Source organism: Telmatherina bonti (genome assembly GCF_933228915.1).
Source record: "Telmatherina bonti genome assembly, chromosome: 17".
Taxonomy (NCBI): domain Eukaryota; kingdom Metazoa; phylum Chordata; class Actinopteri; order Atheriniformes; family Telmatherinidae; genus Telmatherina; species Telmatherina bonti.
Window position 1 is genome coordinate 2,523,135 of NC_136615.1, and position 72,089 is coordinate 2,595,223.

Genomic DNA, 72,089 nt, shown 5'->3' on the forward strand with positions numbered 1-72,089 from the left:
AGGTAGTTTAGTCAGTTTATATGTAGTTTAGTTGGTTTGCAGGTAGTTTAGTCAGATTATATGTTGTTTAGTCCGTTTATATGTAGTTTAGTTGGTTTGCAGGTAGTTTAGTCAGTCTATATGTAGTTTAGTTGGTTTGCAGGTAGTTTAGTCAATCTATTTGTAGTTTAGTTGATTTGCAGGTAGTTTAGTCAGTTTATATGTAGTTTAGATGGTTTGCAGGTAGTTTAGTCATTTTATATGTAGCTTAGTTGGTTTGCAGGTAGTTTAGTCAGTTTATACGTAGTTTAGTTGGTTTGTAGGTAGTTTAGTCAGATTATATGTTGTTTAGTCCGTTTATATGTAGTTTAGTTGGTTTGCAGGTAGTTTAGTCTGTTTATATGTAGTTTACTTGGTTTGCAGGTAATTTAGTCAGTATATATGTAGTTTAGTTGGTTTGCAGGTAGTTTAGTCAGTTTATATGTAGATTAGTTGCTTGCATGTAGTTTATTCAGTTTATATGTAGTTTAGTTGGTTTTAGAGGTAGTTTAGTCAGTTTATATATAGTTTAGTTGGTTTTCAGGTAATTTAGTCTGTTCATGTAGTTTAGTTGGTTTGCAGGTAGTTTAGTCAGTTTATCTGTAGTTTAGTTGGTTTGCAGGTAGTTTAGTCAGTTTATATGTAGTTTAGATGCTTTGCCGGTAGTTTAGTCTGTTCATGTAGTTCAGTTGGTTTGCAGGTAGTTTAGTCAGTTTATATGTAGTTTAGTTGCTTTGCAGGTAGTTTAATCTGTATATGGAGTTTAGTTGGTTTGCAGGTAGTTTAGTCAGTTCATGTAGTTTAACTAGTTTGCAGGTAGATTAGTCTGTTTATATGTAGTTTACTTGGTTTGCATGTAGTTTAGTCAGTTTATATGTAGTTTAGTTGGTTTGCAGGTAGTTTAGTTAGTTTATACATAGTTTAGTCAGTTTATATGTTGTTTAATTGCTTTGCAGGTAGTTTAGTCAGTTTATCTGTAGTTTAGTTGGTTTGCAGGTAGTTTAGTCAGTTCATATGTAGTTTAGTTGGTTTGTAGGTAGTTTAGTCTGTTCAATTAGTTTAGTTGGTTTGCAGGTAGTTTAGTCAGTCTACAGGTAGTTTAGTCAATCTATTTGTAGTTTAGTTGATTTGCAGGTAGTTTAGTCAGTTTATATGTAGTTTGGTTGGTTTGCAGGTAGTTTAGTCAGTTCATATGTAGTTTAGATGCTTTGCCGGTAGTTTATTCAGTTTATATGTAGTTTAGTTGGTTTGCAGGTAGTTTAGTCAGTTTATATGTAGTTCAGTTGCTTTGCAGGTAATTCAGTCAGTTTATATGTAGTTTAGTTGGTTTCCAGGTAGTTTATTCAGTTTATATGTAGTTTAGTTGGTTTGCAGGTAGTTTAGTCAGTTTATATGTAGTTTGGTTGGTTTGAAGGTAGTTTTGTCAGTCCATATGTCGTTTAGTTGGTTTGCAGGTAGTTTACTTAGTTTATTTGTAGTTTAGTTGGTCTTCAGGTAGTTTAGTCGGTTTATATGTAGTTTAGTTGGTTTGTAGGCAGTTTAGTCTGTTTATGTAGTTTAGTTGGTTTGCAGGTAGTTTAGTCAGTTTATATGTAGTTTAGTTGCTTGCATGTAGTTTAGTCAGTTTATATGTAGTTTAGTTGGTTTTACAGGTAGTTTAGTCAGTTTATATATAGTTTAGTTGGTTTTCAGGTAGTTTAGTCTGTTCATGTAGTTTAGTTGGTTTGCAGGTAGTTTAGTCAGTTTATCTGTAGTTTAGTTGGTTTGCAGGTAGTTTAGTCAGTTTATATGTAGTTTAGATGCTTTGCCGGTAGTTTAGTCAGTTTATGTAGTTCAGTTGGTTTGCAGGTAGTTTAGTCAGTTTATATGTAGTTTAGTTGCTTTGCAGGTAGTTTAATCTGTATATGGAGTTTAGTTGGTTTGCAGGTAGTTTAGTCAGTTCATGTAGTTTAACTAGTTTGCAGGTAGATTAGTCTGTTTATATGTAGTTTACTTGGTTTGCATGTAGTTTAGTCAGTTTATATGTAGTTTAGTTGGTTTGCAGGTAGTTTAGTTAGTTTATACATAGTTTAGTCAGTTTATATGTTGTTTAATTGCTTTGCAGGTAGTTTAGTCAGTTTATCTGTAGTTTAGTTGGTTTGCAGGTAGTTTAGTCAGTTCATATGTAGTTTAGTTGGTTTGTAGGTAGTTTAGTCTGTTCAATTAGTTTAGTTGGTTTGCAGGTAGTTTAGTCAGTCTATATGTAGTTTAGTTGGTTTGCAGGTAGTTTAGTCAATCTATTTGTAGTTTAGTTGATTTGCAGGTAGTTTAGTCAGTTTATATGTAGTTTGGTTGGTTTGCAGGTAGTTTAGTCAGTTTATATGTAGTTTAGTTGGTTTGCAAGTAGTTTAGTCAGTTTATCTGTAGTTTAGATGGTTTGCAGGTAGTTTAGTCATTTTATATGTAGCTTAGTTGGTTTGTAGGTAGTTTAGTCAGATTATATGTTGTTTAGTCCGTTTATATGTAGTTTAGTTGGTTTGCAGGTAGTTTAGTCTGTTTATATGTAGTTTACTTGGTTTGCAGGTAATTTAGTCAGTATATATGTAGTTTAGTTGGTTTGCAGGTAGTTTAGTCAGTTTATATGTAGATTAGTTGCTTGCATGTAGTTTAGTCAGTTTATATGTAGTTTAGTTGGTTTTACAGGTAGTTTCGTCAGTTTATATATAGTTTAGTTGGTTTTCAGGTAGTTTAGTCTGTTCATGTAGTTTAGTTGGTTTGCAGGTAGTTTAGTCAGTTTATCTGTAGTTTAGTTGGTTTGCAGGTAGTTTAGTCAGTTTATATGTAGTTTAGATGCTTTGCCGGTAGTTTAGTCTGTTCATGTAGTTCAGTTGGTTTGCAGGTAGTTTAGTCAGTTTATATGTAGTTTAGTTGCTTTGCAGGTAGTTTAATCTGTATATGGAGTTTAGTTGGTTTGCAGGTAGTTTAGTCAGTTCATGTAGTTTAACTAGTTTGCAGGTAGATTAGTCTGTTTATATGTAGTTTACTTGGTTTGCATGTAGTTTAGTCAGTTTATATGTAGTTTAGTTGGTTTGCAGGTAGTTTAGTTAGTTTATACATAGTTTAGTCAGTTTATATGTAGTGTAGTTGCTTTGCAGGTAGTTTAGTCAGTTTATCTGTAGTTTAGTTGGTTTGCAGGTAGTTTAGTCAGTTCATATGTAGTTTAGTTGGTTTGTAGGTAGTTTAGTCTGTTCAATTAGTTTAGTTGGTTTGCAGGTAGTTTAGTCAGTCTATATGTAGTTTAGTTGGTTTGCAGGTAGTTTAGTCAGTTTCTCTGTAGTTTAGATGGTTTGCAGGGAGTTTAGTCATTTTATATGTAGCTTAGTTGGTTTGCAGGTAGTTTAGTCAGATTATACGTTGTTTAGTTGGTTTGTAGGTAGTTTAGTCAGATTATATGTTGTTTAGTCTGTTTATATGTAGTTTAGTTGGTTTGCAGGTAGTTTAGTCTGTTTATATGTAGTTTACTTGGTTTGCAGGTAGTTTAGTTAGTATATATGTAGTTTAGTTGGTTTGCAGGTAGTTTAGTCAGTTTATATGTAGTTTACTTGGTTTGCAGGTAGTTTAGTCAGTTTATATGTAGTTTAGTTGGTTTGGAGGTAGTTGAGTCTGTTTATATGTAGTGTAGTTGGTTTGCAGATAGTTTAGTCAGTTTATATGTAGTTTAGATGGTTTGCAGGTAGTTTAGTCTGTTCAATTAGTTTAGTTGGTTTGCAGGTAGTTTAGTCATTTTATATGTAGCTTAGTTGGTTTGCAGGTAGTTTAGTCAGTTTATACGTAGTTTAGTTGGTTTGTAGGTAGTTTAGTCAGATTATATGTTGTTTAGTCCGTTTATATGTAGTTTAGTTGGTTTGCAGGTAGTTTAGTCAGTTTATATGTAGTTTAGTTGGTTTGGAGGTAGTTGAGTCTGTCTATATGTAGTGTAGTTGGTTTGCAGGTAGTTTAGTCAGTTTATACGTAGTTTAGATGGTTTGCAGGTAGTTTAGTCAGATTATATGTAGTTTAGTATCTTTGCAGGTAGTTTAGTCAGTTTATATGTAGTTTAGATGGTTTGCAGGTAGTTTAGTCAGATTATATGTAGTTTAGTTGCTTTGCAGGTAGTTTAGTCAGTTCATGTAGTTTATATGTAGTTCAGTTGGTTTGCAGGTAGTTTAGTCAGTTTATATGTAGTTTAGTTGGTTTGTAGGCAGTTTAGTCTGTTTATGTAGTTTAGTTGGTTTGCAGGTAGTTTAGTCAGTTTATATGTAGTTTAGTTGCTTGCATGTAGTTTAGTCAGTTTATATGTAGTTTAGTTGGTTTTACAGGTAGTTTAGTCAGTTTATATATAGTTTAGTTGGTTTTCAGGTAGTTTAGTCTGTTCATGTAGTTTAGTTGGTTTGCAGGTAGTTTAGTCAGTTTATCTGTAGTTTAGTTGGTTTGCAGGTAGTTTAGTCAGTTTATATGTAGTTTAGATGCTTTGCCGGTAGTTTAGTCAGTTTATGTAGTTCAGTTGGTTTGCAGGTAGTTTAGTCAGTTTATATGTAGTTTAGTTGCTTTGCAGGTAGTTTAATCTGTATATGGAGTTTAGTTGGTTTGCAGGTAGTTTAGTCAGTTCATGTAGTTTAACTAGTTTGCAGGTAGATTAGTCTGTTTATATGTAGTTTACTTGGTTTGCATGTAGTTTAGTCAGTTTATATGTAGTTTAGTTGGTTTGCAGGTAGTTTAGTTAGTTTATACATAGTTTAGTCAGTTTATATGTTGTTTAATTGCTTTGCAGGTAGTTTAGTCAGTTTATCTGTAGTTTAGTTGGTTTGCAGGTAGTTTAGTCAGTTCATATGTAGTTTAGTTGGTTTGTAGGTAGTTTAGTCTGTTCAATTAGTTTAGTTGGTTTGCAGGTAGTTTAGTCAGTCTATATGTAGTTTAGTTGGTTTGCAGGTAGTTTAGTCAATCTATTTGTAGTTTAGTTGATTTGCAGGTAGTTTAGTCAGTTTATATGTAGTTTGGTTGGTTTGCAGGTAGTTTAGTCAGTTTATATGTAGTTTAGTTGGTTTGCAAGTAGTTTAGTCAGTTTATCTGTAGTTTAGATGGTTTGCAGGTAGTTTAGTCATTTTATATGTAGCTTAGTTGGTTTGTAGGTAGTTTAGTCAGATTATATGTTGTTTAGTCCGTTTATATGTAGTTTAGTTGGTTTGCAGGTAGTTTAGTCTGTTTATATGTAGTTTACTTGGTTTGCAGGTAATTTAGTCAGTATATATGTAGTTTAGTTGGTTTGCAGGTAGTTTAGTCAGTTTATATGTAGATTAGTTGCTTGCATGTAGTTTAGTCAGTTTATATGTAGTTTAGTTGGTTTTACAGGTAGTTTCGTCAGTTTATATATAGTTTAGTTGGTTTTCAGGTAGTTTAGTCTGTTCATGTAGTTTAGTTGGTTTGCAGGTAGTTTAGTCAGTTTATCTGTAGTTTAGTTGGTTTGCAGGTAGTTTAGTCAGTTTATATGTAGTTTAGATGCTTTGCCGGTAGTTTAGTCTGTTCATGTAGTTCAGTTGGTTTGCAGGTAGTTTAGTCAGTTTATATGTAGTTTAGTTGCTTTGCAGGTAGTTTAATCTGTATATGGAGTTTAGTTGGTTTGCAGGTAGTTTAGTCAGTTCATGTAGTTTAACTAGTTTGCAGGTAGATTAGTCTGTTTATATGTAGTTTACTTGGTTTGCATGTAGTTTAGTCAGTTTATATGTAGTTTAGTTGGTTTGCATGTAGTTTAGTCAGTTTATATGTAGTTTAGTTGGTTTGCAGGTAGTTTAGTTAGTTTATACATAGTTTAGTCAGTTTATATGTAGTGTAGTTGCTTTGCAGGTAGTTTAGTCAGTTTATCTGTAGTTTAGTTGGTTTGCAGGTAGTTTAGTCAGTTCATATGTAGTTTAGTTGGTTTGTAGGTAGTTTAGTCTGTTCAATTAGTTTAGTTGGTTTGCAGGTAGTTTAGTCAGTCTATATGTAGTTTAGTTGGTTTGCAGGTAGTTTAGTCAGTTTCTCTGTAGTTTAGATGGTTTGCAGGGAGTTTAGTCATTTTATATGTAGCTTAGTTGGTTTGCAGGTAGTTTAGTCAGATTATACGTTGTTTAGTTGGTTTGTAGGTAGTTTAGTCAGATTATATGTTGTTTAGTCTGTTTATATGTAGTTTAGTTGGTTTGCAGGTAGTTTAGTCTGTTTATATGTAGTTTACTTGGTTTGCAGGTAGTTTAGTTAGTATATATGTAGTTTAGTTGGTTTGCAGGTAGTTTAGTCAGTTTATATGTAGTTTACTTGGTTTGCAGGTAGTTTAGTCAGTTTATATGTAGTTTAGTTGGTTTGGAGGTAGTTGAGTCTGTTTATATGTAGTGTAGTTGGTTTGCAGATAGTTTAGTCAGTTTATATGTAGTTTAGATGGTTTGCAGGTAGTTTAGTCTGTTCAATTAGTTTAGTTGGTTTGCAGGTAGTTTAGTCATTTTATATGTAGCTTAGTTGGTTTGCAGGTAGTTTAGTCAGTTTATACGTAGTTTAGTTGGTTTGTAGGTAGTTTAGTCAGATTATATGTTGTTTAGTCCGTTTATATGTAGTTTAGTTGGTTTGCAGGTAGTTTAGTCAGTTTATATGTAGTTTAGTTGGTTTGGAGGTAGTTGAGTCTGTCTATATGTAGTGTAGTTGGTTTGCAGGTAGTTTAGTCAGTTTATACGTAGTTTAGATGGTTTGCAGGTAGTTTAGTCAGATTATATGTAGTTTAGTATCTTTGCAGGTAGTTTAGTCAGTTTATATGTAGTTTAGATGGTTTGCAGGTAGTTTAGTCAGATTATATGTAGTTTAGTTGCTTTGCAGGTAGTTTAGTCAGTTCATGTAGTTTATATGTAGTTCAGTTGGTTTGCAGGTAGTTTAGTCAGTTTATATGTAGTTTAGATGGTTTACCAGTAGGTTAGTACTTGCATAAAACTGGACGAACTGGTTTCGTCACCAATGTGTCTGGATCTGATCTTCTCCAGGTGAACTGATGAATGAGCAGCTGTCCATTGAGTCTCTGGTTAAAGTCCCGCCCCTCGTGCCCTCTGATTCGTCACAATAAGCCATTTTTTCATTTTGTCAACATTTTATTTGTTTGTAAGCCACCAGTTCAAACTTTGTTAAAACTGTAAACTTCCAAACAAGGTTGGCAGCGTCGCCGGTTTGGGGTGGGGTTTGTATCCGATTCGCTCATTGATGAGCTCCGCCCTGGATACCGCTGTGGAGGTGGATCCTGAGGCTCCGCCTCCAATCATGTCCCCACCAATGATGGAAGCCCCGCCCACTCCACCTCCAGATTCTGCTTCCTCACGCTGACGCTTTCTGGCCTAAAAACAGACAAACTTACAGATCAGCTGCGTGTTTTCATGTTGATCATTCGGTATTGATCGGATAATCCCGATCAGTTTAACTGACTGCTGAGAAAACACTGATGTCTCTCTTTGTATAGAAAATGTTATTGATCAATACCTCAAGCTCCTTCTTAACGCTCTCGAACTCCTCTGTGTCGTCGATCTTCAGCTCCAAGCGTGTCGGCTTCCTCCTCAACATCCTCTGATCGTCCCAGACTGGACCTGATCATGGTTCAATAACACACATTATTCATCCAGAAACAACCCTGTTGCTTCTGCCATGATGAAACAAAACATTTTGCTGGTTGTGGACGACAGAAGCAGATTGGATCTGCTCCAATCAATGTCCCAAATCCTGTTAGCCACACATCTTTCACACAAACTCCGCCTCCATCTCGTTTCCATAACAACCGCTGCACAACGCTGGTTCTGGTGCGGTTCTGGGTCTACAGACGATTCGGGAGAAAAAGCGGTTCGGCTATTATTTCTGTCATAAAACACGGAGTCTTGAGGTGAAAGTGACTTTGGATCATTTTTTATTGATTTTATTTCATTCAGTCCAAAACGCAGAAACACATTTCTGTTCATCTGTCCGTCTATATCACTCGTTCATTTCATGTTCAATTCCAAACTGGGATAAAAAAAATCAGCTTGTTTTGCATCATTTTGTCTGAAAACTGAAACTAAAAACAGGCTGTTTTAGAACTTTTAATCTGAAGTTATTTTAGGAGAAATAAAACGAAAAAAACGACGTGCAGGAGCGGATTTCTACGCTCCAGTTGAGGGACGTCTGTCACCCGGAAGACGGCGTTTCCTGCTTCTAACCGTCTCCGTGCAGGACGTCGCTCTTCCATCGCGCTCTGGACACAATCAGAAGGGATGAAAGGAGGCGTTGGCGCCGCCGCGCAGCAGCTGAAGCAAACTTCCGCCATGAGGATCGACATTATTTTCCATGGAGAGCTGCCAGGCAGCTTGTTTACAAGTGGTGCAAAATAAATACATGATTTTCAGACACAATGAATAACCGTGATTACAATATTGATCCAAATAATAGTGATTATTATTTAGACTGGACTCCAGGTGATGGAAAGCTGCTTTCTGTCCCTGTTTTTCTGCTTGAAGTTCTTCAAACCGCAACATCACATGAAAAGTACAGAAACAGCCTGATTACTCTTGTTTTTATTTATAAAACAACAAAAAACGTGTTTTTACCTTTTCATTTCCAAATCAGAAATATTAAACGGACAACAGACCAGGATCACTGCCATACCAAACATTTCTAGTTTCTACACACAGACCAGGTGGGCAAAGACATCGCCATGGCAACCTGCGCTGGTTTCTCATGTTCCGGTCCGTATTATTTATCATAGCAGTTTCTGGAGACAACGTCCCTGGAAACCCCTTTTCCTGGTAATCCTGGTATGAACGAGTTTCCGTGGCGGTAGACATAGACATCATAGATACATAGACGCCGCATAGCATGACGCTGCCTGTACGACGTCTCATTGCGCCGCCATCTTGGATGGGTCTCTATGCGCCTCCAGTGCATTTATCTGTAAGGTGTCGGTCCAACCACAACAATAACTTCACTGATTTTTACCTGATTTTTCTCACAGTTTGGTTTGTTATGATGGCCAGAGATGTTGTTATGATACAGATCACTGTAAAACATTAAAAACTACATACTTTTATGCTAAATTATTTTTATAATGTTAACACGGTGAATAATCTACTAAAGGATAAATTTTACTCCTATGAGGTGTTTATGGATAAATATGAGAGTTTTACATGGTAGCATAATTACTTCCACCAAGGAAGTGATGTTTTTACTGGCTTTATCTGTTTGTGTTCAAGATAACTTAAAACGTTCTGGGCGGATTTTCATGAAATTTCAGGACTTGTTGGAAACGTGAAAAGGAAGAACTGATTTTATTCTGGTGGTGATCCGGATCACCGTTTGGATCCAGGAACTTTTTAAAGGCCCTGGCGCAGGTTTACCTTCTTTGAGTGTTTTTCTGGGTAACTTCTGAATTGCAAAGTTTTGATCCAAATTGTCAGACTTTGTACAACTGTATCTCTATATTGATAAATTAATAAATGTAAATAAAAGAAAGAGTCAACCATAGTCAAGAGAAAGCAGCAATTATTTCCGTATTTTGTTCAGCATACGGTGCAATAACCGGCAAAATATTAAAAGCAGATCGTGTGGAATTACATTTCACAAGGTTGAATAATAATTTATTTAACCAGATAAAAATAGATAAATCCAAATGCATAAATAAATAATCAAACATCTTCGTAAAGTTGTTAAATTGTTCATTCATTCACTCTCCAAAGTGCTTAATCCAATCCAGGGTCACGGAGAAGCTGGAGCCTATCCCAGCTGTCTTAGGGCGAAAGGCGGGCTACATCCTGGATCATGTCTACGTGTATAATGTCTATGTATGTATATGATGTCTACAAATATAACATCTACATATATGATGTCTACGTATATGTCTAAGCATATGATGTCTACGTATATGATGTCTACGTATATGTCTAAGCATATGATGTCTACGTATATGATGTCTACGTATATGTCTAAGCATATGATGTCTACGTATATGATGTCTACGTATATGTCTAAGCATATGATGTCTACGTATGATGTCTATGTATATGATGTCTACGTATATGATGTCTACATATATGTCTAAGCATATGATGTCTACGTATATGATGTCTACGTATATGATGTCTACATATATGTCTAAGCATATGATGTCTACGTATATGTCTAAGCATATGATGTCTACGTATATGATGTCTACGTATATGATGTCTACATATATGTCTAAGCATATGATGTCTATGTATATGATGTCTACGTATATGTCTACATATATGTCTAAGCATATGATGTCTACGTATATGATGTCTACGTATATGTCTAAGCATATGATGTCTACGTATATGTCTAAGCATATGATGTCTACGTATATGATGTCTACGTATATGATGTCTACGTATGATGTCTATGTATATGATGTCTACGTATGTGTCTACGCATATTATGTCTACGCATATGTCTACGCATATGATGTCTATGTATATGATGTCTATGTATGTTTATGACGTCTACGTATATGTCTATGTATGTTTGATGTCTACATGATGTCTACGTATATAACATCTACATATATGATGTCTACGTATATGTCTAAGCATATGATGTCTACGTATATGATGTCTACGTATATGTCTAAGCATATGATGTCTACGTATATGATGTCTACGTATATGTCTAAGCATATGATGTCTACGTATATGTCTACGTATATGATGTCTACGCATATGATGTCTACGTATATGATGTCTACGTATGATGTCTATGTATATGATGTCTACGTATGTGTCTACGCATATTATGTCTACGCATATGTCTACGCATATGATGTCTATGTATATGATGTCTATGTATGTTTATGACGTCTACGTATATGTCTATGTATGTTTGATGTCTACATGATGTCTACGTATATAACATCTACATATATGATGTCTACGTATATGTCTAAGCATATGATGTCTACGTATATGATGTCTACGTATATGTCTAAGCATATGATGTCTACGTATATGATGTCTACGTATATGTCTAAGCATATGATGTCTACGTATATGATGTCTACGTATATGATGTCTACGCATATGATGTCTATGTATATGATGTCTACGCATATGATGTCTATGTATATGATGTCTACGTATATGTCTACGCATATGTCTACGTATATGATGTCTACGCATATGTCTACGTATATGATGTCAAGGCATATGTCTGTGCATATGATGTCTATGCATATGATTTCTACGCATATGATGTCCACGCATATGATGTATATGCATATTATGTCTACGCATATGTCTACGCATATGATGTCTACGGATATGTCCACGCATATGATGTATATGCATATTATGTCTACGCATATGTCTACGCATATGATGTATACGCATATTATGTCTACATATATGATGTCTACGTATATGATGTTTATGATGTTATGTCTACGTATGTGTTTATGATGTTATGATGTCTACGTATGTGTATGTCTATGTATGTCTACGCATATGATGTCTATGTATATAATGTCTACGTATATGATGTCCACGCACATTATGTCTACGTATATGATGTGTACGCATATGTCTACGTATATGATGTCTACGCATATAATGTCTATGTATATGTCTACGTATATGATGTCTACGTATGTCTATGTATATGATGTCGACATATATAATGTCTACATACGATGTCTACGTATGATGTCTACGTATGATGTCTACGTATATGATGTCTATGTCAATGATGTCTACGCCTATGTCTACGCATATGATGTCTACGTATATGATGTCTACGTATATGATGTCTACGCATATGATGTCTATGTATATGATGTCTACGCATATGATGTCTATGTATATGATGTCTACGTATATGTCTACGCATATGTCTACGTATATGATGTCTACGCATATGTCTACGTATATGATGTCAAGGCATATGTCTGTGCATATGATGTCTATGCATATGATTTCTACGCATATGATGTCCACGCATATGATGTATATGCATATTATGTCTACGCATATGTCTACGCATATGATGTCCACGGATATGTCCACGCATATGATGTATATGCATATTATGTCTACGCATATGTCTACGCATATGATGTATACGCATATTATGTCTACATATATGATGTCTACGTATATGATGTTTATGATGTTATGTCTACGTATGTGTTTATGATGTTATGATGTCTACGTATGTGTATGTCTATGTATATGATTTCTACGCATATGATGTTTACGCACATGTCTACGCATATTATGTCTACGCATATAATGTCTATGTCGTTCCCCCCCCCCCCCCCCCAGGTACTCTGTAGCGAAGCGGCTAACGAGCTAGCAGGCTAACGCCGCTTTACCTCCACCAATAAAAAGCTCCTCGCGCAGCTCTGCAGCGGGTAGGAACCTCCGTTGACGTTTCTCGGGTTTTGGGGTTCCGGACAGATGGAGTTCTGACGGTTTTTACCCGGTTTTTCTCTTCCGCTTTTCTTCTTTTTTTTTCCCAGCATTTGAACAAACAGGAAGAACTATTAACCCGGAAGCAAAAGCTGTTTGGACCAATCACGTTATGAGCTCAGATGTTGCGTCAGCACGCTGCAGTGATCGTCTACGCACCGCCATATTGGTCCTGGCGCGAGATGAGTCGAAGAGAGAATCATAGACATCATATACATAGAGTGTGTCTCAATTCAGGGTCTGAACACAGCGAAGTGTTTCAGACTACATAGACTACCAGGTGTTTCACAGACTACATAGACTACCAGGTGTTCCACAGACTACATAGACTACCAGGTGTTTCACAGACTACATAGACTACCAGGTGTTCCACAGACTACATAGACTACCAGGTGTTCTACAGACTACATAGACTACCAGGTGTTCTACAGACTACATAGACTACCAGGTGTTCTACAGACTACATAGACTACCAGGTCTACAGACTACATAGACTACTAGGTGTTCTACAGACTACATAGACTACCAGGTCTACAGACTACATAGACTACCAGGTCTACAGACTACATAGACTACCAGGTCTACAGACTACATAGACTACCAGGTCTACTGTGGTACCTACACCGGCGCTCTGCTGCTCATTCTTTTCTGTCACGAGAGCAGTAAATTCTGGCATAGCAGAGGATGCTAGGATCTCTGGTAGCCTTCGTTTTAAGCTCATTTGGAGACTTTGGACTGGAACAGGACTAGAATCCACTAGGACGCATGCAACCAACGGATCCGCACTTGGAAGTGTGCATAACCTGAATTGAGAAACAGCCAATGGGAGTGTCGCCCATAGACATAATATACATAGACTCCTCATGGCACCACGCCTATGGGGCTTGGCAACGTGACGTCACCATGCTGGCCCCGCAGTGGCTGATGGGAAAAGCTGCCATTGTTTGAGGCCATGGAGAAGGATTGCAGTTAATATGGTGTCGTGGAATTTATCCGATGAGAAATAAATCTATAAATCAACTGTTTTCTGTTCAATTTATTGGCCATGTACAGATGTTGCGGGTGAGAGGTCTGGAGAGCTCTGCCCCTGCTCAGAGTGCTACAGTGTTCTTTAAGCAGACACAAAAAACCCATGCCTGGCAGCACTAGTCAAAACAACTGCTAGCTTGGAGATAACAACAGTCAAAGCTGAAACAGGCCTTGAACAGAACACTTAGTTTTATGCATGAATCTACCAAAGCAAGCTTACTGAACTACTCTAACTATGCAGAATATATATCTTGTACTACTTAAAAGAAACTTAATAAATGAGTAACATATTAAAACTACACTATACGCATAATTCCTCCTTCCTTGAAGAACTTGCTGTGTAGTCGGCTGCAATGTCCGAGCACACGATCGATCAGGAATAAAACAGATACCGGCTTGTCTTTTCATTCGTTTCCTACATGGAAGCAGAACCAAGGGAGTCTTGTATCTGATGTAACCCGGAGGAGACGGATGGATATCTGCTGTTAGACGCTCTGGCTTAAGTTTTACTAACATCCCAACATCTCAAAGTCTGCTCCCAACATTTTCATTACGGTAAGTGTGACTGTTTTGTGTAATTCGATTATTGTGTTCTTATTTTGTTCCGATTTCAATTAAATAACCCGAAGCTACTTTGGCTGGTAGAGCATCTGTTGACATAGAGGCTAGCAAGCTAGCATGCTAAGTGAATCACATAATAATTGTGATAAATGATTAGATTTATATGGCGCCTTACAAGGCATTAAAACGCTTTACTTTTAATCCATCCCTCATTCATACTTGGTGACAGTAAGCAACATGTGTAGCCACAGCTATCCTGCAGCGCACTGACGGAAACCAAGTCATAAAGTCCGCTGACTTTATGACTCTCACAGATAAATAAGACCCAAACAAGAACCGGCCGAGACCATCAGATACACTGGTTAACAACCAGCTTAGACCATCAGATACACTGGTTAACAACCAGCAGAGACCATCAGATACACTGATTAAAAACCAGCTTAGACCATCACATACACTGGTTAACAACCAGCTTAGACCATCAGATACACTGGTTAACAACCAACCGAGACCATCAGATATACTGGTTAACAACCGGCTTAGACCATCAGATACACTGGTTAACAACCAGCTTAGACCATCAGATACACTGGTTAACAACCAACCAAGACCATCAGATATACTGGTTAACAACCAGCTTAGACCATCAGATACACTGGTTAACAACCAACAGAGACCATCAGATACACTGGTTAACAACCAGCAGAAACCATCAGATACACTGATGAACAACCAGCTTACACCATCAGATACACTGGTTAACAACCAGCTTAGACCATCATATACACTGGTTAACAACCGGCTTAGTACATCATCTAAACTGGTTAACAACCAGCCGAGACCATCAGATATACTGGTTCACAACCAGCAGAGACCATCATATACACTGGTTAACAACCGGCTTAGACCATCATATAAACTGGTTAAAAACCAGCCGAGACCATCAGATACACTGGTTAACAATCAGCCGAGACCATCAGATACACTGGTTAACAACCAGCAGAGACCATCATATACACTGGTTAACAACCAGCAGAGACCATCAGATACACTGGTTAACAACCAACCGAGACCATCAGATACACTGGTTAACAACCAGCTTAGACCATCAGATACACTGGTTAACAACCGGCTTAGACCATCAGATGAACTGGTTAACAACCAGCAGAGACCATCAGATACACTGGTTAACAACCAACCGAGACCATCAGATACACTGGTTAACAACCGGCTTAGACCATCAGATGAACTGGTTAACAACCAGCTTAGACCATCAGATACACTGGTTAACAACCAGCTTAGACCATCACATACACTGGTTAACAACCAACCGAGACCATCAGATACACTGGTTAACAACCAACCGAGACCATCAGATACACTGGTTAACAACCAGCTTAGACCATCAGATACACTGGTTAACAACCGGCTTAGACCATCAGATGAACTGGTTAACAACCAGCTTAGACCATCAGATACACTGGTTAACAACCAGCTTAGACCATCACATACACTGGTTAAAAACCAGCTTAGACCATCAGATACACTGGTTAACAACCAGCTTAGACTATCAGATATACTGGTTAACAACCAACTGAGACCATCAGATACACTGGTTAACAACCAACCGACTCCATCAGATACACTGGTTAACAACCAGCCGAGACCATCAGATACACTGGTTAACAACCAACCGACTCCATCAGATACACTGATTAACAACCAGCCGAGACCATCAGATACACTGGTTAACAACCAACCGACTCCATCAGATACACTGGTTAACAACCAGCCGAGACCATCAGATACACTGGTTAACAACCAACCGACTCCATCAGATACACTGGTTAACAACCAGCCGAGACCATCAGATACACTGGTTAAAAACCAACCGACTCCATCAGATACACTGGTTAACAACAAGCCGAGACCATCAGATTCACTGGTTATAAACCAACTGAGGACATCAGATACACTGGTTAAACAACCAGCTTAGACCATCAGATACACTGGTTAACAACCAGCAGAGACCATCAGATACACTGGTTATCAACCAGTCGGGACCATCAGATACACTGGTTAAAAACCAACCGACTCCATCAGATACACTGGTTAACAACAAGCCGAGACCATCAGATTCACTGGTTATAAACCAACTGAGGACATCAGATACACTGGTTAAACAACCAGCTTAGACCATCAGATACACTGGTTAACAACCAGCAGAGACCATCAGATACACTGGTTAACAACCACCCGAGTCCATCAGATACACTGGTTAACAACCAGCCGAGTCCATCAGATACACTGATTAACAACCAGCCGAGACCATCAGATACACTGGTTAACAACCAGCTTAGACCATCATATACACTGGTTAACAACCGGCTTAGACCATCAGATGAACTGGTTAACAACCAGCAGAGACCATCAGATATACTGGTTAACAACCAGCTTAGACCATCAGATACACTGGTTAACAACCAGCTTAGACCATCAGATGAACTGGTTAACAACCAGCCGAGACCATCAGATACACTGATTAACAACCAGCCGAGACCATCAGATATACTGGTTAACAACCAGCAGAGACCATCAGATTCACTGGTTATAAACCAACTGAGGACATCAGATACACTGGTTAAACAACCAGCTTAGACCATCAGATACACTGGTTAACAACCAGCAGAGACCATCAGATACACTGGTTATCAACCAGTCGGGACCATCAGATACACTGGTTAAAAACCAACCGACTCCATCAGATACACTGGTTAACAACAAGCCGAGACCATCAGATTCACTGGTTATAAACCAACTGAGGACATCAGATACACTGGTTAAACAACCAGCTTAGACCATCAGATACACTGGTTAACAACCAGCAGAGACCATCAGATACACTGGTTAACAACCACCCGAGTCCATCAGATACACTGGTTAACAACCAGCCGAGTCCATCAGATACACTGATTAACAACCAGCCGAGACCATCAGATACACTGGTTAACAACCAGCTTAGACCATCATATACACTGGTTAACAACCGGCTTAGACCATCAGATGAACTGGTTAACAACCAGCAGAGACCATCAGATATACTGGTTAACAACCAGCTTAGACCATCAGATACACTGGTTAACAACCAGCTTAGACCATCAGATGAACTGGTTAACAACCAGCCGAGACCATCAGATACACTGATTAACAACCAGCCGAGACCATCAGATATACTGGTTAACAACCAGCAGAGACCATCAGATACACTGATTAACAACCAGCCGAGACCATCAGATATACTGGTTAACAACCAGCAGAGTCCATCAGAAACACTGATTAACAACCAGCCGAGTCCATCAGATATACGGGTTAACAACCAGCTTAGACCATCAGATACACTGATTAACAACCAGCCGAGACCATCAGATATACTGGTTAACAACCAGCAGAGACCATCAGATACACTGGTTAACAACCAGCTTAGACCATCAGATACACTGGTTAACAACCGGCAGAGACCATCTGATACACTGGTTAACAACCAGTCGAGGACATCAGATATACTGGTTAACAACCAGCTTAGACCATCATATACACTGGTTAACAACCGGCTTAGACCATCAGATGAACTGGTTAACAACCAGCAGATATACTGGTTAACAACCAGCTTAGACCATCAGATACACTGGTTAACAACCAGCTTAGACTATCAGAAATACTGGTTAACAACCAACCGACTCCATCAGATACACTGACTAACGACCAGCCGAGACCATCAGATACACTGGTTAATAACCAGGTTAGACCATCAGATACACTTATTAACAACCAGCTTAGACCATCAGATACACTGGTTAACAACCAACCGACTCCATCAGATACACTGGTTAACAACAAGCCAAGACCGTCAGATACACTGGTTAATAACCAGGTTAGACCATCAGATACACTTATTAACAACCAGCTTAGACCATCAGATACACTGGTTAACAACCAACCGACTCCATCAGATACACTGGTTAACAACCAGCCGAGACCATCAGATACACTGGTTAACAACGAGCTGAGTCCGTCAGATACACTGGTTAACAACCAGCAGAGACCATCAGATACACTGGTTAACAACCACCAGAGACCATCAGATACACTGATTAACAACCAGCTTAGACCGTCAGATACACTGGTTAACAACCAACCGACTCCATCAGATACACTGATTAACAACCAGCTTAGACCATCAGATACACTGGTTAAAAACCAGCCGAGACCATCAGATACACTGGTTAACAACTAGCCGAGTCTATCAGATACACTGGTTAACAACCAGCTTAGACCATCATATACCCTGGTTAACAACTGGCTTAGTACATCATCTAAACTTGTTAACAACCAGCCGAGACCATCAGATACGCTGGTTAATAACCAGGTTAGACCATCAGATACACTGGTTAACAACCAGCATAGACCATCAGATACACTGGTTAACAACCAGCCGAGACCATCAGATACACTGGTTAACAACTAGCCGAGTCTATCAGATACACTGGTTAACAACCAACTGAGACCATCAGTTACACTGGTTAACAACCGGCTTAGTACATCATCTAAACTTGTTAACAACCAGCCGAGACCATCAGATACACTGGTTAACAACCAGCAGAGACCATCATATACACTGGTTAACAACCGGCTTAGACCATCATATAAACTGGTTAACAACCAGCCGAGACCATCAGATACACTGGTTAACAACCAGCAGAGACCATCATATACATTGGTTAACAACCGGCTTAGACCATCATATAAACTGGTTAACAACCGGCTTAGACCATCATATGAACTGGTTAACAACCAGCCGTGGACATCAGATACACTGGTTAACAACCAACCGAGACCGTCAGATACACTGATTAACAATCAGCTTAGACCATCATATACACTGGTTAACAACCGGCTTAGACCATCATATGAACTGGTTAACAACCAGCCGTGGACATCAGATACACTGGTTAACAACCAACCGAGACCGTCAGATACACTGATTAACAATCAGCTTAGACCATCATATACACTGGTTAACAACCGGCTTAGACCATCATATGAACTGGTTAACAACCTGCCGTGGACATCAGATACACTGGTTAACAACCAACCGACACCATCAGATACACTGGTTAACAACCAGCTTAGATCATCATATACACTGGTTAACAACCGGCTTAGACCATCATATAAACTGGTTAACAACCAGCCGAGGACATCAGATACACTGGTTAACAACCAGCCGAGTCCATCAGATACACTGGTTAACAACCAGCAGAGACCATCAGATACACTGGTTATCAACCAGTCGAGACCATCAGACACACTGGTTAAAAATCAGCAGAGACCATCAGATACACTGATGAACAACCAGCTTAGACCATCAGATACACTGGTTAACAATCAGCCCAGACATTCAGCTACACTGGTTAAAAACCAGCTTAGACCATCATATACACTGGTTAACAACCGGCTTAGTACATCATTTAAACTGGTTAACAACCAGCCGAGACCATCAGATACACTGGTTAACAACCAGCAGAGACCATCATATACATTGGTTAACAACCGGCTTAGACCATCATATAAACTGGTTAACAACCAGCCGAGACCATCAGATATACTGGTTCACAACCAGCAGAGACCATCATATACACTGGTTAACAACCAGCTTAGACCATCATATAAACTGGTTAAAAACCAGCCGAGACCATCAGATACACTGGTTAACAATCAGCCGAGACCATCAGATACACTGGTTAACAACCAGCTTAGACCATCATATACACTGGTTAAAAACCAGCAGAGACCATCAGATACACTGGTTAACAACCAGCTTAGACCATCAGATACACTGGTTAACAACCAGCAGAGACCATCAGATACACTGGTTAACAACCAACCGAGACCATCAGATACACTGGTTAACAACCAACCGAGACCATCAGATACACTGGTTAACAACCAGCTTAGATCATCATATACACTGGTTAACAACCGGCTTAGACCATCATATAAACTGGTTAACAACCAGCCGAGGACATCAGATACACTGGTTAACAACCAGCCGAGTCCATCAGATACACTGGTTAACAACCAGCAGAGACCATCAGATACAATGGTTATCAACCAGTCGAGACCATCAGATACACTGGTTAACAACCAACCGAGACCATCAGATACACTGGTTAACAACCGGCTTAGACCATCAGATGAACTGGTTAACAACCAGCTTAGACCATCAGATACACTGGTTAACAACCAGCTTAGACCATCACATACACTGGTTAACAACCAACCGAGACCATCAGATACACTGGTTAACAACCAACCGAGACCATCAGATACACTGGTTAACAACCAGCTTAGACCATCAGATACACTGGTTAACAACCGGCTTAGACCATCAGATGAACTGGTTAACAACCAGCTTAGACCATCAGATACACTGGTTAACAACCAGCTTAGACCATCACATACACTGGTTAAAAACCAGCTTAGACCATCAGATACACTGGTTAACAACCAGCTTAGACTATCAGATATACTGGTTAACAACCAACTGAGACCATCAGATACACTGGTTAACAACCAACCGACTCCATCAGATACACTGGTTAACAACCAGCCGAGACCATCAGATACACTGGTTAACAACCAACCGACTCCATCAGATACACTGATTAACAACCAGCCGAGACCATCAGATACACTGGTTAACAACCAACCGACTCCATCAGATACACTGGTTAACAACCAGCCGAGACCATCAGATACACTGGTTAACAACCAACCGACTCCATCAGATACACTGGTTAACAACCAGCCGAGACCATCAGATACACTGGTTAAAAACCAACCGACTCCATCAGATACACTGGTTAACAACAAGCCGAGACCATCAGATTCACTGGTTATAAACCAACTGAGGACATCAGATACACTGGTTAAACAACCAGCTTAGACCATCAGATACACTGGTTAACAACCAGCAGAGACCATCAGATACACTGGTTATCAACCAGTCGGGACCATCAGATACACTGGTTAAAAACCAACCGACTCCATCAGATACACTGGTTAACAACAAGCCGAGACCATCAGATTCACTGGTTATAAACCAACTGAGGACATCAGATACACTGGTTAAACAACCAGCTTAGACCATCAGATACACTGGTTAACAACCAGCAGAGACCATCAGATACACTGGTTAACAACCACCCGAGTCCATCAGATACACTGGTTAACAACCAGCCGAGTCCATCAGATACACTGATTAACAACCAGCCGAGACCATCAGATACACTGGTTAACAACCAGCTTAGACCATCATATACACTGGTTAACAACCGGCTTAGACCATCAGATGAACTGGTTAACAACCAGCAGAGACCATCAGATATACTGGTTAACAACCAGCTTAGACCATCAGATACACTGGTTAACAACCAGCTTAGACCATCAGATGAACTGGTTAACAACCAGCCGAGACCATCAGATACACTGATTAACAACCAGCCGAGACCATCAGATATACTGGTTAACAACCAGCAGAGACCATCAGATTCACTGGTTATAAACCAACTGAGGACATCAGATACACTGGTTAAACAACCAGCTTAGACCATCAGATACACTGGTTAACAACCAGCAGAGACCATCAGATACACTGGTTATCAACCAGTCGGGACCATCAGATACACTGGTTAAAAACCAACCGACTCCATCAGATACACTGGTTAACAACAAGCCGAGACCATCAGATTCACTGGTTATAAACCAACTGAGGACATCAGATACACTGGTTAAACAACCAGCTTAGACCATCAGATACACTGGTTAACAACCAGCAGAGACCATCAGATACACTGGTTAACAACCACCCGAGTCCATCAGATACACTGGTTAACAACCAGCAGAGTCCATCAGATACACTGATTAACAACCAGCCGAGACCATCAGATACACTGGTTAACAACCAGCTTAGACCATCATATACACTGGTTAACAACCGGCTTAGACCATCAGATGAACTGGTTAACAACCAGCAGAGACCATCAGATATACTGGTTAACAACCAGCTTAGACCATCAGATACACTGGTTAACAACCAGCTTAGACCATCAGATGAACTGGTTAACAACCAGCCGAGACCATCAGATACACTGATTAACAACCAGCCGAGACCATCAGATATACTGGTTAACAACCAGCAGAGACCATCAGATACACTGATTAACAACCAGCCGAGACCATCAGATATACTGGTTAACAACCAGCAGAGTCCATCAGAAACACTGATTAACAACCAGCCGAGTCCATCAGATATACGGGTTAACAACCAGCTTAGACCATCAGATACACTGATTAACAACCAGCCGAGACCATCAGATATACTGGTTAACAACCAGCAGAGACCATCAGATACACTGGTTAACAACCAGCTTAGACCATCAGATACACTGGTTAACAACCGGCAGAGACCATCTGATACACTGGTTAACAACCAGTCGAGGACATCAGATATACTGGTTAACAACCAGCTTAGACCATCATATACACTGGTTAACAACCGGCTTAGACCATCAGATGAACTGGTTAACAACCAGCAGATATACTGGTTAACAACCAGCTTAGACCATCAGATACACTGGTTAACAACCAGCTTAGACTATCAGAAATACTGGTTAACAACCAACCGACTCCATCAGATACACTGACTAACGACCAGCCGAGACCATCAGATACACTGGTTAATAACCAGGTTAGACCATCAGATACACTTATTAACAACCAGCTTAGACCATCAGATACACTGGTTAACAACCAACCGACTCCATCAGATACACTGGTTAACAACAAGCCAAGACCGTCAGATACACTGGTTAATAACCAGGTTAGACCATCAGATACACTTATTAACAACCAGCTTAGACCATCAGATACACTGGTTAACAACCAACCGACTCCATCAGATACACTGGTTAACAACCAGCCGAGACCATCAGATACACTGGTTAACAACGAGCTGAGTCCGTCAGATACACTGGTTAACAACCAGCAGAGACCATCAGATACACTGGTTAACAACCACCAGAGACCATCAGATACACTGATTAACAACCAGCTTAGACCGTCAGATACACTGGTTAACAACCAACCGACTCCATCAGATACACTGATTAACAACCAGCTTAGACCATCAGATACACTGGTTAAAAACCAGCCGAGACCATCAGATACACTGGTTAACAACCAGCTTAGACCATCATATACCCTGGTTAACAACTGGCTTAGTACATCATCTAAACTTGTTAACAACCAGCCGAGACCATCAGATACGCTGGTTAATAACCAGGTTAGACCATCAGATACACTGGTTAACAACCAGCATAGACCATCAGATACACTGGTTAACAACCAGCCGAGACCATCAGATACACTGGTTAACAACTAGCCGAGTCTATCAGATACACTGGTTAACAACCAACTGAGACCATCAGTTACACTGGTTAACAACCGGCTTAGTACATCATCTAAACTTGTTAACAACCAGCCGAGACCATCAGATACACTGGTTAACAACCAGCAGAGACCATCATATACACTGGTTAACAACCGGCTTAGACCATCATATAAACTGGTTAACAACCAGCCGAGACCATCAGATACACTGGTTAACAACCAGCAGAGACCATCATATACATTGGTTAACAACCGGCTTAGACCATCATATAAACTGGTTAACAACCGGCTTAGACCATCATATGAACTGGTTAACAACCAGCCGTGGACATCAGATACACTGGTTAACAACCAACCGAGACCGTCAGATACACTGATTAACAATCAGCTTAGACCATCATATACACTGGTTAACAACCGGCTTAGACCATCATATGAACTGGTTAACAACCAGCCGTGGACATCAGATACACTGGTTAACAACCAACCGAGACCGTCAGATACACTGATTAACAATCAGCTTAGACCATCATATACACTGGTTAACAACCGGCTTAGACCATCATATGAACTGGTTAACAACCTGCCGTGGACATCAGATACACTGGTTAACAACCAACCGACACCATCAGATACACTGGTTAACAACCAGCTTAGATCATCATATACACTGGTTAACAACCGGCTTAGACCATCATATAAACTGGTTAACAACCAGCCGAGGACATCAGATACACTGGTTAACAACCAGCCGAGTCCATCAGATACACTGGTTAACAACCAGCAGAGACCATCAGATACACTGGTTATCAACCAGTCGAGACCATCAGACACACTGGTTAAAAATCAGCAGAGACCATCAGATACACTGATGAACAACCAGCTTAGACCATCAGATACACTGGTTAACAATCAGCCCAGACATTCAGCTACACTGGTTAAAAACCAGCTTAGACCATCATATACACTGGTTAACAACCGGCTTAGTACATCATTTAAACTGGTTAACAACCAGCCGAGACCATCAGATACACTGGTTAACAACCAGCAGAGACCATCATATACATTGGTTAACAACCGGCTTAGACCATCATATAAACTGGTTAACAACCAGCCGAGACCATCAGATATACTGGTTCACAACCAGCAGAGACCATCATATACACTGGTTAACAACCAGCTTAGACCATCATATAAACTGGTTAAAAACCAGCCGAGACCATCAGATACACTGGTTAACAATCAGCCGAGACCATCAGATACACTGGTTAACAACCAGCTTAGACCATCATATACACTGGTTAAAAACCAGCAGAGACCATCAGATACACTGGTTAACAACCAACCGAGACCATCAGATACACTGGTTAACAACCAACCGAGACCATCAGATACACTGGTTAACAACCAGCTTAGATCATCATATACACTGGTTAACAACCGGCTTAGACCATCATATAAACTGGTTAACAACCAGCCGAGGACATCAGATACACTGGTTAACAACCAGCCGAGTCCATCAGATACACTGGTTAACAACCAGCAGAGACCATCAGATACACTGGTTATCAACCAGTCGAGACCATCAGATACACTGGTTAACAACCAGCCGAGTCCATCAGATACACTGGTTAACAACCAGTCGAGACCATCAGATACACTGGTTAACAACCAGCCGAGTCCATCAGATATACTGGTTAACAACCGGCTTAGACCATCATATAAACTGGTTAAAAACCAGCCGAGGACATCAGACACACTGGTTAAAAATCAGCAGAGACCATCAGATACACTGATGAACAACCAGCTTAGACCATCAGATACACTGGTTAACAACCAGCTTAGACCATCAGATATACTGGTTCACAACCAGCAGAGACCATCATATACACTGGTTAACAACCAGCTTAGACCGTCAGATACACTGGTTAACAACCAACCGACTCCATCAGATACACTGATTAACAACCAGCTTAGACCATCAGATACACTGGTTAAAAACCAGCCGAGACCATCAGATACACTGGTTAACAACCAGCTTAGACCATCATATACCCTGGTTAACAACTGGCTTAGTACATCATCTAAACTTGTTAACAACCAGCCGAGACCATCAGATACGCTGGTTAATAACCAGGTTAGACCATCAGATACACTGGTTAACAACCAGCATAGACCATCAGATACACTGGTTAACAACCAGCCGAGACCATCAGATACACTGGTTAACAACTAGCCGAGTCTATCAGATACACTGGTTAACAACCAACTGAGACCATCAGTTACACTGGTTAACAACCGGCTTAGTACATCATCTAAACTTGTTAACAACCAGCCGAGACCATCAGATACACTGGTTAACAACCAGCAGAGACCATCATATACACTGGTTAACAACCGGCTTAGACCATCATATAAACTGGTTAACAACCAGCCGAGACCATCAGATACACTGGTTAACAACCAGCAGAGACCATCATATACATTGGTTAACAACCGGCTTAGACCATCATATAAACTGGTTAACAACCGGCTTAGACCATCATATGAACTGGTTAACAACCAGCCGTGGACATCAGATACACTGGTTAACAACCAACCGAGACCGTCAGATACACTGATTAACAATCAGCTTAGACCATCATATACACTGGTTAACAACCGGCTTAGACCATCATATGAACTGGTTAACAACCAGCCGTGGACATCAGATACACTGGTTAACAACCAACCGAGACCGTCAGATACACTGATTAACAATCAGCTTAGACCATCATATACACTGGTTAACAACCGGCTTAGACCATCATATGAACTGGTTAACAACCTGCCGTGGACATCAGATACACTGGTTAACAACCAACCGACACCATCAGATACACTGGTTAACAACCAGCTTAGATCATCATATACACTGGTTAACAACCGGCTTAGACCATCATATAAACTGGTTAACAACCAGCCGAGGACATCAGATACACTGGTTAACAACCAGCCGAGTCCATCAGATACACTGGTTAACAACCAGCAGAGACCATCAGATACACTGGTTATCAACCAGTCGAGACCATCAGACACACTGGTTAAAAATCAGCAGAGACCATCAGATACACTGATGAACAACCAGCTTAGACCATCAGATACACTGGTTAACAATCAGCCCAGACATTCAGCTACACTGGTTAAAAACCAGCTTAGACCATCATATACACTGGTTAACAACCGGCTTAGTACATCATTTAAACTGGTTAACAACCAGCCGAGACCATCAGATACACTGGTTAACAACCAGCAGAGACCATCATATACATTGGTTAACAACCGGCTTAGACCATCATATAAACTGGTTAACAACCAGCCGAGACCATCAGATATACTGGTTCACAACCAGCAGAGACCATCATATACACTGGTTAACAACCAGCTTAGACCATCATATAAACTGGTTAAAAACCAGCCGAGACCATCAGATACACTGGTTAACAATCAGCCGAGACCATCAGATACACTGGTTAACAACCAGCTTAGACCATCATATACACTGGTTAAAAACCAGCAGAGACCATCAGATACACTGGTTAACAACCAACCGAGACCATCAGATACACTGGTTAACAACCAACCGAGACCATCAGATACACTGGTTAACAACCAGCTTAGATCATCATATACACTGGTTAACAACCGGCTTAGACCATCATATAAACTGGTTAACAACCAGCCGAGGACATCAGATACACTGGTTAACAACCAGCCGAGTCCATCAGATACACTGGTTAACAACCAGCAGAGACCATCAGATACACTGGTTATCAACCAGTCGAGACCATCAGATACACTGGTTAACAACCAGCCGAGTCCATCAGATACACTGGTTAACAACCAGTCGAGACCATCAGATACACTGGTTAACAACCAGCCGAGTCCATCAGATATACTGGTTAACAACCGGCTTAGACCATCATATAAACTGGTTAAAAACCAGCCGAGGACATCAGACACACTGGTTAAAAATCAGCAGAGACCATCAGATACACTGATGAACAACCAGCTTAGACCATCAGATACACTGGTTAACAACCAGCTTAGACCATCAGATATACTGGTTCACAACCAGCAGAGACCATCATATACACTGGTTAACAACCACCAGAGACCATCAGATACACTGATTAACAACCAGCTTAGACCGTCAGATACACTGGTTAACAACCAACCGACTCCATCAGATACACTGATTAACAACCAGCTTAGACCATCAGATACACTGGTTAAAAACCAGCCGAGACCATCAGATACACTGGTTAACAACCAGCTTAGACCATCATATACCCTGGTTAACAACTGGCTTAGTACATCATCTAAACTTGTTAACAACCAGCCGAGACCATCAGATACGCTGGTTAATAACCAGGTTAGACCATCAGATACACTGGTTAACAACCAGCATAGACCATCAGATACACTGGTTAACAACCAGCCGAGACCATCAGATACACTGGTTAACAACTAGCCGAGTCTATCAGATACACTGGTTAACAACCAACTGAGACCATCAGTTACACTGGTTAACAACCGGCTTAGTACATCATCTAAACTTGTTAACAACCAGCCGAGACCATCAGATACACTGGTTAACAACCAGCAGAGACCATCATATACACTGGTTAACAACCGGCTTAGACCATCATATAAACTGGTTAACAACCAGCCGAGACCATCAGATACACTGGTTAACAACCAGCAGAGACCATCATATACATTGGTTAACAACCGGCTTAGACCATCATATAAACTGGTTAACAACCGGCTTAGACCATCATATGAACTGGTTAACAACCAGCCGTGGACATCAGATACACTGGTTAACAACCAACCGAGACCGTCAGATACACTGATTAACAATCAGCTTAGACCATCATATACACTGGTTAACAACCGGCTTAGACCATCATATGAACTGGTTAACAACCAGCCGTGGACATCAGATACACTGGTTAACAACCAACCGAGACCGTCAGATACACTGATTAACAATCAGCTTAGACCATCATATACACTGGTTAACAACCGGCTTAGACCATCATATGAACTGGTTAACAACCTGCCGTGGACATCAGATACACTGGTTAACAACCAACCGACACCATCAGATACACTGGTTAACAACCAGCTTAGATCATCATATACACTGGTTAACAACCGGCTTAGACCATCATATAAACTGGTTAACAACCAGCCGAGGACATCAGATACACTGGTTAACAACCAGCCGAGTCCATCAGATACACTGGTTAACAACCAGCAGAGACCATCAGATACACTGGTTATCAACCAGTCGAGACCATCAGACACACTGGTTAAAAATCAGCAGAGACCATCAGATACACTGATGAACAACCAGCTTAGACCATCAGATACACTGGTTAACAATCAGCCCAGACATTCAGCTACACTGGTTAAAAACCAGCTTAGACCATCATATACACTGGTTAACAACCGGCTTAGTACATCATTTAAACTGGTTAACAACCAGCCGAGACCATCAGATACACTGGTTAACAACCAGCAGAGACCATCATATACATTGGTTAACAACCGGCTTAGACCATCATATAAACTGGTTAACAACCAGCCGAGACCATCAGATATACTGGTTCACAACCAGCAGAGACCATCATATACACTGGTTAACAACCAGCTTAGACCATCATATAAACTGGTTAAAAACCAGCCGAGACCATCAGATACACTGGTTAACAATCAGCCGAGACCATCAGATACACTGGTTAACAACCAGCTTAGACCATCATATACACTGGTTAAAAACCAGCAGAGACCATCAGATACACTGGTTAACAACCAACCGAGACCATCAGATACACTGGTTAACAACCAACCGAGACCATCAGATACACTGGTTAACAACCAGCTTAGATCATCATATACACTGGTTAACAACCGGCTTAGACCATCATATAAACTGGTTAACAACCAGCCGAGGACATCAGATACACTGGTTAACAACCAGCCGAGTCCATCAGATACACTGGTTAACAACCAGCAGAGACCATCAGATACACTGGTTATCAACCAGTCGAGACCATCAGATACACTGGTTAACAACCAGCCGAGTCCATCAGATACACTGGTTAACAACCAGTCGAGACCATCAGATACACTGGTTAACAACCAGCCGAGTCCATCAGATATACTGGTTAACAACCGGCTTAGACCATCATATAAACTGGTTAAAAACCAGCCGAGGACATCAGACACACTGGTTAAAAATCAGCAGAGACCATCAGATACACTGATGAACAACCAGCTTAGACCATCAGATACACTGGTTAACAACCAGCTTAGACCATCATATACACTGGTTAACAACCGGCTTAGTACATCATCTAAACTGGTTAACAACCAGCCGAGACCATCAGATACACTGGTTAACAACCAGCAGAGACCATCATATACATTGGTTAACAACCGGCTTAGACCATCATATAAACTGGTTAACAACCGGCTTAGACCATCAGATGAACTGGTTAACAACCAACCGAGACCGTCAGATACACTGATTAACAATCAGCCGACACCATCAGATACACTGGTTAACAACCAGCTTAGATCATCAGATAGACTCGTTAACAACCGGCTTAGACCATCATATAAACTGGTTAACAACCAGCCGAGGACATCAGATACACTGCTTAACAACCAGCCGAGTCCATCACATACACTGGTTAACAACCAGCAGAGACCATCAGATACACTGGTTATCAACCAGTCGAGACCATCAGATACAGTGGTTAACAACCAGCCGAGTCCATCAGATACACTGGTTAACAACCGGCTTAGACCATCATATAAACTGGTTAACAACCAGCCGAGTCCATCAGTTATACTGGTTAACAACCGGCTTAGACCATCATATAAACTGGTTAAAAACCAGCCGAGGACATCAGACACACTGGTTAACAACCAGCAGAAACCATCAGATACACTGGTTAACAACCAGCTTAGACCATCAGATGAACTGGTTAACAACCAGCAGAGACCATCAGATACACTGATGAACAACCAGCTTAGACCATCATATACACTGGTTAACAACCGGCTTAGTACATCATCTAAACTGGTTAACAACCAGCCGAGACCATCAGATATACTGGTTCACAACCAGCAGAGACCATCATATACACTGGTTAACAACCAGCTTAGACCATCATATAAACTGGTTAAAAACCAGCCGAGACCATCAGATACACTGGTTAACAATCAGCCGAGACCATCAGATACACTGGTTAACAACCAGCTTAGACCATCATATACACTGGTTAACAACCAGCAGAGACCATCAGATACACTGGTTAACAACCAGCTTAGACCATCAGATACACTGGTTAACAACCAGCAGAGACCATCAGATACACTGGTTAACAACCAACCGAGACCATCAGATACACTGGTTAACAACCAACCGAGACCATCAGATACACTGGTTAACAACCAGCTTAGACCATCAGATACACTGGTTAACAACCGGCTTAGACCATCAGATACACTGGTTAACAACCAGCTTAGACCATCAGATACACTGGTTAACAACCAGCTTAGACTATCAGATATACTGGTTAACAACCAACTGAGACCATCAGATACACTGGTTAACAACCAACCGACTCCATCAGATACACTGGTTAACAACCAGCCGAGACCATCAGATGCACTGGTTAACAACCAGCTTAGATCATCATATACACTGGTTAACAACCGGCTTAGACCATCATATAAACTGGTTAACAACCAGCCGAGGACATCAGATACACTGGTTAACAACCAGCCGAGTCCATCAGATACACTGGTTAACAACCAGCAGAGACCATCAGATACACTGGTTATCAACCAGTCGAGACCATCAGATACACTGGTTAACAACCAGCCGAGTCCATCAGATACACTGGTTAACAACCAGTCGAGACCATCAGATACACTGGTTAACAACCAGCCGAGTCCATCAGATATACTGGTTAACAACCGGCTTAGACCATCATATAAACTGGTTAAAAACCAGCCGAGGACATCAGACACACTGGTTAAAAATCAGCAGAGACCATCAGATACACTGATGAACAACCAGCTTAGACCATCAGATACACTGGTTAACAATCAGCCCAGACCATCAGCTACACTGGTTAAAAACCAGCTTAGACCATCATATACACTGGTTAACAACCGGCTTAGTACATCATTTAAACTGGTTAACAACCAGCCGAGACCATCAGATACACTGGTTAACAACCAGCAGAGACCATCATATACATTGGTTAACAACCGGCTTAGACCATCATATAAACTGGTTAACAACCGGCTTAGACCATCAGATGAACTGGTTAACAACCAACCGAGACCGTCAGATACACTGATTAACAATCAGCCGACACCATCAGATACACTGGTTAACAACCAGCTTAGATCATCAGATACACTGGTTAACAACCGGCTTAGACCATCATATAAACTGGTTAACAACCAGCCGAGGACATCAGATACACTGGTTAACAACCAGCCGAGTCCATCAGATACACTGGTTAACAACCAGCAGAGACCATCAGATACACTGGTTATCAACCAGTCGAGACCATCAGATACAGTGGTTAACAACCAGCCGAGTCCATCAGATACACTGGTTAACAACCGGCTTAGACCATCATATAAACTGGTTAACAACCAGCCGAGACCGTCAGATACACTGATTAACAATCAGCCGACACCATCAGATACACTGGTTAACAATCAGCTTAGACCATCATATACACTGGTTAACAACCGGCTTAGACCATCATATAAACTGGTTAACAACCAGCCGAGGACATCAGATACACTGGTTAACAACCAGCCGAGTCCATCAGATACACTGGTTAACAACCAACCGACACCATCAGATACACTGGTTAACAACCAGCTTAGATCATCATATACACTGGTTAACAACCGGCTTAGACCATCATATAAACTGGTTAACAACCAGCCGAGGACATCAGATACACTGGTTAACAACCAGCCGAGTCCATCAGATACACTGGTTAACAACCAGCAGAGACCATCAGATACACTGGTTATCAACCAGTCGAGACCATCAGACACACTGGTTAAAAATCAGCAGAGACCATCAGATACACTGATGAACAACCAGCTTAGACCATCAGATACACTGGTTAACAATCAGCCCAGACATTCAGCTACACTGGTTAAAAACCAGCTTAGACCATCATATACACTGGTTAACAACCGGCTTAGTACATCATTTAAACTGGTTAACAACCAGCCGAGACCATCAGATACACTGGTTAACAACCAGCAGAGACCATCATATACATTGGTTAACAACCGGCTTAGACCATCATATAAACTGGTTAACAACCAGCCGAGACCATCAGATATACTGGTTCACAACCAGCAGAGACCATCATATACACTGGTTAACAACCAGCTTAGACCATCATATAAACTGGTTAAAAACCAGCCGAGACCATCAGATACACTGGTTAACAATCAGCCGAGACCATCAGATACACTGGTTAACAACCAGCTTAGACCATCATATACACTGGTTCACAACCAGCAGAGACCATCATATACACTGGTTAACAACCAGCAGAGACCATCAGATACACTGGTTAACAACCAACCGAGACCATCAGATACACTGGTTAACAACCAACCGAGACCATCAGATACACTGGTTAACAACCAGCTTAGATCATCATATACACTGGTTAACAACCGGCTTAGACCATCATATAAACTGGTTAACAACCAGCCGAGGACATCAGATACACTGGTTAACAACCAGCCGAGTCCATCAGATACACTGGTTATCAACCAGTCGAGACCATCAGATACACTGGTTAACAACCAGCCGAGTCCATCAGATACACTGGTTAACAACCAGTCGAGACCATCAGATACACTGGTTAACAACCAGCCGAGTCCATCATATAAACTGGTTAAAAACCAGCCGAGGACATCAGACACACTGGTTAAAAATCAGCAGAGACCATCAGATACACTGATGAACAACCAGCTTAGACCATCAGATACACTGGTTAAAAACCAGCTTAGACCATCATATACACTGGTTAACAACCGGCTTAGTACATCATCTAAACTGGTTAACAACCAGCCGAGACCATCAGATACACTGGTTAACAACCAGCAGAGACCATCATATACATTGGTTAACAACCGGCTTAGACCATCATATAAACTGGTTAACAACCGGCTTAGACCATCAGATGAACTGGTTAACAACCGACCGAGACCGTCAGATACACTGATTAACAATCAGCCGACACCATCAGATACACTGGTTAACAACCAGCTTAGATCATCAGATACACTCGTTAACAACCGGCTTAGACCATCATATAAACTGGTTAACAACCAGCCGAGGACATCAGATACACTGCTTAACAACCAGCTGAGTCCATCAGATACACTGGTTAACAACCAGCAGAGACCATCAGATACACTGGTTATCAACCAGTCGAGACCATCAGATACAGTGGTTAACAACCAGCCGAGTCCATCAGATACACTGGTTAACAACCGGCTTAGACCATCATATAAACTGGTTAACAACCAGCCGAGTCCATCAGTTATACTGGTTAACAACCGGCTTAGACCATCATATAAACTGGTTAAAAACCAGCCGAGGACATCAGACACACTGGTTAACAACCAGCAGAAACCATCAGATACACTGGTTAACAACCAGCTTAGACCATCAGATGAACTGGTTAACAACCAGCAGAGACCATCAGATACACTGATGAACAACCAGCTTAGACCATCATATACACTGGTTAACAACCGGCTTAGTACATCATCTAAACTGGTTAACAACCAGCCGAGACCATCAGATATACTGGTTCACAACCAGCAGAGACCATCATATACACTGGTTAACAACCAGCTTAGACCATCATATAAACTGGTTAAAAACCAGCCGAGACCATCAGATACACTGGTTAACAATCAGCCGAGACCATCAGATACACTGGTTAACAACCAGCTTAGACCATCATATACACTGGTTAACAACCAGCAGAGACCATCAGATACACTGGTTAACAACCAGCTTAGACCATCAGATACACTGGTTAACAACCAGCAGAGACCATCAGATACACTGGTTAACAACCAACCGAGACCATCAGATACACTGGTTAACAACCAACCGAGACCATCAGATACACTGGTTAACAACCAGCTTAGACCATCAGATACACTGGTTAACAACCGGCTTAGACCATCAGATACACTGGTTAACAACCAGCTTAGACCATCAGATACACTGGTTAACAACCAGCTTAGACTATCAGATATACTGGTTAACAACCAACTGAGACCATCAGATACACTGGTTAACAACCAACCGACTCCATCAGATACACTGGTTAACAACCAGCCGAGACCATCAGATGCACAGGTTAACAACCAGCTTAGATCATCATATACACTGGTTAACAACCGGCTTAGACCATCATATAAACTGGTTAACAACCAGCCGAGGACATCAGATACACTGGTTAACAACCAGCCGAGTCCATCAGATACACTGGTTAACAACCAGCAGAGACCATCAGATACACTGGTTATCAACCAGTCGAGACCATCAGATACACTGGTTAACAACCAGCCGAGTCCATCAGATACACTGGTTAACAACCAGTCGAGACCATCAGATACACTGGTTAACAACCAGCCGAGTCCATCAGATATACTGGTTAACAACCGGCTTAGACCATCATATAAACTGGTTAAAAACCAGCCGAGGACATAAGACACACTGGTTAAAAATCAGCAGAGACCATCAGATACACTGATGAACAACCAGCTTAGACCATCAGATACACTGGTTAACAATCAGCCCAGACCATCAGCTACACTGGTTAAAAACCAGCTTAGACCATCATATACACTGGTTAACAACCGGCTTAGTACATCATTTAAACTGGTTAACAACCAGCCGAGACCATCAGATACACTGGTTAACAACCAGCAGAGACCATCATATACATTGGTTAACAACCGGCTTAGACCATCATATAAACTGGTTAACAACCGGCTTAGACCATCAGATGAACTGGTTAACAACCAACCGAGACCGTCAGATACACTGATTAACAATCAGCCGACACCATCAGATACACTGGTTAACAACCAGCTTAGATCATCAGATACACTGGTTAACAACCGGCTTAGACCATCATATAAACTGGTTAACAACCAGCCGAGGACATCAGATACACTGGTTAACAACCAGCCGAGTCCATCAGATACACTGGTTAACAACCAGCAGAGACCATCAGATACACTGGTTATCAACCAGTCGAGACCATCAGATACAGTGGTTAACAACCAGCCGAGTCCATCAGATACACTGGTTAACAACCGGCTTAGACCATCATATAAACTGGTTAACAACCAGCCGAGTCCATCAGTTATACTTGTTAACAACCGGCTTAGACCATCATATAAACTGGTTAAAAACCAGCCGAGGACATCAGACACACTGGTTAACAACCAGCAGAAACCATCAGATACACTGGTTAACAACCAGCTTAGACCATCAGATGAACTGGTTAACAACCAGCAGAGACCATCAGATACACTGATGAACAACCAGCTTACACCATCAGATACACTGGTTAACAACCAGCTTAGACCATCATATACACTGGTTAACAACCGGCTTAGTACATCATCTAAACTGGTTAACAACCAGCCGAGACCATCAGATATACTGGTTCACAACCAGCAGAGACCATCCTATACACTGGTTAACAACCAGCTTAGACCATCATATAAACTGGTTAAAAACCAGCCGAGACCATCAGATACACTGGTTAACAATCAGCCGAGACCATCAGATACACTGGTTAACAACCAGCCGAGACCATCAGATACACTGGTTAACAATCAGCCGAGACCATCAGATACACTGGTTAACAACCAGCTTAGACCATCATATACACTGGTTAACAACCAGCAGAGACCATCAGATACACTGGTTAACAACCAGCTTAGACCATCAGATACACTGGTTAACAACCAGCAGAGACCATCAGATACACTGGTTAACAACCAGCTTAGACCATCATATAAACTGGTTAAAAACCAGCCGAGACCATCAGATACACTGGTTAACAATCAGCCGAGTCCATCAGATACACTGGTTAACAACCAGCAGAGACCATCAGATACACTGGTTATCAACCAGTCGAGACCATCAGATACACTGGTTAACAACCAGCCGAATCCATCAGATACACTGGTTAACAACCAGTCGAGACCATCAGATACACTGGTTAACAACCAGCCGAGTCCATCAGATATACTGGTTAACAACCAGCTTAGACCATCATATAAACTGGTTAAAAACCAGCCGAGGACATCAGACACACTGGTTAAAAATCAGCAGAGACCATCAGATATACTGGTTAACAATCAGCCCAGACCATCAGCTACACTGGTTAAAAACCAGCTTAGACCATCATATACACTGGTTAACAACCGGCTTAGTACATCATCTAAACTGGTTAACAACCAGCCGAGACCCACAGATACACTGGTTAAAAACCAGCAGAGACCATCATATACATTGGTTAACAACCGGCTTAGACCATCATATAAACTGGTTAACAACCGGCTTAGACCATCAGATGAACTGGTTAACAACCAACCGAGACCGTCAGATACACTGATTAACAATCAGCCGACACCATCAGATACACTGGTTAACAACCAGCTTAGATCATCAGATACACTGGTTAACAACCGGCTTAGACCATCATATAAACTGGTTAACAACCAGCCGAGGACATCAGATACACTGGTTAACAACCAGCCGAGTCCATCAGATACACTGGTTAACAACCAGCAGAGACCATCAGATACACTGGTTATCAACCAGTCGAGACCATCAGATACAGTGGTTAACAACCAGCCGAGTCCATCATATACACTGGTTAACAACCGGCTTAGACCATCATATAAACTGGTTAAAAACCAGCCGAGGACATCAGACACACTGGTTAACAACCAGCAGAAACCATCAGATACACTGGTTAACAACCAGCTTAGACCATCAGATGAACTGGTTAACAACCAGCAGAGACCATCAGATACACTGATGAACAACCAGCTTACACCATCAGATACACTGGTTAACAACCAGCTTAGACCATCATATACACTGGTTAACAACCGGCTTAGTACATCATCTAAACTGGTTCACAACCAGCAGAGACCATCATATACACTGGTTAACAACCAGCTTAGACCATCATATAAACTGGTTAAAAACCAGCCGAGACCATCAGATACACTGGTTAACAATCAGCCGAGACCATCAGATACACTGGTTAACAACCAGCAGAGACCATCAGATACACTGGTTAACAACCAGCTTAGACCATCAGATACACTGGTTAACAACCAGCAGAGACCATCAGATACACTGGTTAACAACCAACCGAGACCATCAGATACACTGGTTAACAACCAACCGAGACCATCAGATACACTGGTTAACAACCAGCTTAGACCATCAGATACACTGGTTAACAACCGGCTTAGACCATCAGAAGAACTGGTTAACAACCAGCTTAGACCATCAGATACACTGGTTAACAACCAGCTTAGACCATCACATACACTGGTTAAAAACCAGCTTAGACCATCAGATACACTGGTTAACAACCAGCTTAGACTATCAGATATACTGGTTAACAACCAACTGAGACCATCAGATACACTGGTTAACAACCAACCGACTCCATCAGATACACTGGTTAACAACCAGCTGAGACCATCAGATACACTGGTTAACAACCAACCGACTCCATCAGATACACTGATTAACAACCAGCCGAGACCATCAGATACACTGGTTAACAACCAACCGACTCCATCAGATACACTGATTAACAACCAGCCGAGACCATCAGATACACTGGTTAACAACCAACCGACTCCATCAGATACACTGATTAACAACCAGCCGAGACCATCAGATTCACTGATTAACAACCAGCCGAGACCATCAGATTCACTGGTTATCAACCAACTGAGGACATCAGATACACTGGTTAACAACCAGCTTAGACCATCAGATACACTGGTTAACAACCAGCAGAGACCATCAGATACACTGGTTATCAACCAGTCGGGACCATCAGATACACTGGTTAACAACCAGCCGAGACCATCAGATACACTGGTTAACAACCAGCTTAGACCATCATATACACTGGTTAACAACCTGCTTAGACCATCAGATGAACTGGTTAACAACCAGCAGAGACCATCAGATATACTGGTTAACAACCAGCTTAGACCATCAGATACACTGGTTAACAACCAGCTTAGACCATCAGATGAACTGGTTAACAACCAGCCGAGACCATCAGATACACTGATTAACAACCAGCCGAGACCATCAGATATACTGGTTAACAACCAGCAGAGACCATCATATACACTGGTTAACAACCGGCTTAGACCATCAGATGAACTGGTTAACAACCAGCAGAGACCATAAGATATACTGGTTAACAACCAGCTTAGACCATCAGATACACTGGTTAACAACCAGCTTAGACCATCCGATGAACTGGTTAACAACCAGCCGAGACCATCAGATACACTGATTAACAACCAGCCGAGACCATCAGATATACTGGTTAACAACCAGCAGAGACCATCAGATATACTGGTTAACAACCAGCTTAGACCATCAGATACACTGGTTAACAACCAGCTTAGACCATCAGATGAACTGGTTAACAACCAGCCGAGACCATCAGATACACTGATTAACAACCAGCCGAGACCATCAGATATACTGGTTAACAACCAGCAGAGACCATCAGATTCACTGATTAACAACCAGCCGAGACCATCAGATATACTGGTTAACAACCAGCTTAGACCATCAGATACACTGATTAACAACCAGCCGAGACCATCAGATATACTGGTTAACAACCAGCAGAGACCATCAGATACACTGGTTAACAACCAGCTTAGACCATCAGATACACTGGTTAACAACCAGCAGAGACCATCAGATACACTGGTTATCAACCAGTCGGGACCATCAGATACACTGGTTAACAACCAGCCGAGACCATCAGATACACTGGTTAACAACCAGCTTAGACCATCATATACACTGGTTAACAACCTGCTTAGACCATCAGATGAACTGGTTAACAACCAGCAGAGACCATCAGATATACTGGTTAACAACCAGCTTAGACCATCAGATACACTGGTTAACAACCAGCTTAGACCATCAGATGAACTGGTTAACAACCAGCCGAGACCATCAGATACACTGATTAACAACCAGCCGAGACCATCAGATATACTGGTTAACAACCAGCAGAGACCATCATATACACTGGTTAACAACCGGCTTAGACCATCAGATGAACTGGTTAACAACCAGCAGAGACCATCAGATATACTGGTTAACAACCAGCTTAGACCATCAGATACACTGGTTAACAACCAGCTTAGACCATCAGATGAACTGGTTAACAACCAGCCGAGACCATCAGATACACTGATTAACAACCAGCCGAGACCATCAGATATACTGGTTAACAACCAGCAGAGACCATCAGATATACTGGTTAACAACCAGCTTAGACCATCAGATACACTGGTTAACAACCAGCTTAGACCATCAGATGAACTGGTTAACAACCAGCCGAGACCATCAGATACACTGATTAACAACCAGCCGAGACCATCAGATATACTGGTTAACAACCAGCAGAGACCATCAGATACACTGATTAACAACCAGCCGAGACCATCAGATATACTGGTTAACAACCAGCTTAGACCATCAGATACACTGATTAACAACCAGCCGAGACCATCAGATATACTGGTTAACAACCAGCAGAGACCATCAGATACACTGGTTAACAACCAGCTTAGACCATCAGATGAACTGGTTAACAACCAGCCGAGACCATCAGATACACTGATTAACAACCAGCCGAGACCATCAGATACACTGGTTAACAACCAGCAGAGTCCATCAGATACACTGATTAACAACCAGCCGAGACCATCAGATATACGGGTTAACAACCAGCTTAGACCATCATATACACTGGTTAACAACCGGCTTAGACCATCAGATGAACTGGTTAAAAACCAGCAGAGACCATCAGATATACTGGTTAACAACCAGCTTAGACCATCAGATACACTGGTTAACAACCAGCTTAGACCATCAGATGAACTGGTTAACAACCAGCCGAGACGATCAGATATACTGGTTAACAACCAGCTTAGACCATCAGATACACTGGTTAACAACCAGCTTAGACCATCTGATACACTGGTTAACAACTAGCCGAGTCTATCAGATACACTGGTTAACAACCAGGTGAGACCATCAGATACACTGATTAACAACCAGCCGACTCCATCAGATACACTGATTAACAACCAACTGAGACCATCAGTTACACTGGTTAACAACCAGCCGAGACCATCAGATACGCTGGTTAATAACCAGGTTAGACCATCAGATACACTGGTTAACAACCAGCTTAGACCATCAGATACACTGGTTAACAACCAGCCGAGACCATCAGATACACTGGTTAACAACTAGCCAAGTCTATCAGATACACTGGTTAACAACCAGCCAAGTCCAGCAGATACACTGGTTAACAACCAGCCGAGGACATCAGATATACTGGTTAACAACCAGCTTACACCATCATATACACTGGTTAACAACCGGCTTAGACCATCAGATGAACTGGTTAACAACCAGCAGATATACTGGTTAACAACCAGCTTAGACCATCAGATACACTGGTTAACAACCAGCTTAGACTATCAGATATACTGGTTAACAACCAACCGACTCCATCAGATACACTGATTAAAAACCAGGTTAGACCATCAGATACACTTATTAACAACCAGCTTAGACCATCAGATACACTGGTTAACAACCAACCGACTTCATCAGATACACTGGTTAAGAACAAGCCAAGACCGTCAGATACACTGGTTAATAACCAGGTTAGACCATCAGATACACTTATTAACAACCAGCTTAGACCATCAGATACACTGGTTAACAACCAGCCGAGACCATCAGATACACTGGTTAACAACGAGCTGAGTCCGTCAGATACAATGGTTAACAACCACCAGAGACCATCAGATACACTGGTTAACAACCAACCGAGACCATCAGATACACTGGTTAACAACCAGCTTAGACCATCAGATACACTGGTTAAAAACCAGCCGAGACCATCAGATACACTGGTTAACAACTAGCCGAGTCTATCAGATACACTGGTTAACAACCAGGTGAGACCATCAGATACACTGATTAACAACCAGCCGACTCCATCAGATACACTGATTAACAACCAACTGAGACCATCAGTTACACTGGTTAACAACCAGCTTAGACCATCATATACACTGGTTAACAACTGGCTTAGTACATCATCTAAACTTGTTAACAACCAGCCGAGACCATCAGATACACTGGTTAAAAACCAGCCGAGACCATCAGATACACTGGTTAAAAACCAGCCGAGACCATCAGATACGCTGGTTAATAACCAGGTTAGACCATCAGATACACTGGTTAACAACCAGCTTAGACCATCAGATACACTGGTTAACAACCAGCCGAGACCATCAGATACACTGGTTAACAACTAGCCGAGTCTATCAGATACACTGGTTAACAACCAGGTCAGACCATCAGATACACTGATTAACAACCAGCCTACTCCACCAGATACACTGATTAACAACCAACTGAGACCATCAGTTACACTGGTTAACATCCGGCTTAGTACATCATCTAAACTTGTTAACAACCAGCCGAGACCATCAGATACACTGGTTAACAACCAGCAGAGACCATCATATACACTGGTTAACAACCGGCTTAGACCATCATATAAACTGGTTAACAACCAGCCGAGTCCATCAGTTATACTGGTTAACAACCGGCTTAGACCATCATATAAACTGGTTAAAAACCAGCCGAGGACATCAGACACACTGGTTAAAAATCAGCAGAGACCATCAGATATACTGGTTAACAACCAGCCCAGACCATCAGCTACACTGGTTAAAAACCAGCTTAGACCATCATATACACTGGTTAACAACCGGCTTAGTACATCATCTAAACTGGTTAACAACCAGCCGAGACCATCAGATACACTGGTTAACAACCAGCAGAGACCATCATATACATTGGTTAACAACCGGCTTAGACCATCATATAAACTGGTTAACAACCGGCTTAGACCATCATATGAACCGGTTAACAACCAGCCGTGGACATCAGATACACTGGTTAACAACCAACCGAGACCGTCAGATACACTGATTAACAATCAGCTTAGACCATCATATACACTGGTTAACAACCGGTTTAGACCATCATATGAACTGGTTAACAACCAGCCGTGGACATCAGATACACTGGTTAACAACCAACCGAGACCGTCAGATACACTGATTAACAATCAGCCGACACCATCAGATACACTGGTTAACAACCAGCTTAGATCATCATATACACTGTTTAACAACCGGCTTAGACCATCATATAAACTGGTTAAAAACCAGCCGAGGACATCAGACACACTGGTTAAAAATCAGCAGAGACCATCAGATACACTGATGAACAACCAGCTTAGACCATCATCTAAACTGGTTAACAACCAGCCGAGACCATCAGATACACTGGTTAACAACCAGCCGAGACCATCAGATACACTGGTTAACAACTAGCCGAGTCTAACCAGCTTAGATCATCATATACACTGTTTAACAACCGGCTTAGACCATCATATAAACTGGTTAAAAACCAGCCGAGGACATCAGACACACTGGTTAAAAATCAGCAGAGACCATCAGATACACTGATTAACAACCAGCCGACTCCACCAGATACACTGATTAACAACCAACTGAGACCATCAGTAACACTGGTTAACAACCGGCTTAGTACATCATCTAAACTTGTTAACAACCAGCCGAGACCATCAGATACACTGGTTAACAACCAGCAGAGACCATCATATACACTGGTTAACAACCGGCTTAGACCATCATATAAACTGGTTAACAACCAGCCGAGTCCATCAGTTATACTGGTTAACAACCGGCTTAGACCATCATATAAACTGGTTAAAAACCAGCCGAGGACATCAGACACACTGGTTAAAAATCAGCAGAGACCATCAGATATACTGGTTAACAACCAGCCCAGACCATCAGCTACACTGGTTAAAAACCAGCTTAGACCATCATATACACTGGTTAACAACCGGCTTAGTACATCATCTAAACTGGTTAACAACCAGCCGAGACCATCAGATACACTGGTTAACAACCAGCCGAGACCATCAGATACACTGGTTAACAACTAGCCGAGTCTATCAGATACACTGGTTAACAACCAACTGAGACCATCAGTTACACTGGTTAACAACCGGCTTAGTACATCATCTAAACTTGTTAACAACCAGCCGAGACCATCAGATACACTGGTTAACAACCAGCAGAGACCATCATATACACTGGTTAACAACCGGCTTAGACCATCATATAAACTGGTTAACAACCAGCCGAGTCCATCAGTTATACTGGTTAACAACCGGCTTAGACCATCATATAAACTGGTTAAAAACCAGCCGAGGACATCAGACACACTGGTTAAAAATCAGCAGAGACCATCAGATATACTGGTTAACAACCAGCCCAGACCATCAGCTACACTGGTTAAAAACCAGCTTAGACCATCATATACACTGGTTAACAACCGGCTTAATACATCATCTAAACTGGTTAACAACCAGCCGAGACCATCAGATACACTGGTTAACAACCAGCAGAGACCATCATATACATTGGTTAACAACCGGCTTAGACCATCATATAAACTGGTTAACAACCGGCTTAGACCATCATATGAACCGGTTAACAACCAGCCGTGGACATCAGATACACTGATTAACAACCAACTGAGACCATCAGTTACACTGGTTAACAACCGGCTTAGTACATCATCTAAACTTGTTAACAACCAGCCGAGACTATCAGATACACTGGTTAACAACCAGCAGAGACCATCATATACACTGGTTAACAACCGGCTTAGACCATCATATAAACTGGTTAACAACCAGCCGAGTCCATCAGTTATACTGGTTAACAACCGGCTTAGACCATCATATAAACTGGTTAAAAACCAGCCGAGGACATCAGACACACTGGTTAAAATTCAGCAGAGACCATCAGATATACTGGTTAACAACCAGCCCAGACCATCATCTACACTGGTTAAAAACCAGCTTAGACCATCATATACACTGGTTAACACCCGGCTTAGTACATCATCTAAACTGGTTAACAACCAGCCGAGACCATCAGATACACTGGTTAACAACCAGCCGAGACCATCAGATACACTGGTTAACAACTAGCCGAGTCTATCAGATACACTGGTTAACAACCAGGTGAGACCATCAGATACACTTATTAACAACCAGCCGACTCCACCAGATACACTGATTAACAACCAACTGAGACCATCAGTTACACTGGTTAACAACCGGCTTAGTACATCATCTAAACTTGTTAACAACCAGCCGAGACCATCAGATACACTGGTTAACAACCAGCAGAGACCATCATATACACTGGTTAACAACCGGCTTAGACCATCATATAAACTGGTTAACAACCTGCCGAGTCCATCAGTTATACTGGTTAACAACCGGCTTAGACCATCATATAAACTGGTTAAAAACCAGCCGAGGACATCAGACACACTGGTTAAAAATCAGCAGAGACCATCAGATATACTGGTTAACAACCAGCCCAGACCATCAGCTACACTGGTTAAAAACCAGCTTAGACCATCATATACACTGGTTAACAACCGGCTTAGTACATCATCTAAACTGGTTAACAACCAGCCGAGACCATCAGATACACTGGTTAACAACCAGCAGAGACCATCATATACATTGGTTAACAACCGGCTTAGACCATCATATAAACTGGTTAACAACCGGCTTAGACCATCATATGAACCGGTTAACAACCAGCCGTGGACATCAGATACACTGGTTAACAACCAACCGAGACCGTCAGATACACTGATTAACAATCAGCCGACACCATCAGATACACTGGTTAACAACCAGCTTAGATCATCATATACACTGGTTAACAACCGGCTTAGACCATCATATAAACTGGTTAAAAACCAGCCGAGGACATCAGACACACTGGTTAAAGATCAGCAGAGACCATCAGATACACTGATGAACAACCAGCTTAGACCATCAGATACACTGGTTAACAAGCAGCCCAGACCATCAGCTACACTGGTTAAAAACCAGCTTAGACCATCATATACACTGGTTAACAAATGGCTTAGTACATCATCTAAACTGGTTAACAACCAGCCGAGACCATCAGATACACTGGTTAACAACCAGCAGAGACCATCATATACATTGGTTAACAACCGGCTTAGACCATCATATAAACTGGTTAACAACCGGCTTAGACCATCATATGAACTGGTTAACAACCAGCCATGGACATCAGATACACTGGTTAACAACCATCCGAGACCGTCAGATACACTGATTAACAATCAGCCGACACCATCAGATACACTGGTTAACAACCAGCCGAGGACATCAGATACACTGGTTAACAACCAGCCGAGTCCATCAGATACACTGGTTAACAACCAGCTTAGACTATCAGATATACTGGTTAACAACCAACTGAAATCATCACATACACTGGTTAACAACCAGCTTAGACTATCAGATATACTGGTTAACAACCAGCTTAGACCATCACATACACTGGTTAACAACCAACTGAGACCATCAGATACACTGGTTAAAAACCAACCGACTCCATCAGATACACTGGTTAACAACCAGCTTAGACTATCAGATATACTTGTTAACAACCAACTGAGACCATCAGATACACTGGTTAACAACCAGCTTAGACCATCACATACACTGGTTAACAACCACCCGAGACCATCAGATACACTGGTTAACAACCAACCGACTCCATCAGATACACTGGTTAAAAACCAGCTTAGACCATCAAATACACTGATTAACAACCAGCTTAGACCATCAAATACACTGATTAACAACCAGCCGAGTCCATCAGATATACTGATTAACAACCAGCTTAAAAAATCAGATACACTGATTAACAACCAGCTTAGGCCATCAAATACACTGATTAACAACCACCCGAGTCCATCAGATATACTGATTAACAACCAGCTTAAAAAATCAGATACACTGATTAACAACCAGCTTAGACCATCACATACACTGGTTAACAACCAGCTTAGACCATCAGATACACTGGTTAACAACCGGCTTAGACCATCATATAAACTGGTTAACAACCAGCCGAGGACATCAGATACACTGGTTAACAACCGGCTTAGACCATCATATAAACTGGTTAACAACCAACCGAGAACATCAGATACACTGATTAACAACCAGCTTTGACCATCAGATAGACTGGTTAACAATCAGCTGAGGACATCAGATACACTGGTTAACAACCAGCCGAGTCCATCAGATACACTGGTTAACAACCAGCAGAGACCATCAGATACACTGGTTATCAACCAGTCGAGACCATCAGATACACTGGTTGTCAACCAGCCGAGTCCATCAGATACACTGGTTTACAACCACACGAGTCGATCAGATACACTGGTTAAAAACCAGCCGAGTTCATCAGATACACTAATTAACAACCAGCCGAGTCCATCAGATACACTGGTTAACAACCAGCTTAGACCATCATATACACTGGTTAACAACCGGCTTAGTACATCATCTAAACTGGTTAACAACCAGCCGAGGACATCAGATACACTGGTTAACAACCAGCAGATACCATCATATACACTGGTTAACAACCGGCTTAGACCATCATATAAACTGGTTAACAACCAACCGAGACCATCAGATACACTGGTTAACAACCAGCTTAGACCATCATATACACTGGTTAACCACCGGCTTAGACCATCATATAAACTGGTTAAAAACTAGCCGAGGACATCAGACACACTGGTTAACAACCAGCCGAGACCATCAGATATACTGGTTAACAACCAGCAGAGATCATCAGATACACTGATGAACAACCAGCTGAGACCATCAGATACACTGGTTAACAATCAGCCCAGACCATCAGCTACACTGGTTAACAACCAGCTTAGACCATCATATACACTGGTTAACAACCGACTTAGTACATCATCTAAACTGGTTAACAACCAGCCGAGGACATCAGATACACTGGTTAACAACCAGCCGAGACCATCAGCTACACTGGTTAACAACCAGCAGAGACCATCAGATATACTGGTTAACAACCAGCAGAGACCATCAGATACACTGGTTATCAACCAGTCGAGAACATCAGATACACTGGTTGTCAGCCAGCTGAGTCCATCAGATACACTGGTTAAAAACCAGCTTAGACCATCAGATAAACTGATTAACAACCAGCTTAAAAAAATCAGATACACTGGTTAACAACCAGCTTAGACCATCACATACACTGGTTAACAACCAAACGAGACCATCAGATACACTGGTTAACAACCAGCTTAGACCATCATATACACTGGTTAACAACCGGCTTAGTACATCATCTAAACTGGTTAACAACCAGCCGAGGACATCAGATACACTGGTTAACAACTAGCCGAGACCATCAGATACACTGGTTAACAACCAGCCGAGTCCATCAGATACACTGGTTAACAACCAGCAGAGACCATCAGATACACTGGTTATCAACCAGTCGAGAACATCAGATACGCTGGTTGTCAGCCAGCTGAGTCCATCAGATACACTGGTTAAAAACCAGCTTAGACCATCAGAAACACTGATTAACAACCAGCTTAAAAAAATCAGATACACTGGTTAACAACCAGCTTAGACCATCACATACACTGGTTAACAACCAAACGAGACCATCAGATACACTGGTTAACAACCAGCTTAGACCATCATATACACTGGTTAACAACCGGCTTAGTACATCATCTAAACTGGTTAACAACCAGCCGAGGACATCAGATACACTGGTTAACAACTAGCCGATACCATCAGATACACTGGTTAACAATCAGCCCAGACCATCAGCTACACTGGTTAACAACCAGCAGAGACCATCATATACACTGGTTAACAACCGGCTTAGACCATCATATAAACTGGTTAACAACCAGCCGAGGACATCAGATACACTGGTTAACAACCAGCCGAGACCATCAGATACATGGGATAAAAATCAGCCGAGACCATCAGATACACTGGTTAACAACCAGCTTAGACCATCAGATACACTGGTTAACAACCAGCCGAGGACATCAGATACACTGGTTAACAACCAACCGAGACCATCAGATACACTGATTAACAATCAGCCGAGACCATCAGATACACTGGTTAACAACCGGCTTAGACCATCATATAAACTGGTTAACAACCAGCCGAGGACATCAGATACACTGGTTAACAACCAACCGAGACCATCAGATACACTGATTAACAACAAGCTTAGACCATCAGATACACTGGTTAACAACCAGCAGAGACCATCAGATACACTGATTAACAACAAGCTTAGACCATCAGATACACTGGTTATCAACCAGCAGAGACCATCAGATACACTGGTTAACAATCAGCCCAGACCATCAGATACACTGGTTAACAATCAGCCGAGTCAATCAGATACACTGGTTAACAACCAGTCGAGACCATCAGATACACTGGTTAACAACCAGCTTAGACCATCACATACACTGGTTAAAAACCAAACGAGACCATCAGATACACTGGTTAACAACCAGCTTAGACCATCATATACACTGGTTAACAACCGGCTTAGTACATCATCTAAACTGGTTAACAACCAGCCGAGGACATCAGATACACTGGTTAACAACTAGCCGAGACCATCAGATACACTGGTTAACAATCAGCCCAGACCATCATATACACTGGTTAACAATCGGCTTAGTACATCATCTAAACTGGTTAACAACCAGCCGAGGACATCAGATACACTGGTTAACAACCAGCCGAGACCATCAGCTACACTGGTTAACAACCAGCAGAGACCATCAGATACACTGGTTAACAACCAGCAGAGACCATCAGATACACTGGTTATCAACCAGTCGAGAACATCAGATACACTGGTTGTCAACCAGCTGAGTCCATCAAATACACTGGTTAAAAACCAGCTTAGACCATCAGATACACTGATTAACAACCAGCCGAGACCATCAGATATACTGATTAACAACCAGCTTAAAAAAATCAGATACACTGATTAACAACCAGCTTAGACCATCACATACACTGGTTAACAACCAGCTTAGACCATCAGATACACTGGTTAACAACCAGCAGAGACCATCAGATACACTGGTTAACAATCAGCCGAGTCCATCAGATACACTGGTTAACAACCAGTCGAGAACATCAGATACACTGGTTAAAAACCAGCTTAGACCATCAGATACACTGATTAACAACCAGCTTAAAAAAATCAGATACACTGGTTAACAACCAGCTTAGACCATCACATACACTGGTTAACAACCAACCGAGACCATCAGATACATTGGTTAACAACCAGCTTAGACCATCACATACACTGGTTAACAACCAGCTTAAAAAAATCAGATACACTGGTTAACAACCAGCTTAGACCATCACATACACTGGTTAACAACCAACCGAGACCATCAGATACACTGGTTAACAACCAGCTTAGACCATCATATACACTGGTTAACAACCGGCTTAGACCATCATATAAACTGGTTAAAAACCAGCCGAGGACATCAGATACACTGATTAACAACCAACCGAGACCATCAGATACATTGGTTAACAACCAGCTTAGACCATCACATACACTGGTTAACAACCAGCTTAGACTATCAGATATACTGGTTAACAACCAGAAGAGATCATCAGATACACTGATGAACAACCAGCTGAGACCATCAGATACACTGGTTAACAACCAGCTTAGACCATCATATACACTGGTTAACAACCGGCTTAGACCATCATATAAACTGGTTAAAAACCAGCTTAGTACAACATCTAAACTGGTTAACAACCAGCCGAGACCATCAGATACACTGGTTAACAATCAGCCCAGACCATCAGCTACACTGGTTAACAACCAGCTTAGACCATCATATACACTGGTTAACAACCGGCTTAGTACATCATCCAAACTGGTTAACAACCAGCCGAGACCATCAGATACACTGGTTAACAATCAGCCCAGACCATTAGCTACACTGGTTAACAACCAGCAGAGACCATCATATACACTGGTTAACAACCGGCTTAGACCATCATATAAACTGGTTAACAACCAGCCGAGGACATCAGATACACTGGTTAACAACCAACCGAGACCATCAGATACATGGAATAACAATCAGCCGAGACCATCAGATACACTGGTTAACAACCAGCTTAGACCATCAGATACACTGGTTAACAACCAGCCGAGTCCATCAGATACACTGGTTAACAACCAGCCGAGACCATCAGATACATGGAATAACAATCAGCCGAGACCATCAGATACACTGGTTAACAATCAGCTGAGGACATCAGATACACTGGTTAACAACCAGCCGAGTCCATCATATACACTGGTTGTCAACCAGCCGAGTCCATCAGATACACTGGTTAACAATCAGCCGAGACCATCAGATACGCTGGTTATCAACCAGCCGAGTCCATCAGATACACTGGTTGTCAACCAGCCGAGTCCATCAGATACACTGGTTAACAATCAGCCGAGACCATCAGATACACTGGTTAACAACCAGCATAGACCATCATATACACTGGTTAACAATCAGCCGAGACCATCAGATACACTGGTTAACAACCAGCAGAGACCATCAGATACACTGGTTATCAACCAGCCGAGTCCATCAGATACACTGGTTGTCAACCAGCCGAGTCCATCAGATACACTGGTTAACAACCAGCAGAGACCATCATATACACTGGTTAACAATCAGCCGAGACCATCAGATACACTGGTTAACAACCAGCAGAGACCATCATATACACTGGTTAACAATCAGCCGAGACCATCAGATACACTGGTTAACAACCAGCAGAGACCATCATATACACTGGTTAACAACCAGCTTAGACCATCATATACACTGGTTAACAACCGGCTTAGTACATCATCCAAACTGGTTAACAACCAGCCGAGACCATCAGATACACTGGTTAACAATCAGCCCAGACCATTAGCTACACTGGTTAACAACCAGCAGAGACCATCATATACACTGGTTAACAACCGGCTTAGACCATCATATAAACTGGTTAACAACCAGCCGAGGACATCAGATACATGGAATAACAATCAGCCGAGACCATCAGATACACTGGTTAACAACCAGCTTAGACCATCAGATACACTGGTTAACAACCAGCCGAGTCCATCAGATACACTGGTTAACAACCAGCCGAGACCATCAGATACATGGAATAACAATCAGCCGAGACCATCAGATACACTGGTTAACAACCAACCGAGACCATCAGATACATGGAATAACAATCAGCCGAGACCATCAGATACACTGGTTAACAACCAGCTTAGACCATCAGATACACTGGTTAACAACCAGCCGAGTCCATCAGATACACTGGTTAACAACCAGCCGAGACCATCAGATACATGGAATAACAATCAGCCGAGACCATCAGATACACTGGTTAACAATCAGCTGAGGACATCAGATACACTGGTTAACAACCAGCCGAGTCCATCAGATACACTGGTTGTCAACCAGCCGAGTCCATCAGATACACTGGTTAACAATCAGCCGAGACCATCAGATACGCTGGTTATCAACCAGCCGAGTCCATCAGATACACTGGTTGTCAACCAGCCGAGTCCATCAGATACACTGGTTAACAATCAGCCGAGACCATCAGATACACTGGTTAACAACCAGCATAGACCATCATATACACTGGTTAACAATCAGCCGAGACCATCAGATACACTGGTTAACAACCAGCAGAGACCATCAGATACACTGGTTATCAACCAGCCGAGTCCATCAGATACACTGGTTGTCAACCAGCCGAGTCCATCATATACACTGGTTAACAATCAGCCGAGACCATCAGATACACTGGTTAACAACCAGCAGAGACCATCATATACACTGGTTAACAACCGGCTTAGACCATCACATAAACTGGTTAACAACCAGCAGAGACCATCAGATACACTGGTTAACAACCAGCTTAGACCATCATATACACTGGTTAACAACCGGCTTAGTACATCATCTAAACTGGTTAACAACCAGCCGAGGACATCAGATACACTGGTTAACAACCAGCCGAGACCATCACCTACACTGGTTAACAACCAGCAGAGACCATCAGATACACTGGTTAACAACCAGCAGAGACCATCAGATACACTGGTTATCAACCAGTCGAGAACATCAGATCCACTGGTTGTCAACCAGCTGAGTCCATCAAATACACTGGTTAAAAACCAGCTTAGACCATCAGATACACTGATTAACAACCAGCCGAGACCATCAGATATACTGATTAACAACCAGCTTAAAAAAATCAGATACACTGATTAACAACCAGCTTAGACCATCACATACACTGGTTAACAACCAGCTTAGACCATCAGATACACTGGTTAACAACCAGCAGAGACCATCAGATACACTGGTTAACAATCAGCCGAGTCCATCAGATACACTGGTTAACAACCAGTCGAGAACATCAGATACACTGGTTAAAAACCAGCTTAGACCATCAGATACACTGATTAACAACCAGCTTAAAAAAATCAGATACACTGGTTAACAACCAGCTTAGACCATCACATACACTGGTTAACAACCAACCGAGACCATCAGATACATTGGTTAACAACCAGCTTAGACCATCACATACACTGGTTAACAACCAGCTTAAAAAAATCAGATACACTGGTTAACAACCAGCTTAGACCATCACATACACTGGTTAACAACCAACCGAGACCATCAGATACACTGGTTAACAACCAGCTTAGACCATCATATACACTGGTTAACAACCGGCTTAGACCATCATATAAACTGGTTAAAAACCAGCCGAGGACATCAGATACACTGATTAACAACCAACCGAGACCATCAGATACATTGGTTAACAACCAGCTTAGACCATCACATACACTGGTTAACAACCAGCTTAGACTATCAGATATACTGGTTAACAACCAGAAGAGATCATCAGATACACTGATGAACAACCAGCTGAGACCATCAGATACACTGGTTTACAACCAGCTTAGACCATCATATACACTGGTTAACAACCGGCTTAGACCATCATATAAACTGGTTAAAAACCAGCTTAGTACATCATCTAAACTGGTTAACAACCAGCCGAGACCATCAGATACACTGGTTAACAATCAGCCCAGACCATCAGCTACACTGGTTAACAACCAGCTTAGACCATCATATACACTGGTTAACAACCGGCTTAGTACATCATCCAAACTGGTTAACAACCAGCCGAGACCATCAGATACACTGGTTAACAATCAGCCCAGACCATTAGCTACACTGGTTAACAACCAGCAGAGACCATCATATACACTGGTTAACAACCGGCTTAGACCATCATATAAACTGGTTAACAACCAGCCGAGGACATCAGATACACTGGTTAACAACCAACCGAGACCATCAGATACATGGAATAACAATCAGCCGAGACCATCAGATACACTGGTTAACAACCAGCTTAGACCATCAGATACACTGGTTAACAACCAGCCGAGTCCATCAGATACACTGGTTAACAACCAGCCGAGACCATCAGATACATGGAATAACAATCAGCCGAGACCATCAGATACACTGGTTAACAATCAGCTGAGGACATCAGATACACTGGTTAACAACCAGCCGAGTCCATCATATACACTGGTTGTCAACCAGCCGAGTCCATCAGATACACTGGTTAACAATCAGCCGAGACCATCAGATACGCTGGTTATCAACCAGCCGAGTCCATCAGATACACTGGTTGTCAACCAGCCGAGTCCATCAGATACACTGGTTAACAATCAGCCGAGACCATCAGATACACTGGTTAACAACCAGCATAGACCATCATATACACTGGTTAACAATCAGCCGAGACCATCAGATACACTGGTTAACAACCAGCAGAGACCATCAGATACACTGGTTATCAACCAGCCGAGTCCATCAGATACACTGGTTGTCAACCAGCCGAGTCCATCAGATACACTGGTTAACAACCAGCAGAGACCATCATATACACTGGTTAACAATCAGCCGAGACCATCAGATACACTGGTTAACAACCAGCAGAGACCATCATATACACTGGTTAACAATCAGCCGAGACCATCAGATACACTGGTTAACAACCAGCAGAGACCATCATATACACTGGTTAACAACCAGCTTAGACCATCATATACACTGGTTAACAACCGGATTAGTACATCATCCAAACTGGTTAACAACCAGCCGAGACCATCAGATACACTGGTTAACAATCAGCCCAGACCATTAGCTACACTGGTTAACAACCAGCAGAGACCATCATATACACTGGTTAACAACCGGCTTAGACCATCATATAAACTGGTTAACAACCAGCCGAGGACATCAGATACACTGGTTAACAACCAACCGAGACCATCAGATACATGGAATAACAATCAGCCGAGACCATCAGATACACTGGTTAACAACCAGCTTAGACCATCAGATACACTGGTTAACAACCAGCCGAGTCCATCAGATACACTGGTTAACAACCAGCCGAGACCATCAGATACATGGAATAACAATCAGCCGAGACCATCAGATACACTGGTTAACAATCAGCTGAGGACATCAGATACACTGGTTAACAACCAGCCGAGTCCATCAGATACACTGGTTGTCAACCAGCCGAGTCCATCAGATACACTGGTTAACAATCAGCCGAGACCATCAGATACGCTCGTTATCAACCAGCCGAGTCCATCAGATACACTGGTTGTCAACCAGCCGAGTCCATCAGATACACTGGTTAACAATCAGCCGAGACCATCAGATACACTGGTTAACAACCAGCATAGACCATCATATACACTGGTTAACAATCAGCCGAGACCATCAGATACACTGGTTAACAACCAGCAGAGACCATCAGATACACTGGTTATCAACCAGCCGAGTCCATCATATACACTGGTTAACAATCAGCCGAGACCATCAGATACACTGGTTAACAACCAGCAGAGACCATCATATACACTGGTTAACAACCGGCTTAGACCATCACATAAACTGGTTAACAACCAGCAGAGACCATCAGATACACTGGTTAACAACCAGCTTAGACCATCATATACACTGGTTAACAACCGGCTTAGTACATCATCTAAACTGGTTAACAACCAGCCGAGGACATCAGATACACTGGTTAACAACCAGCCGAGACCATCACCTACACTGGTTAACAACCAGCAGAGACCATCAGATACACTGGTTAACAACCAGCAGAGACCATCAGATACACTGGTTATCAACCAGTCGAGAACATCAGATCCACTGGTTGTCAACCAGCTGAGTCCATCAGATACACTGGTTAAAAACCAGCTTAGACCATCAGATACACTGATTAACAACCAGCCGAGACCATCAGATACACTGATTAACAACCAACCGAGACCATCAGATACATTGGTTAACAACCAGCTTAGACCATCACATACACTGGTTAACAACCAGCCGAGACCATCAGATATACTGGTTAACAACCAACTGAGACCATCAGATACACTGGTTAAGTACCAACCGACTCCATCAGATACACTGGTTAACAACCAGCCGAGACCATCAGATACACTGGTTAACAATCAGCCCAGACCATCAGCTACACTGGTTAACAACCAGCAGAGACCATCATATACACTGGTTAACAACCGGCTTAGACCATCATATAAACTGGTTAACAACCAGCCGAGGACATCAGATACACTGGTTAACAACCAACCGAGACCATCAGATACATGGAATAACAATCAGCCGAGACCATCAGATACACTGGTTAACAACCAGCTTAGACCATCAGATACACTGGTTAACAACCAGCCGAGTCCATCAGATACACTGGTTAACAACCAGCCGAGACCATCAGATACATGGAATAAAAATCAGCCGAGACCATCAGATACACTGGTTAACAATCAGCTGAGGACATCAGATACACAGGTTAACAACCAGCCGAGTCCATCAGATACACTGGTTGTCAACCAGCCGAGTCCATCAGATACACTGGTTAACAACCAGCCGAGTCCATCAGATACACTGGTTGTCAACCAGCCGAGTCCATCAGATACACTGGTTAACAATCAGCCGAGACCATCAGATACGCTGGTTATCAACCAGCCGAGTCCATCAGATACACTGGTTAACAATCAGCCGAGACCATCAGATACACTGGTTAACAACCAGCAGAGACCATCTTATACACTGGTTAACAATCAGCCGAGACCATCAGATACACTGGTTAACAACCAGCCGAGTCCATCAGATACACTGGTTGTGAACCAGCCGAGTCCATCAGATACACTGGTTAACAATCAGCCGAGACCATCAGATACACTGGTTAACAACCAGCAGAGACCATCATATACACTGGTTAACAATCAGCCGAGACCATCAGATACACTGGTTAACAACCAGCAGAGACCATCATATACACTGGTTAACAACCGGCTTAGACCATCACATAAACTGGTTAACAACCAGCAGAGACCATCAGATACACTGGTTAACAACCAGCTTAAAAAAATCAGATACACTGATTAACAACCAGCTTAAAAAAATCAGATACACTGATTAACAACCAGCTTAGACCATCACATACACTGGTTAACAACCAACCGAGACCATCAGATACACTGGTTAACAACCAGCTTAGACCATCATATACACTGGTTAACAACCGGCTTAGACCATCATATAAACTGGTTAAAAACCAGCCGAGGACATCAGACACACTGGTTAAAAATCAGCAGAGACCATCAGATATACTGGTTAACAACCAGCTGAGACCATCAGATACACTGGTTAACAACCAGCTTAGACCATCATATACACTGGTTAACAACCGGCTTAGTACATCATCTAAACTGGTTAACAACCAGCCGAGGACATCAGATACACTGGTTAACAATCAGCAGAGACCATCAAATACACTGGTTAACAACCGGCTTAGACCATCATATAAACTGGTTAACAACCAGCCGAGGACATCAGATACACTGGTTAACAACCAGCCGAGACCATCAGATACATGGAATAACAATCAGCCGAGACCATCAGATACACTGATTAACAACCAGCTTAGACCATCAGATACACTGGTTAACAACCAGCCGAGTCCATCAGATACACTGGTTAACAACCAGCCGAGACCATCAGATACATGGAATAACAATCAGCCGAGACCATCAGATACACTGGTTAACAATCAGCTGAGGACATCAGATACACAGGTTAACAACCAGCCGAGTCCATCAGATACACTGGTTGTCAACCAGCCGAGTCCATCAGATACACTGGTTAACAATCACCCGAGACCATCAGATACGCTGGTTATCAACCAGCCGAGTCCATCAGATACACTGGTTGTCAACCAGCCGAGTCCATCAGATACACTGGTTAACAACCAGACGAGACCATCAGCTACACTGGTTAACAACCAGCAGAGACCATCAGATACACTGGTTAACAACCAGCAGAGACCATCAGATACACTGGTTATCAACCAGTCGAGAACATCAGATACACTGGTTGTCAACCAGCTGAGTCCATCAGATACACTGGTTAAAAACCAGCTTAGACCATCAGATACACTGATTAACAACCAGCCGAGACCATCAGATATACTGATTAACAACCAGCTTAAAACAATCAGATACACTGATTAACAACCAGCTTAGACCATCACATACACTGGTTAACAACCAGCTTAGACCTTCAGATACACTGGTTAACAACCAACCGAGACCATCAGATACACTGGTTAACAACGAGCTTAGACCATCATATACACTGGTTAACAACCGGCTTAGACCATCATATAAACTGGTTAAAAACCAGCCGAGGACATCAGATACACTGGTTAAAAATCAGCAGAGACCATCAGATATACTGGTTAACAACCAGCTTAAAAAAATCAGATACACTGATTAACAACCAGCTTAAAAAAATCAGATACACTGATTAACAACCAGCTTAGACCATCAGATACACTGGTTAACAACGAGCTTAGACCATCATATACACTGGTTAACAACCGGCTTAGACCATCATATAAACTGGTTAAAAACCAGCCGAGGACATCAGATACACTGGTTAAAAATCAGCTGAGACCATCAGATACACTGGTTAACAACCAGCTTAAAAAAATCAGATACACTGATTAACAACCAGCTTAAAAAAATCAGATACACTGATTAACAACCAGCTTAGACCATCACATACACTGGTTAAAAACCAACCGAGACCATCAGATACACTGGTTAACAACCAGCTTAGACCATCATATACACTGGTTAACAACCGGCTTAGACCATCATATAAACTGGTTAAAAACCAGACGAGGACATCAGACACACTGGTTAAAAATCAGCAGAGACCATCAGATACACTGGTTAACAACCAGCCGAGACCATCAGATACACTGGTTAACAATCAGCCCAGACCATCAGCTACACTGGTTAACAACCAGCAGAGACCATCATATACACTGGTTAACAACCGGCTTAGACCATCAAATAAACTGGTTAACAACCAGCCGAGGACATCAGATACACTGGTTAACAACCAACCGAGACCATCAGATACATGGAATAACAATCAGCCGAGACCATCAGATACACTGGTTAACAACCAGCTTAGACCATCAGATACACTGGTTAACAACCAGCCGAGTCCATCAGATACACTGGTTAACAACCAGCCGAGACCATCAGATACATGGAATAACAATCAGCCGAGACCATCAGATACACTGGTTAACAACCAGCTTAGACCATCAGATACACTGGTTAACAACCAGCCGAGTCCATCAGATACACTGGTTAACAACCAGCCGAGACCATCAGATACATGGAATAAAAATCAGCCGAGACCATCAGATACACTGGTTAACAATCAGCTGAGGACATCAGATACACTGGTTAACAACCAGCCGAGTCCATCAGATACACTGGTTGTCAACCAGCCGAGTCCATCAGATACACTGGTTAACAATCAGCCGAGACCATCAGATACGCTGGTTATCAACCAGCCGAGTCCATCAGATACACTGGTTGTCAACCAGCCGAGTCCATCAGATACACTGGTTAACAATCAGCCGAGACCATCAGATACACTGGTTAACAACCAGCAGAGACCATCTTATACACTGGTTAACAATCAGCCGAGACCATCAGATACACTGGTTAACAACCAGCAGAGTCCATCAGATACACTGGTTGTGAACCAGCCGAGTCCATCAGATACACTGGTTAACAATCAGCCGAGACCATCAGATACACTGGTTAACAACCAGCAGAGACCATCATATACACTGGTTAACAATCAGCCGAGACCATCAGATACACTGGTTAACAACCAGCAGAGACCATCATATACACTGGTTAACAACCGGCTTAGACCATCACATAAACTGGTTAACAACCAGCAGAGACCATCAGATACACTGGTTAACAACCAGCTTAGACCATCATATACACTGGTTAACAACCGGCTTAGTACATCATCTAAACTGGTTAACAACCAGCCGAGGACATCAGATACACTGGTTAACAACCAGACGCGACCATCAGCTACACTGGTTAACAACCAGCAGAGACCATCAGATACACTGGTTAACAACCAGCAGAGACCATCAGATACACTGGTTATCAACCAGTCGAGAACATCAGATACACTGGTTGTCAACCAGCTGAGTCCATCAGATACACTGGTTAAAAACCAGCTTAGACCATCAGATACACTGATTAACAACCAGCCGAGACCATCAGATATACTGATTAACAACCAGCTTAAAACAATCAGATACACTGATTAACAACCAGCTTAGACCATCACATACACTGGTTAACAACCAGCTTAGACCATCAGATACACTGGTTAACAACCAACCGAGACCATCAGATACACTGGTTAACAACGAGCTTAGACCATCATATACACTGGTTAACAACCGGCTTAGACCATCATATAAACTGGTTAAAAACCAGCCGAGGACATCAGACACACTGGTTAAAAATCAGCAGAGACCATCAGATATACTGGTTAACAACCAGCTGAGACCATCAGATACACTGGTTAACAACCAGCTTAGACCATCATATACACTGGTTAACAACCGGCTTAGTACATCATCTAAACTGGTTAACAACCAGCCGAGGACATCAGATACACTGGTTAACAATCAGCCCAGACCATCAGCTACACTGGTTAACAACCAGCAGAGACCATCATATACACTGGTTAACAACCGGCTTAGACCATCATATAAACTGGTTAACAACCAGCCGAGGACATCAGATACACTGGTTAACAACCAGCCGAGACCATCAGATACATGGAATAACAATCAGCCGAGACCATCAGATACACTGATTAACAACCAGCTTAGACCATCAGATACACTGGTTAACAACCAGCCGACTCCATCAGATACACTGGTTAACAACCAGCCGAGACCATCAGATACATGGAATAACAATCAGCCGAGACCATCAGATACACTGGTTAACAATCAGCTGAGGACATCAGATACACTGGTTAACAACCAGCCGAGTCCATCAGATACACTGGTTGTCAACCAGCCGAATCCATCAGATACACTGGTTAACAATCACCCGAGACCATCAGATACGCTGGTTATCAACCAGCCGAGTCCATCAGATACACTGGTTGTCAACCAGCCGAGTCCATCAGATACACTGGTTAACAATCAGCCGAGACCATCAGATACACTGGTTAACAACCAGCAGAGACCATCATATACACTGGTTAACAATCAGCTGAGTCCATCAGATACACTGGTTAACAATCAGCCGAGACCATCAGATACGCTGGTTATCAACCAGCCGAGTCCATCAGATACACTGGTTAACAACCAGCAGAGACCATCATATACACTGGTTAACAACCAGCCGAGTCCATCAGATACACTGGTTGTCAACCAGCCGAGTCCATCAGATACACTGGTTGTCAACCAGCCGAGTCCATCAGATACACTGGTTAACAACCAGCAGAGACCATCAGACACACTGGTCATCAACCAGCCGAGTCCATCAGATACACAGGTTGTCAACCAGCCGAGTCCATCAGATACACTGGTTAACAATCAGCCGAGACCATCAGATACACTGGTTAACAACCAGCAGAGACCATCATATACACTGGTTAACAATCAGCCGAGACCATCAGATACACTGGTTAACAACCAGCAGAGACCATCATATACACTGGTTAACAACCGGCTTAGACCATCACATAAACTGATTAACAACCAGCAGAGACCATCAGATACACTGGTTAACAACCAGCTTAGACCATCATATACACTGGTTAACAACCGGCTTAGTACATTATCTAAACTGGTTAACAACCAGCCGAGGACATCAGATACACTGGTTAAAAACCAGCCGAGACCATCAGCTACACTGGTTAACAACCAGCAGAGACCATCAGATACACTGGTTAACAACCAGCAGAGACCATCAGATACACTGGTTATCAACCAGTCGAGAACATCAGATACACTGGTTAAAAACCAGCTTAGACCATCAGATACACTGATTAACAACCAGCCGAGACCATCAGATATACTGATTAACAACCAGCTTAAAAAAATCAGATACACTGATTAACAACCAGCTTAGACCATCAGATACACTGGTTAACAACCAACCGAGACCATCAGCTACACTGGTTAACAACCAGCTTAGACCATCATATACAGTGGTTAACAACCAGCTTAGACCATCATATACAGTGGTTAACAACCAGCTTAGACCATCATATACACTGGTTAACAACCGGCTTAGTACATCATCTAAACTTGTTAACAACCAGCCGAGACCATCAGATACACTGGTTAACAACCGGCTTAGACCATCATATAAACTGGTTAACAACCAGCAGAGACCATCAGATACACTGGTTAACAACAAGCTTAGACCATCATATACAGTGGTTAACAACCGGCTTAGACCATCATATAAACTGGTTAACAACCGGCTTAGACCATCATATAAACTGGTTAACAACCAGCCGACACCATCAGATACACTGATGAACAACCAGCTGAGACCATCAGATACACTGGTTAACAATCAGCCCAGACCATCAGCTATACTGGTTAACAACCAGCTTAGACCATCATATACACTGGTTAACAACCGGCTTAGTACATCATCTAAACTGGTTAACAACCAGCCGAGGACATCAGATACACTGGTTAACAACCAGCCGAGACCATCAGATAAACTGGTTAACAACCAGCAGAGACCATCATATACACTGGTTAAAGATCGGCTTAGACCATCATATAAACTGGTTAACAACCAGCCGAGGACATCAGATACACTGGTTAACAACCAGCCGAGACCATCAGATACATGGGTTAACAATCAGCCGAGACCATCAGATACACTGGTTAACAACCAGCTTAGACCATCATATAAACTGGTTAACAACCAGCCGAGACCATCAGATACACTGGTTAACAACCAGCTTAGACCATCATATAAACTGGCTAACAACCAGCCGAGGACATCAGATACACTGGTTAACAACCAACCGAGACCATCAGATACACTGGTTAACAACCAGCTTAGACCATTAGATACACTGGTTAACAACCAGCTTAGACCATCATATAAATTGGTTAACAATCAGCCGAGTCCATCAGATACACTGGTTAACAACCAGCAGAGACCATCAGATACACTGGTTATCAACCAGTCGAGACCATCAGATACACTGGTTAACAACCAGCCGAGTCCATCAGATACACTGGTTAACAACCAGAAGAGACCATCAGATACACTGGTTAACAACTAGCCGAGTCCATCAGATACACTGATTAACAACCAGCAGAGACCATCATATACACTGGTTAACAACAAGCTTAGACCATCATATACACTGGTTAACAACAAGCTTAGACCATCATATACAGTGGTTAACAACCGGCTTAGACCATCATATAAACTGGTTAACAACCGGCTTAGACCATCATCTAAACTGGTTAACAACCAGCCGAGGACATCAGATACACTGGTTAACAACCAGCCGAGACCATCAGATAAACTGGTTAACAACCAGCAGAGACCATCATATACACTGGTTAAAGACCGGCTTAGACCATCATATAAACTGGTTAACAACCAGCCGAGGACATCAGATACACTGGTTAACAACCAGCCGAGACCATCAGATACATGGGTTAACAATCAGCCGAGACCATCAGATACACTGGTTAACAACCAGCTTAGACCATCATATAAATTGGTTAACAATCAGCCGAGACCATCAGATACACTGGTTAACAACCGGCATAGACCATCATATATACTGGTTAACAATCAGCTGAGGACATCAGATACACTGTTTAACAACCAGCCGAGTCCATCAGATACACTGGTTAACAACCAGCAGAGACCATCAGATACACTTGTTATCAACCAGTCGAGACCATCATATACACTGGTTAACAACCGGCTTAGTACATCATCTAAACTGGTTAACAACCAGCCGAGGACATCAGATACACTGGTTAACAACCAGCCGAGACCATCAGATACACTGGTTAACAATCAGCCCAGACCATCAGCTACACTGGTTAACAACCAGCAGAGACCATCATATACACTGGTTAACAACCGGCTTAGACCATCATATAAACTGGTTAACAACCAGCAGAGACCATCAGATACACTGGTTAACAACAAGCTTAGACCATCATATACAGTGGTTAACAACCGGCTTAGACCATCATATAAACTGGTTAACAACCAGCCGAGGACATCAGATACACTGATTAACAATCAGCCGAGACATCAGATACACTGGTTAACAACCAGCTTAGATCATCATCTAAACTGGTTAACAACCGGCTTAGACCATCATATAAACTGGTTAACAACCAGCCGACACCATCAGATACACTGATGAACAACCAGCTGAGACCATCAGATACACTGGTTAGCAATCAGCCCAGACCATCAGCTACACTGGTTAACAACCAGCTTAGACCATCATATACACTGGTTAACAACCGACTTAGTACATCATCTAAACTGGTTAACAATCAGCCGAGGACACCAGATACACTGGTTAACAACCAGCCGAGACCATCAGATACACTGGTTAACAACCAGCAGAGACCATCATATACACTGGTTAACAACTGGCTTAGACCATCATATAAACTGGTTAACAACCAGCCGAGGTAATCAGATACACTGGTTAACAACCAGCCGAGGACATCAGATACACTGGTTAACAACCAACCGAGACCGTCAGATACACTGATTAACAATCAGCCGAGACCATCAGATACACTGGTTAACAACCGGCATAGACCATCATATATACTGGTTAACAATCAGCTTGAGGACATCAGATACACTGTTTAACAACCAGCCGAGTCCATCAGATACACTGGTTAACAACCAGCAGAGACCATCAGATACACTGGTTATCAACCAGTCGAGACCATCAGATACACTGGTTAACAACCAGCCGAGTCCATCAGATACACTGGTTAACAACCAGAAGAGACCATCAGATACACTGGTTAACAACTAGCCGAGTCCATCAGATACACTGGTTAACAACCAGCTTAGACCATCATATACACTGGTTAACAACCGGCTTAGTACATCATCTAAACTGGTTAACAACCAGCCGAGGACATCAGATACACTGGTTAACAACCAGCAGAGACCATCATATACAATGGTTAACAACCGGCTTAGACCATCATATAAACTGGTTAACAACCAGCAGAGAGCATCAGATATACTGGTTAACAACAAGCTTAGACCATCAGATACACTGGTTAACAACCAGCAGAGACCATCATATACACTGGTTAACAACTGGCTTAGACCATCATATAAACTGGTTAACAACCAGCCGAGGACATCAGATACACTGGTTAACAACCAGCCGAGGACATCAGATACACTGGTTAACAACCAACCGAGACCGTCAGATACACTGATTAACAATCAGCCGAGACCATCAGATACACTGGTTAACAACCGGCTTAGACCATCATATAAACTGGTTAACAACCAGCCGAGGACATCAGATACACTGGTTAACAACCAACCGAGACCATCAGATACACTGCTTAACAACCAGCTTAGACCATCAGATACACTGGTTTAAAACCAGCTTAGACCATCAGATACACTGATTAACAACCAGCTTAAAAAAATCAGATACACTGCTTAACAACCAGCTTAGACCATCACATACACTGGTTAACAACCAGCTTAGACCATCAGATACACTGGTTAACAACCAGCTTAGACCATCATATACACTGGTTAACAACCGGCTTAGACCATCATATAAACTGGTTAAAAACCAGCCGAGGACATCAGACACACTGGTTAAAAATCAGCAGAGACCATCAGATATACTGGTTAACAACCAGCAGAGACCATCAGATACATTGATGAACAACCAGCTTAGACCATCAGATACACTGGTTAACAATCAGCCCAGACCATCAGCTACACTGGTTAACAACCAGCTTAGACCATCATATACACTGGTTAACAACCGGCTTAGTACATCATCTTAACTGGTTAACAACCAGCCGAGGACATCAGATACACTGGTTAACAACAAGCTTAGACCATCATATACAGTGGTTAACAACCGGCTTAGACCATCATATAAACTGGTTAACAACCAGCCGAGGACATCAGATACACTGATTAACAATCAGCCGAGACCATCAGATACACTGGTTAAGAACCGGCTTAGACCATCATATAAACTGGTTAACAACCAGCCGACACCATCAGATACACTGATGAACAACCAGCTGAGACCATCATATACACTGGTTAACAACCGGCTTAGTACATCATCTAAACTGGTTAACAACCAGCCAAGGACATCAGATACACTGGTTAACAACCAGCCGAGACCATCAGATACACTGGTTAACAACCAGCAGAGACCATCATATACACTGGTTAACAACCGGCTTAGACCATCATATACACTGGTTAACAACCGGCTTAGTACATCATCTAAACTGGTTAACAACCAGCCGAGGACATCAGATACACTGGTTAACAACCAGCCGAGACCATCAGATACACTGGTTAACAACCAGCAGAGACCATCATATACACTGGTTAACAACCGGCTTAGACCATCATATAAACTGGTTGACAACCAGCCGAGGACATCAGATACACTGGTTAACAACCAGCCGAGACCATCAGATACATGGGTTAACAATCAGCCGAGACCATCAGATACACTGGTTAACAACCAGCTTAGACCATCATATAAACTGGTTAACAACCAGCCGACACCATCAGATACACTGGTTAACAACCAGCTTAGACCATCACATAAACTGGCTAACAACCAGCCGAGGACATCAGATACACTGGTTAACAACCAACCGAGACCATCAGATACACTGGTTAACAACCAGCTTAGACCATCAGATACACTGGTTAACAACCAGCCGAGACCATCAGATACACTGGTTAACATTCAGCTGAGGACATCAGATACACTGTTTAACAACCAGCCGAGTCCATCAGATACACTGGTTAAAAACCAGAAGAGACCATCAGATACACTGGTTAACAACCAGCCGAGTCCATCAGATACACTGGTTAAAAACCAGAAGAGACCATCAGATACACTGGTTAACAACTAGCCGAGTCCATCAGATACACTGGTTAACAACCAGCTTAGACCATCATATACACTGGTTAACAACCGGCTTAGTACATCATCTAAACTGGTTAACAACCAGCCGAGGACATCAGATACACTGGTTAACAACCAGCAGAGACCATCATATACAATGGTTAACAACCGGCTTAGACCATCATATAAACTGGTTAACAACCAGCAGAGAGCATCAGATATACTGCTTAACAACAAGCTTAGACCATCATATACACTGGTTAACAACCAGCCGAGTCCATCAGATACACTGGTTAACAACCAGAAGAGACCATCAGATACACTGGTTAACAACTAGCCGAGTCCATCAGATACACTGGTTAACAACCAGCTTAGACCATCATATACACTGGTTAACAACCGGCTTAGTACATCATCTAAACTGGTTAACCACCAGCCGAGGACATCAGATACACTGGTTAACAACCAGCAGAGACCATCATATACAATGGTTAACAACCGGCTTAGACCATCATATAAACTGGTTAACAACCAGCAGAGAGCATCATATAAACTGGTTAACAACCAGCCGAGGACATCAGATACACTGATTAACAATCAGCCGAGACCATCAGATACACTGGTTAACAACCAGCTTAGATCATCATATACACTGGTTAACAACCAGCTTAGACCATCATATAAACTGGTTAAAACCCAGTCGAGGACATCAGACACACTGGTTAAAAATCAGCAGAGACCATCAGATATACTGGTTAACAACCAGCAGAGACCATCAGATACACTGGTTAACAACCAGCCGAGTCCATCAGATACACTGGTTAACAACCAGCTTAGACTATCAGATATACTGGTTAACAACCAACTGAAACCATCACATACACTGGTTAACAACCAGCTTAGACTATCAGATATACTGGTTAACAACCAGCTTAGACCATCACATACACTGGTTAACAACCAACTGAGACCATCAGATACACTGGTTAACAACCAACCGACTCCATCAGATACACTGGTTAACAACCAGCTTAGACTATCAGATATACTGGTTAACAACCAACTGAGACCATCAGATACACTGGTTAACAACCAGCTTAGACCATCACATACACTGGTTAACAACCACCCGAGACCATCAGATACACTGGTTAACAACCAACCGACTCCATCAGATACACTGGTTAAAAACCAGCTTAGACCATCAAATACACTGATTAACAACCAGCTTAGACCATCAAATACACTGATTAACAACCAGCCGAGTCCATCAGATATACTGATTAACAACCAGCTTAAAAAATCAGATACACTGATTAACAACCAGCTTAGACCATCACATACACTGGTTAACAACCAGCTTAGACCATCAGATACACTGGTTAACAACCGGCTTAGACCATCATATAAACTGGTTAACAACCAGCCGAGGACATCAGATACACTGGTTAACAACCGGCTTAGACCATCATATAAACTGGTTAACAACCAACCGAGAACATCAGATACACTGATTAACAACCAGCTTAGACCATCAGATAGACTGGTTAACAATCAGCTGAGGACATCAGATACACTGGTTAACAACCAGCCGAGTCCATCAGATACACTGGTTAACAACCAGCAGAGACCATCAGATACACTGGTTATCAACCAGTCGAGACCATCAGATACACTGGTTGTCAACCAGCCGAGTCCATCAGATACACTGGTTTACAACCACACGAGTCGATCAGATACACTGGTTAAAAACCAGCCGAGTTCATCAGATACACTGATTAACAACCAGCCGAGACCATCAGATACACTGGTTAACAACTAGGCGAGTCCATCAGATACACTGGTTAACAACCAGCTTAGACCATCATATACACTGGTTAACAACCGGCTTAGTACATCATCTAAACTGGTTAACAACCAGCCGAGGACATCAGATACACTGGTTAACAACCAGCCGAGACCATCATATACACTGGTTAACAACCGGCTTAGACCATCATATAAACTGGTTAACAACCAACCGAGACCATCAGATACACTGGTTAACAACCAGCTTAGACCATCATATACACTGGTTAACAACCGGCTTAGACCATCATATAAACTGGTTAAAAACTAGCCGAGGACATCAGACACACTGGTTAACAACCAGCCGAGACCATCAGATATACTGGTTAACAACCAGCAGAGATCATCAGATACACTGATGAACAACCAGCTGAGACCATCAGATACACTGGTTAACAATCAGCCCAGACCATCAGCTACACTGGTTAACAACCAGCTTAGACCATCATATACACTGGTTAACAACCGGCTTAGTACATCATCTAAACTGGTTAACAACCAGCCGAGGACATCAGATACACTGGTTAACAACCAGCCGAGACCATCAGCTACACTGGTTAACAACCAGCAGAGACCATCAGATATACTGGTTAACAACCAGCCGAGTCCATCAGATACACTGGTTAACAACCAGCCGAGTCCATCAGATACACTGGTTAACAACCAGCTGAGTCCATCAGATACACTGGTTAAAAACCAGCTTAGACCATCAGATACACTGATTAACAACCAGCTTAAAAAAATCAGATACACTGGTTAACAACCAGCTTAGACCATCACATACACTGGTTAACAACCAAACGAGACCATCAGATACACTGGTTAACAACCAGCTTAGACCATCATATACACTGGTTAACAACCGGCTTAGTACATCATCTAAACTGGTTAACAACCAGCCGAGGACATTAGATACACTGGTTAACAACCAGCCGAGACCATCAGATACACTGGTTAACAATCAGCCCAGACCATCAGCTACACTGGTTAACAACCAGCAGAGACCATCATATACACTGGTTAACAACCGGCTTAGACCATCATATAAACTGGTTAACAACCAGCCGAGGACATCAGATACACTGGTTAACAACCAGCCGAGACCATCAGATACATGGGATAAAAATCAGCCGAGACCATCAGATACACTGGTTAACAACCAGCTTAGACCATCAGATACACTGGTTAACAACCAGCCGAGGACATCAGATACACTGGTTAACAACCAACCGAGACCATCAGATACACTGATTAACAATCAGCCGAGACCATCAGATACACTGGTTAACAACCGGCTTAGACCTTCATATAAACTGGTTAACAACCAGCCGAGGACATCAGATACACTGGTTAACAACCAACCGAGACCATCAGATACACTGATTAACAACAAGCTTAGACCATCAGATACACTGGTTAACAACCAGCAGAGACCATCAGATACACTGATTAACAACAAGCTTAGACCATCAGATACACTGGTTAACAACCAGCAGAGACCATCAGATACACTGGTTAACAATCAGCCCAGACCATCAGATCCACTGGTTAACAATCAGCCGAGTCCATCAGATACACTGGTTAACAACCAGTCGAGACCATCAGATACACTGGTTGTCAACCAGCCGAGTCCATCAGATACACTGATTAACAACCAGCCGAGGACATCATATACACTGGTTAACAACCGGCTTAGTACATCATCTAAACTGGTTAACAACCAGCCGAGGACATCAGATACACTGGTTAACAACCAGCCGAGACCATCAGCTACACTGGTTAACAACCAGCAGAGACCATCAGATACACTGGTTAACAACCAGCAGAGACCATCAGATACACTGGTTATCAACCAGTCGAGAACATCAGATCCACTGGTTTTCAACCAGCTGAGTCCATCAAATACACTGGTTAAAAACCAGCTTAGACCATCAGATACACTGATTAACAACCAGCCGAGACCATCAGATATACTGATTAACAACCAGCTTAAAAAAATCAGATACACTGATTAACAACCAGCTTAGACCATCACATACACTGGTTAACAACCAGCTTAGACCATCAGATACACTGGTTAACAACCAGCAGAGACCATCAGATACACTGGTTAACAATCAGCCGAGTCCATCAGATACACTGGTTAACAACCAGTCGAGACCATCAGATACACTGGTTAAAAACCAGCTTAGACCATCAGATACACTGATTAACAACCAGCTTAAAAAAATCAGATACACTGGTTAACAACCAGCTTAGACCATCACATACACTGGTTAACAACCAACCGAGACCATCAGATACACTGGTTAAAAACCAGCTTAGACCATCATATACACTGGTTAACAACCGGCTTAGACCATCATATAAACTGGTTAAAAACCAGCCGAGGACATCAG

The 72,089-nt window shown here is 42.0% G+C and overlaps 1 protein-coding gene across 2 annotated transcripts; it reads right to left on the reverse strand.

Annotated features, from left to right (window-relative positions):
• Positions 1-7,136: 7,136 nt before the first annotated feature.
• Positions 7,137-12,577, reverse strand: cdc26 (cell division cycle 26 homolog). Of its 2 annotated transcripts, none has more exons than XM_079256898.1 (3): positions 12,493-12,577; positions 7,522-7,625; positions 7,137-7,379 (listed from the first exon to the last, which is right to left on the reverse strand). In XM_079256898.1, the coding sequence occupies exons 1-3, from the start codon at positions 12,533-12,535 to the stop codon at positions 7,173-7,175; spliced, it is 354 nt and encodes a 117-aa protein (XP_079113024.1). In that variant the 5' UTR covers positions 12,536-12,577; the 3' UTR covers positions 7,137-7,172. The 2 variants fall into 2 exon arrangements, with proteins under 2 accessions (XP_079113024.1, XP_079113025.1); XM_079256899.1 differs by having other exon boundaries at positions 12,386-12,556.
• Positions 12,578-72,089: the final 59,512 nt, after the last annotated feature.

What these genes read in the sequence shown, in the direction of transcription:
- cdc26 (XM_079256898.1), bottom strand. Translation starts at nt 12,535, where the DNA reads ATGCTGGGAAAAAAAAAGAAGAAAAGCGGAAGAGAAAAACCGG. An exon ending in AAGCGGAAGAGAAAAACCGG is followed by an intron (nt 7,626 to 12,492) that starts GTAAAAACCGTC and finishes AACCATGATCAG; the next exon opens with GTCCAGTCTGGGACGATCAG. An exon ending in GCGTTAAGAAGGAGCTTGAG is followed by an intron (nt 7,380 to 7,521) that starts GTATTGATCAAT and finishes GTCTGTTTTTAG; the next exon opens with GCCAGAAAGCGTCAGCGTGA.